Genomic DNA, 60,948 nt, shown 5'->3' with positions numbered 1-60,948 from the left:
GTTAGTGAAAGTTGGCTATGCAACATTATTTTGGTACGAAAATAGAAATATTTAAAAGGATAATTACAAACTCACACCCAGTCTTCACATAAGTTATTCAAATATTGGCGACTAAAATTATTCCAACAAAGTGGGTACATATTGAAATTAACAGCTCTCATGCATTTTATCTAACAAAGTAGTAAAATTTATCAGTTTTTTGATTAATTTTATTTTGTATTTACAGTTATAGTTTGGTTCAAAGAAGCTATACCATTTTCAACAATATCCTTTTTCTCATGAAATTTTTCATCTCCCTGAAATTAGAAAAAAAACATGTCAAATTTTAGGACTGTTTTAAAATTAAAGTAAATAAAAGTGGAAATAAAGTAATTATAAGTTTTCCAAAAAAACATACATAGTAGACTTAGTCCATTTTCAGCCATTTTTAATGGCGATTCTAGGACTATTCATTTAACTTTATTTAAGAGTCAAAATATGGTCAAAGGTTAAAAATCAAATTATTCCAGATTTCCCTCAAGTTCATTAAATTTTCATCAATTTTAGCATGACTCTCTGAAAGGATTAGACCTGTTCTCCAGAGAAAAAAAAATCGTTCAAAAATCACTAGGATTGGGAAAGAAACTGTTAAAATCTATCACAATCCTACTTCCTTTGTAAGTTGTAAAATTTAGTGCTGATTTTGAAAAATATGTCAAAAGGGGATTTTAACTAGCTATCAAAATAAATTTTATCATTAAAGAAGGGCCTAAACTTGACCATAATCGTAACCTGTCCTTTATTTGTGATACCAAGAGTAGCGGTAAAATGTACGCCGTACATGTACTTAAAAGTACAATGAAAAACAACAACAAATTAATGTAAATAAGCTGTGAATTAAAGTTTAGTTTTGAAAAGTTTGTCATAAGAGGATTTTAACTAGCTATTAGAATAATGAATTATGTCATTAAAGTAGGGCCTACCCTTGGCCATAATCGTAACCGTTAAATACAAAGAGCAGTGGTAAAATGTAAGATATACATATGTATTTAAAATTTCATTGAAAAATAAAATACTATACAAAAATAGGTATAAACTCCTTATATACTAGTACTTATTACAAGAATATGATGATAATAAAACCTTTTGAACTTCCTTAAGAACTGCAAATGAAGATAAATAGAGATAAAGCGGCGACAGCAGTCTTCTGTCCACAGGTTTTTGTCTTGTACCACCTGAAAATGTTTCTTGATTAATCAAATGAATCTTTTTTTTCAGGAAAAACAAAAATATCAATAGCTTTAAAGGAGGGCCTTAACTTAATATAGAAAATATAGCATGACTACAGACACCAATTATGAACAGAAATGTAATATTTAATGTTCATTTTTATGATTAAGGATTTTGTTCATTAATTGTTAAATATACAGTATTCTCAAAGAAAAAATGTAAAATAAAAATAAAAATCTATACTTACCTGTAATCAAGCTGACGATGATTGCAATGGAGACGCCGATAATGACAGCCATGGAACTGTACCACAAGTACGAAATGTTGTATATTTCATTGTGGGTTTCCCTATAATTCAAATTATATCATAATGAAAAGTTATATATAAAAATAATAAACGTATTCTTTTTTAACAATAGGGGGTAAACAAGCACAAATAAGAACGTGAATGCAGTCAAAATTAATATTGAAGATTTATGCGAAGACAATTTTACCCTGTGGCATCGGACTGTGATTCTGTTGAAGAACTTGTTTGGAAAAATGAGGTGGTTGTGCTTAAAACGGAAGCAGTTGTTGAATTTAAAAAGGAAGTGGCATTTTTAATTGGACAAGTTACAGGTGGAGGAGAAGGTCGGTGAATAATTGCGCTGATGGAAAGCCAGAAAGTGAACGTCAGACTGCAAAGCGTACCTATACCGGCGCCCTAGAAAAGAAACAATCGAGGTGGGATATCTTTAACGTTACAAAGCTAGCACGTAAATACATTCAACATTGTAGATTATATTCTGTAAAAACTTTCAATACGCATTCATTGATGTCTTTTTAAAAGCAAAAATACTAGTACCCAATTGAATGGCATTCATGAATGAAACTGAAAAAAAAATGATTTAATATTTTATCAAAACTACCCAAGAATTAATGCAAGGAAAGAACATTGCCATCACAAAAAGTCCTAGTAAGGGACCTCCAACCATTCCAAATATACTGAGAGCGATCTGCAGAATCAGAGAACCCATTTGTTCCGCCAGAAAGGCCAATCCAATTGTTAGAAACCCATATATCAGAGCGATTAGCTTTGAGAGGAGGGTTGCTCTTTTTTCGTTGATGGGGGTCTTGGTAAAGTAATGGTGAAGAGGCCGGTAAACGTCAGTCATGAAAGTTAAGGCAAGGGCATTAACTCCTGATGATACAGTACTGATAAAATTAAAAAAAAAAAAAGGTGTTACATGAAATATCTAGTATCTAAGTAAGGAAATTCTATCAACAAATACGTGAAAATGTTTGATGAAAAATACAGTAATTTCAGTCTCTTAGCTGCGAGAACTTCCTAACTTTAGCTCTGTACAGTTAGCTCACCAACAATGCTTCATTTGTAATTTTATTAAATAATACTCAAGTGGTAGAGCATTAGAAACTAGCATATTGATACATTGTTACATTTTTGAATTGACGTTTAATTAATTAAAATATTCTTACCTTAAAGATGCACTGAAGATACATGCTACCATAAGTCCCGGAAAACCAACATAATCCCCTAAAACATCCATAACAAGCCACGGCACCAACTGAAGTTTAAAGTTACAGAATTTCATAAACAGGAATTTAGGAATGGTTTATAAAGTGACGTTGCGTTTGTAGGGGGTAACTTTGTCATCATCAACCGACAAGTTAAGGAATTTTCAAAAAGCCGAATTAAGTGAATATGAATTTATAATCATTTTCTCCATCATTTCCATTTGTCACCGCTGAACAAAAATCAAATCAGGTACTAGTATTCTCCTAGCACAAGAAAGTCCCAAACCTGATCTCTTCTTTGAATGACGCATCCTACCGGGTCATTGTCCCCGTACTTGGCAAACAAGAGAAGACCGAGGTACACCAACAGAGTGGTAAAGACGATACTGCCGAATATTTTTTGTTGGTACATGTAATTCCATAAAATATTTAGTGGAAACTCACACTGCATGATATGTATTGCATTGAAAATATAAAAGGTGTACTTAATTTATTAACTTACCTCTGTGCACGTTTGCAACTTCCCATGCTGAGGTATCTTTGAATCATTGCTTGATTGCTGCCATAGATTGTCATTGAAGTCACAAACCCGCCAATTACTAAGGTCCAGAATGAGTGCCGAACAAAAGGACTGGTGTCGAAACTAAAGGACAAATATAGACAATAAAGGAATCAAAACAGACTGATGTCAAAACTAAAGGTCAAACATAGAGAATAAAGGAATCAAAACAGACTGATGTCAAAACTAGACGACAAACATAGACAATAAAGGAATCAAAACAGACTGATGTCTAAACTAGAGGACACACATAGACAATAAAGGAATCAAAACAGACTGATGTCTAAACTAGACGACAAACAATACAATGTAGGAATCAAGTGAATCTGTTGTTAAAGCTAGTGGACAAACATAGACAATATAGGAATCAAAACTGGTGTCAAAACTAGAAGAAAAACATAGACAATATGGGAATCAAACGTACTCGTGTCAAAACTAGACGAAAAAGAGACAATATAGGAATCAAGGGAACCTGTTGTTAAAGCTAGTGGACAAACATAGACAATGTAGGGATCAAACGGACTGGTGTAGAGACTAGATGACAAACAAAACAATACAGAAATGAAACGACAGGTGTCAAAACTAGAGTACATTCATAGACAATATAGGAATCAAACGGACTCTTGTGAAAGGTAGAAGTCAAAGAGAGACAATAAAGGAATCAAACGGACTCGTGTCAAAACCAGAGAACAAACAATCAAACAGACTGGTGTTAAGGCTAGATGGTAAACAAAGACAATATAGAAATCAAACGGGCTGATGTCAAAACCAGAGGACATACATAGTCAATACAGGAATCAAACCGACTGGTGTCAAAACTAGAAGACATAGGATCAACGGACTGGTGTCCAAACTAGAAGACAAAGATAGACAATACAATAGGAATGAAAAGGACTGTTGTCAAAACTTGAGGACAAACATAGACAATATAGAAATCAAATAGGACTTGTGTCAAAACTACAGGATAAACATATTAGTAAACATGATAAAAATCAAACGGGCTGGTGTCAAAACTAGAGGACGAACAGAAAAGATAGGAATCAAACGGACTGACCAGTGTCAAAGCATAATGGACATAGACAATATAGGAATCAAACGGTCTGATGTCAAACCTAGAGGTCAAACAGACAATACATTGTATAGGAAACAAGGGGACCTGTTGTCAAAGCTAGATGACAAACATAGACAATATAGGAATCAAAGGGACTGGTGTCAAAACTTTTGGGCAAACCTAGATAATATAGGAATCAAACTGTCTGGTGTCAAAATTAGAGGACAAACATAGACAATAAAGGAAACAATGGCACTGGTGTCAAAACATTGTGAACAAACATAGACAATATTGGAATTAAATGTACTTTGGAGTCAAATATGCACAATAAAGAATCAACGACAGAAACCATATCTGCTGTTCAAATATCAGAAATGTTTAACTTTTCTTTGAAGATGTAAGTCATTTATCGCCGGTATGTTTTCAGAATCCTTCATTTGCACTCGAAACTTGCCAACTAAAGTATCGGTAAGTGTTTTAAGACACCGAACAAATTGTAATCTAATCATTTTACACAATTAATAAATGCAATTAATGTAATTTAGTGTATTTGTAATTCAGTTGAAATCATAAATTTTGCAAATAGAAATTCACAAGACGCTATCAGGAATTGACACTCTTAATTAATGTACACATTACACTAAATTACACAGATGCACATCTTAGCAGTGATAATAAATGATGCGTTACTTATAACTGCATATTTTAATTCCCCCTGAATTCAGCGAACGAACAGTAATTCGTACAATAAAAATTCCTTTTCATTTAAAATCAATCACTAGTATACACCGTTACTTGTTTGCCTGTATTTTTCCCGCTTGTTGGGCTGTCTCCCACACATATTCGAATCCTCCAACATCTATGGTAGCCTTGATCACTAATGCCATAAGACCGACAAACACTATTATCATCTGGAAGGCGTCTGTCCACATAACAGCCTTTAAACCTCCCTATAACAATTCAACAGTTTTGTTTTATACTCCATTTCCCTACTGCAGTTGCTATTGCTTTTATGCATATTTCAAACTCCCATCTGCAGTGTAGTTATTGTCTTTCTGAGTTTGATTAATTTCCAACACATAACCATGGTGCGTTACATTGTTTATCATGTCTACTTACGATGGCAGTGTAGAATGTGCATACTAGTCCAATGACCAGTATAGAAACCAGCATACTGAATCCCATAACTAAAACAAAAATTGGAAAATAATCAGGAAAAGTGGGTTTTTAGTTGGGATGTCAACGAAATTCAATTATTCGAGTACTACACTGTAGTAACTATCCTTTCTATCGATTATCGAGTAAGAAAAATTTAATTTTGGTGAAATATTAAATTAGTTAATAAATCCGTTTTTGTTATGTAGTCAGGCATTTCTTTGAGACTGGGAGTTTTGTTTATTTTACTTGAGGCCCCAATATGGGGTATGTAATTTAACAAATCAAGAGGTGAAAAGTTATATAATGAACAATATAAAAGTAATAACATATAATGGTGGACATAACACCATTGAAATACAGTTTGTTGAAAACATATAATGTATCAAGAAAGTTCAAGTATTTAATAACATACACATTTTCCCCTTTAGAAATCAGCAATATATCTAATAGATGTATGTTCAAATAATTGACTCGAACACAGACTTTTTGCCAGAGTTATAGTGGGGGAAAAAATTGTAAAAAAAAAAAAAAAAGATGTAATTATGTGTGCAAAAAGAATAGATTCATTCATATAGAAGATGACAAAAAGTCCCATATTTCAGCACCAAAGAAAACCTACATTTTTTTTTATTTTAGGGATTTATTATGTCATTTGTATTAAAAACCAGTCAAAAAATATATATCATCATTTTTTTTTGTTTTCATTATTGATCCTTAAGGACAGATCGCTTGGTATATATTTTGAACCTATTTTTGTTGTAAATGATGCAAACAATATATTTCTAAAATATTAAGAAATTGTAAACTTTCAATGATGTTCAAAATTCTACTTTTCTGCAACCATCCTTATTAATCTATACAATTTTTTGCCACTTTAAATCCATTACTGTGAAATTTTGAATGAAAAATTAAAAACTATGCGGTAAAACGTATTTTTTTTTTTACTTAAATAACCATAACTAAAATTGTTATTTTCAAGATTTTTTTTATAAAAGTTTGTATCATCTGTTCTTAAGAACAGCTTTTCAAAACTTTGCTAAACTTGCAAGTTTATTTGTATCAGAAGTATACGTCAGATTTTGGATTTCATATACGTATTGTAACTGTTGTTTGTAATAATTTTTTATCTTACATTTCAAAAATTAGATCACTTAAATAAATTAATGAAACATGTCACAAAGTTCATTGTTGTTACAGAAAAATCAGTGCTGCTCTTCAGATCTCTCAATACTTTAAAATCTACAAGCTTTTATTGGCACAATATTACTGACCAATGGATTTACAGGATCTAAGATAAGATTGTACTATAGTACGGATATTGCTAAAACCCAAAGGCTTATTGGCCATGATGCATTCTACAATTAAAGTATTTTGCCGAATTTATCCCACTAACATTCCTACCAATTTTTGAGAAGAGGATTTTTACAATCTTTTTAAAACCCGACACTATAACTTGATTATTTATTTCTTAATAAATTTAAATGCACAATGGAGTGATAATTTTATGGCCCTGTCATTGCTAAAAATTATTTTTAAAGATTTATCCCTACATATCCCAGTGTAAAATTTTGGTTATCTATATTGTTGCCCCACTCTATCCCTATAGACCATGATTTGAACCGCCTTGAATGGGTATTGTTGCAGATCACGGTTCTGCTGCTCTTAAAAAAGTGCATTGTTTGTTTTTTTTATAATTAGGTTTTTAGTATGTAAATTCTCACATTGATGTTGATCTACTCCTAGTTGATATTGGTCGAATGACTCTGGAAATGGAGTCAAAATGTAAAAAGATAACAGACACACGGACAGACAAATGGAAAATGGACACACTTCGATCAGAAAAAGCTTAATAGAGCCTTTGGCTCAGTTGAGCCCAAAATAGGAACAACTATGGTGTCAGAGAGTTGCAACTGCATATGACTTGTGTTAGATGTGACTTTGCATCATTAAAAGTACCATTACCAGATGCGGTTCTATTACTCTCAGTAAAATCAGAGTGACTTCTCTTTGTTCAAGCTTAGCGGTGTTCAAGTTGATTTAACGAGTAGGACATTCTTTCAAAAATTATATGCTTATGCATTTCTAAGCGATATTTGGAGGACATAAATTTAAAATTTTCATTTTATTATGCAGCATTAAATTATTATGGAAACGCATCGCAAATGTTATGCTATGCGGGATTATCCTCACAATCATTTCTTCAGAAAAGGAAAATGGTAGTAAGAGAAAACGAGCTTTGAATTATTTAAGCAAAAAACATCATTCCAACATAAATGAACTTTTGTGGTGGCCAAGAAATGAAAAAAAAAAGATCTTCTGTTGACTATCGCTTCACAATTCGTCAGATAGATCGCCGCCTATATTGCAACTTTATGCACGGAGAAAAAAAATATCCTCCACAGGAATCTTTCATTAAAGAAGAAATAGACTGTCTAGTGAGATAGTGGATCAGTTAACCCTTAAGAAGAGCTGAAGAAGGAACATGGATTCTTTATTGTCATGAGATTAGATTTCACAATAAGCTCAAATCAGCACCTTTTCAAGGTTTATCCGACACCTTCCAAGGTCCTTGTTATATGGATTAGACTTTGCTCAAAAATGTCAATTTGTACTGCGATACTGAGAAAGATACAAAGTATATATTAAAAGTCGGATTTCTGTTCATTCAGATGAAATATGGAGATAACGAAGAGTATTCAGGTTCAAAGTACATTTAGACAATACAAATCGGGAGCAGAGCAAACACGGACCTCCCAAAACATCAGAGGTGGGATCAGGGAGTGAGCATTCCCTGCCGACCAGTCATGATCGGGAAAACGGAAAAATCCGAAGACAATTAATTGTGTAAATAATGGGCTAACAATAACTATGAAAAACTCAGTCAGCATTTAACTTAATGATAGGTCGTATTTGCTGACAAGGTCATTGTATCGACCATAAAACTTGCAAAATGATGAGAAATTCAAACGAGACTGTTGATATCCTTCGCAGTACAGTTAAGGTGCCAAATGGAAATTTTTTAGACAGAAAATACGTTCTTTACTAGGATGGCGATTCTTTTTACGCCTTTACTAATTATCGGACAAATGTAATGTGGCTGAAAACGGATTTTGGAACGCAGTTCGCAATTCGCAATTCAAAAGTGAACTGCATTCCAGAACGCAGTTCGCAATTCAAAATTTAAACATAAGTCATGGGGTCTGAAATTTTGAGGGTAGGCTACTAGTGGTCAGTTACCACTTCTGTGAAAAAATGGTGATGGTACCATCTCTAGTTTCCGAGATATAGCTCTCCAGTTTTAAGGCCTACTATATAATACTATATGAATAAACATCGGGCTCGGGGACATCGAAGTCCCCTGTCCAGAGGTCTGAGACTTTACGGGGAGGCTACTAGTGGTCAGTTACCACTTCTATGAAAAAATGGTGATGGTACCATCTCTAGTTTCCGAGATATAGAACTCCAGTTTTTAGGCCTACTATATAATACTATATGAATAAACATCGGGTTCGGGGACATCGAAGTCCCCTGTCCAGGGGTCTGAGACTTTACGGGGAGGCTACTAGTGGTCAGTTACCACTTCTATGAAAAAATGGTGATGGTACCATCTCTAGTTTCCGAGATATAGAACTCCAGTTTTTAGGCCTACTATATAATACTATATGAATAAACATCGGGCTCGGGGACATCGAAGTCCCCTGTCCAGGGGTCTGAGACTTTACGGGGAGGCTACTAGTGGTCAGTTACCACTTCTATGAAAAAATGGTGATGTACCATCTCTAGTTTCCGAGATATAGAACTCCAGTTTTTAGGCCTACTATATAATACTATATGAATAAACATCGGGTTCGGGGACATCGAAGTCCCCTGTCCAGGGGTCTGAGACTTTACGGGGAGGCTACTAGTGGTCAGTTACCACTCCTGTGAAAAAATGGTGATGGTACCATCTCTAGTTTCCGAGATATAGAACTCCAGTTTTAAGGCCTACTATATAATACTATATGAATAAACATCGGGCTCGGGGACATCGAAGTCCCCTGTCCAGGGGTCTGAGACTTTACGGGGAGGCTACTAGTGGTCAGTTACCACTTCTGTGAAAAAATGGTGATGGTACCATCTCTAGTTTTCGAGATATAGAACTCCAGTTTTAAGGCCTACTATATAATACTATATGAATAAACATCGGGCTCGGGGACATCGAAGTCCCCTGTCCAGGGGTCTGAGACTTTACGGGGAGGCTACTAGTGGTCAGTTACCACTTCTATGAAAAAATGGTGATGGTACCATCTCTAGTTTCCGAGATATAGAACTCCAGTTTTAAGGCCTACTATATAATACTATATGAATAAACATCGGGTTCGGGGACATCGAAGTCCCCTGTCCAGGGGTCTGAGACTTTACGGGGAGGCTACTAGTGGTCAGTTACCACTTCTGTGAAAAAATGGTGATGGTACCATCTCTAGTTTCCGAGATATAGAACTCCAGTTTTTAGGCCTACTATATAATACTATATGAATAAACATCGGGCTCGGGGACATCGAAGTCCCCTGTCCAGGGGTCTGAGACTTTACGGGGAGGCTACTAGTGGTCAGTTACCACTTCTATGAAAAAATGGTGATGGTACCATCTCTAGTTTCCGAGATATAGAACTCCAGTTTTTAGGCCTCTATATAATACTATATGAATAAACATCGGGCTTGGGGACATCGAAGTCCCCTGTCCAGGGGTCTGAGACTTTACGGGGAGGCTACTAGTGGTCAGTTACCACTTCTATGAAAAAATGGTGATGGTACCATCTCTAGTTTTCGAGATATAGAACTCCAGTTTTTAGGCCTACTATATAATACTATATGAATAAACATCGGGCTCGGGGACATCGAAGTCCCCTGTCCAGGGGTCTGAGACTTTACGGGGAGGCTACTAGTGGTCAGTTACCACTTCTGTGAAAAAATGGTGATGGTACCATCTCTAGTTTCCGAGATATAGAACTCCAGTTTTTAGGCCTCTATATAATACTATATGAATAAACATCGGGCTCGGGGACATCGAAGTCCCCTGTCCAGGGGTTTGAGACTTTACGGGGAGGCTACTAGTGGTCAGTTACCACTTCTATGAAAAAATGGTGATGGTACCATCTCTAGTTTCCGAGATATAGAACTCCAGTTTTAAGGCCTACTATATAATACTATATGAATAAACATCGGGCTCGGGGACATCGAAGTCCCCTGTCCAGGGGTCTGAGACTTTACGGGGAGGCTACTAGTGGTCAGTTACCACTTCTATGAAAAAATGGTGATGTACCATCTCTAGTTTCCGAGATATAGAACTCCAGTTTTTAGGCCTACTATATAATACTATATGAATAAACATCGGGTTCGGGGACATCGAAGTCCCCTGTCCAGGGGTCTGAGACTTTACGGGGAGGCTACTAGTGGTCAGTTACCACTCCTGTGAAAAAATGGTGATGGTACCATCTCTAGTTTCCGAGATATAGCTCTCCAGTTTTAAGGCCTACTATATAATACTATATGAATAAACATCGGGCTCGGGGACATCGAAGTCCCCTGTCCAGGGATCTGAGACTTTACGGGGAGGCTACTAGTGGTCAGTTACCACTTCTGTGAAAAAATGGTGATGGTACCATCTCTAGTTTTCGAGATATAGAACTCCAGTTTTAAGGCCTACTATATAATACTATATGAATAAACATCGGGCTCGGGGACATCGAAGTCCCCTGTCCAGGGGTCTGAGACTTTACGGGGAGGCTACTAGTGGTCAGTTACCACTTCTATGAAAAAATGGTGATGGTACCATCTCTAGTTTCCGAGATATAGAACTCCAGTTTTTAGGCCTACTATATAATACTATATGAATAAACATCGGGTTCTGGGACATCGAAGTCCCCTGTCCAGGGGTCTGAGACTTTACGGGGAGGCTACTAGTGGTCAGTTACCACTTCTGTGAATAAATGGTGATGGTACCATCTCTAGTTTCCGAGATATAGAACTCCAGTTTTTAGGCCTACTATATAATACTATATGAATAAACATCGGGTTCGGGGACATCGAAGTCCCCTGTCCAGGGGTCTGAGACTTTACGGGGAGGCTACTAGTGGTCAGTTACCACTTCTATGAAAAAATGGTGATGGTACCATCTCTAGTTTCCGAGATATAGAACTCCAGTTTTTAGGCCTCTATATAATACTATATGAATAAACATCGGGCTCGGGGACATCGAAGTCCCCTGTCCAGGGGTCTGAGACTTTACGGGGAGGCTACTAGTGGTCAGTTACCACTTCTATGAAAAAATGGTGATGGTACCATCTCTAGTTTTTGAGATATAGAACTCCAGTTTTTAGGCCTACTATATAATACTATATGAATAAACATCGGGCTCGGGGACATCGAAGTCCCCTGTCCAGGGGTCTGAGACTTTACGGGGAGGCTACTAGTGGTCAGTTACCACTTCTGTGAAAAAATGGTGATGGTACCATCTCTAGTTTCCGAGATATAGAACTCCAGTTTTTAGGCCTCTATATAATACTATATGAATAAACATCGGGCTCGGGGACATCGAAGTCCCCTGTCCAGGGGTCTGAGACTTTACGGGGAGGCTACTAGTGGTCAGTTACCACTTCTATGAAAAAATGGTGATGGTACCATCTCTAGTTTCCGAGATATAGAACTCCAGTTTTAAGGCCTACTATATAATACTATATGAATAAACATCGGGCTCGGGGACATCGAAGTCCCCTGTCCAGGGGTCTGAGACTTTACGGGGAGGCTACTAGTGGTCAGTTACCACTTCTATGAAAAAATGGTGATGTACCATCTCTAGTTTCCGAGATATAGAACTCCAGTTTTTAGGCCTACTATATAATACTATATGAATAAACATCGGGTTCGGGGACATCGAAGTCCCCTGTCCAGGGGTCTGAGACTTTACGGGGAGGCTACTAGTGGTCAGTTACCACTCCTGTGAAAAAATGGTGATGGTACCATCTCTAGTTTCCGAGATATAGCTCTCCAGTTTTAAGGCCTACTATATAATACTATATGAATAAACATCGGGCTCCGGGACATCGAAGTCCCCTGTCCAGGGATCTGAGACTTTACGGGGAGGCTACTAGTGGTCAGTTACCACTTCTGTGAAAAAATGGTGATGGTACCATCTCTAGTTTTCGAGATATAGAACTCCAGTTTTAAGGCCTACTATATAATACTATATGAATAAACATCGGGCTCGGGGACATCGAAGTCCCCTGTCCAGGGGTCTGAGACTTTACGGGGAGGCTACTAGTGGTCAGTTACCACTTCTATGAAAAAATGGTGATGGTACCATCTCTAGTTTCCGAGATATAGAACTCCAGTTTTTAGGCCTACTATATAATACTATATGAATAAACATCGGGTTCTGGGACATCGAAGTCCCCTGTCCAGGGGTCTGAGACTTTACGGGGAGGCTACTAGTGGTCAGTTACCACTTCTGTGAAAAAATGGTGATGGTACCATCTCTAGTTTCCGAGATATAGAACTCCAGTTTTTAGGCCTACTATATAATACTATATGAATAAACATCGGGTTCGGGGACATCGAAGTCCCCTGTCCAGGGGTCTGAGACTTTACGGGGAGGCTACTAGTGGTCAGTTACCACTTCTATGAAAAAATGGTGATGGTACCATCTCTAGTTTCCGAGATATAGAACTCCAGTTTTTAGGCCTCTATATAATACTATATGAATAAACATCGGGCTCGGGGACATCGAAGTCCCCTGTCCAGGGGTCTGAGACTTTACGGGGAGGCTACTAGTGGTCAGTTACCACTTCTATGAAAAAATGGTGATGGTACCATCTCTAGTTTTTGAGATATAGAACTCCAGTTTTTAGGCCTACTATATAATACTATATGAATAAACATCGGGCTCGGGGACATCGAAGTCCCCTGTCCAGGGGTCTGAGACTTTACGGGGAGGCTACTAGTGGTCAGTTACCACTTCTGTGTAAAAATGGTGATGGTACCATCTCTAGTTTCCGAGATATAGAACTCCAGTTTTTAGGCCTCTATATAATACTATATGAATAAACATCGGGCTCGGGGACATCGAAGTCCCCTGTCCAGGGGTTTGAGACTTTACGGGGAGGCTACTAGTGGTCAGTTACCACTTCTATGAAAAAATGGTGATGGTACCATCTCTAGTTTTCGAGATATAGAACTCCAGTTTTTAGGCCTACTATATAATACTATATGAATAAACATCGGGCTCGGGGACATCGAAGTCCCCTGTCCAGGGGTCTGAGACTTTACGGGGAGGCTACTAGTGGTCAGTTACCACTTCTGTGAAAAAATGGTGATGGTACCATCTCTAGTTTCCGAGATATAGAACTCCAGTTTTTAGGCCTCTATATAATACTATATGAATAAACATCGGGCTCGGGGACATCGAAGTCCCCTGTCCAGGGGTCTGAGACTTTACGGGGAGGCTACTAGTGGTCAGTTACCACTTCTGTGAAAAAATGGTGATGGTACCATCTCTAGTTTCCGAGATATAGAACTCCAGTTTTTAGGCCTCTATATAATACTATATGAATAAACATCGGGCTCGGGGACATCGAAGTCCCCTGTCCAGGGGTCTGAGACTTTACGGGGAGGCTACTAGTGGTCAGTTACCACTTCTATGAAAAAATGGTGATGGTACCATCTCTAGTTTCCGAGATATAGAACTCCAGTTTTAAGGCCTACTATATAATACTATATGAATAAACATCGGGCTCGGGGACATCGAAGTCCCCTGTCCAGGGGTCTGAGACTTTACGGGGAGGCTACTAGTGGTCAGTTACCACTTCTATGAAAAAATGGTGATGTACCATCTCTAGTTTCCGAGATATAGAACTCCAGTTTTTAGGCCTACTATATAATACTATATGAATAAACATCGGGTTCGGGGACATCGAAGTCCCCTGTCCAGGGGTCTGAGACTTTACGGGGAGGCTACTAGTGGTCAGTTACCACTCCTGTGAAAAAATGGTGATGGTACCATCTCTAGTTTCCGAGATATAGCTCTCCAGTTTTAAGGCCTACTATATAATACTATATGAATAAACATCGGGCTCCGGGACATCGAAGTCCCCTGTCCAGGGATCTGAGACTTTACGGGGAGGCTACTAGTGGTCAGTTACCACTTCTGTGAAAAAATGGTGATGGTACCATCTCTAGTTTTCGAGATATAGAACTCCAGTTTTAAGGCCTACTATATAATACTATATGAATAAACATCGGGCTCGGGGACATCGAAGTCCCCTGTCCAGGGGTCTGAGACTTTACGGGGAGGCTACTAGTGGTCAGTTACCACTTCTATGAAAAAATGGTGATGGTACCATCTCTAGTTTCCGAGATATAGAACTCCAGTTTTTAGGCCTACTATATAATACTATATGAATAAACATCGGGTTCTGGGACATCGAAGTCCCCTGTCCAGGGGTCTGAGACTTTACGGGGAGGCTACTAGTGGTCAGTTACCACTTCTGTGAAAAAATGGTGATGGTACCATCTCTAGTTTCCGAGATATAGAACTCCAGTTTTTAGGCCTACTATATAATACTATATGAATAAACATCGGGTTCGGGGACATCGAAGTCCCCTGTCCAGGGGTCTGAGACTTTACGGGGAGGCTACTAGTGGTCAGTTACCACTTCTATGAAAAAATGGTGATGGTACCATCTCTAGTTTCCGAGATATAGAACTCCAGTTTTTAGGCCTCTATATAATACTATATGAATAAACATCGGGCTCGGGGACATCGAAGTCCCCTGTCCAGGGGTCTGAGACTTTACGGGGAGGCTACTAGTGGTCAGTTACCACTTCTATGAAAAAATGGTGATGGTACCATCTCTAGTTTTTGAGATATAGAACTCCAGTTTTTAGGCCTACTATATAATACTATATGAATAAACATCGGGCTCGGGGACATCGAAGTCCCCTGTCCAGGGGTCTGAGACTTTACGGGGAGGCTACTAGTGGTCAGTTACCACTTCTGTGTAAAAATGGTGATGGTACCATCTCTAGTTTCCGAGATATAGAACTCCAGTTTTTAGGCCTCTATATAATACTATATGAATAAACATCGGGCTCGGGGACATCGAAGTCCCCTGTCCAGGGGTTTGAGACTTTACGGGGAGGCTACTAGTGGTCAGTTACCACTTCTATGAAAAAATGGTGATGGTACCATCTCTAGTTTTCGAGATATAGAACTCCAGTTTTTAGGCCTACTATATAATACTATATGAATAAACATCGGGCTCGGGGACATCGAAGTCCCCTGTCCAGGGGTCTGAGACTTTACGGGGAGGCTACTAGTGGTCAGTTACCACTTCTGTGAAAAAATGGTGATGGTACCATCTCTAGTTTCCGAGATATAGAACTCCAGTTTTTAGGCCTCTATATAATACTATATGAATAAACATCGGGCTCGGGGACATCGAAGTCCCCTGTCCAGGGGTCTGAGACTTTACGGGGAGGCTACTAGTGGTCAGTTACCACTTCTGTGAAAAAATGGTGATGGTACCATCTCTAGTTTCCGAGATATAGAACTCCAGTTTTTAGGCCTCTATATAATACTATATGAATAAACATCGGGCTCGGGGACATCGAAGTCCCCTGTCCAGGGGTCTGAGACTTTACGGGGAGGCTACTAGTGGTCAGTTACCACTTCTATGAAAAAATGGTGATGGTACCATCTCTAGTTTCCGAGATATAGAACTCCAGTTTTAAGGCCTACTATATAATACTATATGAATAAACATCGGGCTCGGGGACATCGAAGTCCCCTGTCCAGGGGTCTGAGACTTTACGGGGAGGCTACTAGTGGTCAGTTACCACTTCTATGAAAAAATGGTGATGTACCATCTCTAGTTTCCGAGATATAGAACTCCAGTTTTTAGGCCTACTATATAATACTATATGAATAAACATCGGGTTCGGGGACATCGAAGTCCCCTGTCCAGGGGTCTGAGACTTTACGGGGAGGCTACTAGTGGTCAGTTACCACTCCTGTGAAAAAATGGTGATGGTACCATCTCTAGTTTCCGAGATATAGCTCTCCAGTTTTAAGGCCTACTATATAATACTATATGAATAAACATCGGGCTCCGGGACATCGAAGTCCCCTGTCCAGGGATCTGAGACTTTACGGGGAGGCTACTAGTGGTCAGTTACCACTTCTGTGAAAAAATGGTGATGGTACCATCTCTAGTTTTCGAGATATAGAACTCCAGTTTTAAGGCCTACTATATAATACTATATGAATAAACATCGGGCTCGGGGACATCGAAGTCCCCTGTCCAGGGGTCTGAGACTTTACGGGGAGGCTACTAGTGGTCAGTTACCACTTCTATGAAAAAATGGTGATGGTACCATCTCTAGTTTCCGAGATATAGAACTCCAGTTTTTAGGCCTACTATATAATACTATATGAATAAACATCGGGTTCTGGGACATCGAAGTCCCCTGTCCAGGGGTCTGAGACTTTACGGGGAGGCTACTAGTGGTCAGTTACCACTTCTGTGAAAAAATGGTGATGGTACCATCTCTAGTTTCCGAGATATAGAACTCCAGTTTTTAGGCCTACTATATAATACTATATGAATAAACATCGGGTTCGGGGACATCGAAGTCCCCTGTCCAGGGGTCTGAGACTTTACGGGGAGGCTACTAGTGGTCAGTTACCACTTCTATGAAAAAATGGTGATGGTACCATCTCTAGTTTCCGAGATATAGAACTCCAGTTTTTAGGCCTCTATATAATACTATATGAATAAACATCGGGCTCGGGGACATCGAAGTCCCCTGTCCAGGGGTCTGAGACTTTACGGGGAGGCTACTAGTGGTCAGTTACCACTTCTATGAAAAAATGGTGATGGTACCATCTCTAGTTTTTGAGATATAGAACTCCAGTTTTTAGGCCTACTATATAATACTATATGAATAAACATCGGGCTCGGGGACATCGAAGTCCCCTGTCCAGGGGTCTGAGACTTTACGGGGAGGCTACTAGTGGTCAGTTACCACTTCTGTGTAAAAATGGTGATGGTACCATCTCTAGTTTCCGAGATATAGAACTCCAGTTTTTAGGCCTCTATATAATACTATATGAATAAACATCGGGCTCGGGGACATCGAAGTCCCCTGTCCAGGGGTTTGAGACTTTACGGGGAGGCTACTAGTGGTCAGTTACCACTTCTATGAAAAAATGGTGATGGTACCATCTCTAGTTTTCGAGATATAGAACTCCAGTTTTTAGGCCTACTATATAATACTATATGAATAAACATCGGGCTCGGGGACATCGAAGTCCCCTGTCCAGGGGTCTGAGACTTTACGGGGAGGCTACTAGTGGTCAGTTACCACTTCTGTGAAAAAATGGTGATGGTACCATCTCTAGTTTCCGAGATATAGAACTCCAGTTTTTAGGCCTCTATATAATACTATATGAATAAACATCGGGCTCGGGGACATCGAAGTCCCCTGTCCAGGGGTCTGAGACTTTACGGGGAGGCTACTAGTGGTCAGTTACCACTTCTGTGAAAAAATGGTGATGGTACCATCTCTAGTTTCCGAGATATAGCTCTCCAGTTTTTAGGGCTACTATATATAGACCTCCTATAAATAGCAGGCAAATCCCTTCCCATTATTCTTCTCTCTGGGAAAACCCCTGGATTTTATACGAAACTGTGTTTAGCTACCACATGTAATACTAAGTGAATAAACATCGGGCTTGGAGACATTTTATTTAATATACACAAGAACATTTTAAAACACTAGTCTCTTGATATTACAACTTTTAATATTTTTATTGCGGTGGATATGTCACATAATATATTTTTTCAGTTCTGTAAACCTTTTTCTTTAACTGTAAAGGCATCACTAAACACCTTAAGGGAATACTAGACAATGAATCAATGAATGAACTCCTATGATTCCATCAATGAATGAACTACTATGAACCAATCTCTATTGAAATTAAAATTCCTCACAGCATTGCAATATGACGTACATGTTTTAGTTATCATTGAGAAAAGTGATTGTCACTTTGTTTAATATTTTGATACATATTTCAATAATTGTAATTTTATCCATTTTTGAAATTTCATGTTCATTTATGGTCATTTTAGAAAAGTATTATTTCATAAAAATTAAATAATCTGTCAACTAGAAATAAACTGAATACATGTACATGTGCGTGGTAAGTAATTCGGGTTGATAGGTTGTTCACCATTTTTTAGACGAATCCGGCAATTTCAAAAAAGGGGAAGGGGGCAGGGGATTTTAAAAAAAGTGGAAGATGATATCCAAAATATAGAAGATATCAATATATATAATTTAAAACGAAATGTTCTTCTAATTTTAGAATTCATCCTCCATAAATATGTAGAGATAATATCTATATTTAATAAAGGAAAATCCAAAACCTTTTTTCAAAGTAGAAATATTTTTTAAAAACTTTTGTTTGATATTATAAAATACATAGGCAACATTTTTTTTAAAGATGTCAGACATAAATTAAAATATAAGCATATATATATAAATGTAAATATGGAACATTTCGGTAAACAACCTTAATAAAGATGCTTAAAAACGGCTTGAATTTACGAAATAATCATTATATTAAATTTTAACTATTATTTTATAAATATATTTAAATTCTTAATACTAGTATCAGGGAAATTTTCAATTAGAAGTATAACTATGGACATGTATGAAAAAAAAACATAAGTAGAAGTAATTGCCCTTGCCAAACTTTTTTCTTTACTATTGACAAACTATAAAAGAAATATACTATTGAAAGATATTTTTACAATATTTCTATTACACCAAATGAAAGCAATTTTTTTTAATGAGAATCATTCTTATTATCCACGAAGCTCAAAACCTATGATGTCACATGGGGTTGAAGATACCTTAAATATAAATAATAACTATAGATTCATGAAAGAAGTGTATATCCTTTCTAATCGTGCTTTGAGTTTGTAATACAGAGAGAGAGAGAGAGAGAGAGAGAGGGAGAGAGAGAGAGAGAGAGATTCCGAGATTCCAAAATCTAAAAAAAAAAAAAAAAAATCCGATAAAGTTAGTGTTCCTATGTGGATGCTTGTTCGGTTGGGGGGGGGGGGGTCATTTATAACGAATTTACTTAATGTGTTTGTTTGTTTGTTCTTTGATTAACGTCCCTTTCCAGAATTTTTCACTCATATGGAGACGCCACCAATTGGCGGTGAGAGCTGCAAATTTTGACGTATACTCGGCACTCAGGGCCATTGAACAGTGAGGGATCTTTTTCGTGCCAGCATCTTCTACGACACGGGACCTCGGTTTTTAAATACGGTCTCAGCCAAAGGACCGGTCTCGAAGTACTCAATGTTGTATTAAGTTCATTTAATTTATTGCTATTTGTTTCGTCCGTCGCAAACATTCCAATATTTTCAGTTTCCTCTCTGAGGCGCCGTTTCGGTATTTACTGCCATAAAGTGATATCACCTATTCAAATAGGTGATATCACCTAATCGAATAAGTGATATCACCTATTCAATTGGTGATACCAGTATCACCTATTCGAATAAGTGATATCACCTACTCAGCTTCTGAATTGGTGATATCACCTATTCGAATAGGTCATATCACCTTATCATATTGAAATGGTGATATCACTTAATCGAAAAGGTGATATCATCTATTCAAATTATTTATGAAATAAAACTCCTCTCAAGGCTAGAGACTCTGAAAGCCTCGTTTACTTTCACTTTAGTTTATAATTTGTTAATGTTATCGAAAAATCTCGTGAGTCAGGTGACAAGATTTATACAATTCATTCTTTTTGAACACGAATAATCATAACTGAGAGAACTCAGAAACTATCAATAAATTTTGCAAAACTAATCTGCGAGTGCAATTTATATATCTTTACAGGGATCGATAACATAAAGTCTTTAAAATGTTTTGGATTAAATGGGCAGCCCAAATTTTCTTGGGGCCAATGGAAAACTAGATAGTCTTGAGGAAGGGAGCATTCATTATTTTATAATGTAAGAATTGCAATTAGGTGAGATCACCTATTCCAGTTTGTGATATCACTCATTCCAATTGAATAGGTGATATCACCTATTCGAATAGGTTATATCAATTATTCGAATAGGTGATATCACCTATTCATCTCGAAAAGGTGATATCACCTATTCGAATGAGTGATATCACTTCAATTCAAGGGTGCCTCTTTCAAAATTGTGAAGTTTGAGACCCCCCTCCCCCCCCGGGCGAGGGGTACTGCGGGAGGGGGTTCTATTGATTTAATAGTGATTTTATAGTGAAAATGCATTATTTCTGTGAAAATCTTCTTTGCTCCAGTGTATTAAGCAAACAAACCAAGCATATAGTTATGATGAGCATGGGCGCCTTTTCCAAAATTGTGAATGTCATGGTCCCTTGTTCAGGGGTTCTGGGGCCCGTTTTACAAAAGACCAAAATTTAACTATGCTTATCACTCTCTTTATTACAAATGTTAAAAAATGGTTTTAATCGTTTTAAAACGAATTTAACAAGATAATTTTAAGCTAGGAATTTCAAACAGAATTATCAATTCTGTAAAATTTTACAATCAACTTAAACCTTTGATCTTAGGCGTATTTTTTTTGTTTTGTTTTTTTTTTAGGTCACCTGAGTCACTCAGGTGACCTATTGCTATCTCTTTTCATCCGTTGTCGTGCGTCGTCCGTCGTCCTTCGGTCGTAAACTTTTGAACATTTTCAGCTTCTTCTCTGGAACCAGCAAACCAATTTCAACCAATTTTGGCATATAGCATCTATGGGTGAAGGGGAACAAAAATTTTGAAATTCGTGGACCCTGCCCCCCTGGGGCCTGAGGGGTGGGGCCAAAACCATCAAAATTAATGCAATCTTTAAAAATCTTCTTCTTTACTCCTGGACATCAAGCAGTCAAACTGTTGGCATGATTATAATAAGCACTGAGCCCTCCACCAAAATTGTGAAATTCATGGCCCCAGGGTTAGGGGTTCTGATGCTATGGCGGGGCTATATAGATCATATAGTAAAAGTGCATTATTTCTTTGAAAATCTTCTTCTCTACTCATGGGTATTATTGAAACAAATTGAATACATAGTTATGATAAGCAAGGATGACTCCACCAAAATTGTGAAATTCATGGCCCCAGGGTTAGGGGTTCTGGTGCTAGGGCGGGGCTATATAGATCATATAGTGAAAGTGCATTATTTCATTGAAAATCTTCTTCTCTACTCCTGGGTATTATTGAAACAAATTGAATACATAGTTATGATAAGCAAGAGTGACTCTACAAAAATTGTGAAATTCATAGTCCCAGGGTCAGGGGTTCTGGTGCTAGGGCGGGGCTATATAGATCATACAGTGAAAGTGCATTATTTCTTTGAAAATTTTCTTCTCTGCTCCTAGGTATTATTTAAACAAATGCATAGTTATGATAAGCAAGGATGCCTCTTCCAAAATTGTGAATTTCATGACCCCTGGGTCAGAGATTCTGATGTTAGGGCGGGGCTCTATTAATTATAGAGTGAAAATGCATTAATGCTTTAAAAATCTTCTCTGCACCTGGGCATATCAGAGGCAAAAAGAGTAAAAGTTTTAATAAGGAAGGGTATTTTTACCAGATTTTTGAACATCAGGACCATTTGGTCAAGTGTTCTGGTCCAGGCCAGGGCTCTATTAATTTGTATTCTACTGAGAGGAGTTATTCCCCTTTGCCATTTATTTGTGATAATTAATCACTGTAAATAATGTACTTGAAAGGTTAATAGAATAGGAGAATTATGTAAGAATTCTTATTGTATAATACAAAAAGTACTTTCATAGTTTTAATGATCAGGTAGACTTGTAAATTATAGATAAATAAAAATGAGACAAAAATAACTTGTCTTATTAAATGTTCATCAAAAACCAAGGGAGGCCAATGTAAGAGATTTCAACAAGGAATTAAAAGAGTACAGAAGCACTGATAGTTTGTTTACATACTGTCTGGTGAGAGTGATAAACGGGGAACAGATTAGAACCTAATTTATGAACTGTTAATGAATACTAGACTAATAATATTGTTGATCCTGATCACCCTATTTTTCTTGCTTTTGGGAAACAAAGCTTCACCTTTCAGTTCATTTTATACTCTATGGATCCTCTAAATTGTTGTCAGTATTATACTCAGGTGACCGTTAAGGCCCTTGGGCCTCTTTTTTTTCTTTTTTTTTTGTAAAACGTGCCCAAGGTCTACGAGAGGGGCTCTATTTTTTATATTGTTTAAATGCATCAATTCTTTGAAAATCTTCTCTTATCCCTTGGAATTTAGCAGACAAACTAACTACATGGTTATGATAAGTAATTTGCCTTTTCCAAAATTGTGGAATATATAGCCCCACTAAGGGGTTCTGTGGAAAGGGGGGACTGTTGATAATAGAGTGAAAGTGCATGAATTCTTTGAAAATCTTCTCTGCTACTGAGTACTTAGCAGATGAACTAAATACATGGTTATGATGAGCAAGGATGCTACTTTCAAAATTGTGAAAATTGTCACCCAGGATTAGAGTGTTAATGTCGGGGCATGTCTGTGGAATACATGTATACAATGAAAATGAAATATAGTGATAATGCAATATTTCTTTGAAAATCTTCTTCCCTGTCCCTGGAAAGTTAGCAGACAAACGAACTGCAGGATAAGGATTCTCAAGGATGCCTCTTCAAAAAATTGAAATTAATAACCCCTGGGTCAGGGGTGTGTTTGTTTGTTTATTGTTTAACGTCCATCTCGAGAATTTTTCATTCATATGGAGACGCCACCACTTGACGGTGGAGAGCTGCAAATTTTGACCTATACTCGGCACTCAGGGCCATTGAGCAGTGAGGGATCTTTAATCGGCCAGCACCTATTATTACCTAACCTACTATATAAATTGTAATTGGGCATTTTGAACTGTTTCCTGATTCATTTTAACTTTTTTGCACATCATGAAACAGTCAGAACTGTTTACCTGGTCACAGAATGAACTGTTGCATGGCTGAACTAATCCATTATGACGTCATAAGTACTTTACAGCTATAATATTGAATTATGTATAAATTGAAGCATTTTCATGGCAATAGATTTGAAATTATCATTTGAAGAGTAATCCTAATACCCATATAAATATATATTCAATTTAATATCATTTGAAAGAAGAGGCCAAAAATACCTTTTCTGAGGAAAATTTTGGAAAAATGTAGGCTCCTTTCACTCACTATAGATCTTTGCCTTTTAAAACGTCCGACTCATCGTGTTATATTCAAACCTTCAAGTCATCTTATGTCTTTTACTAAACAATACATGTATACATCAATATTATTTAGGAAATGATAACACTAAGAAATAATGCAAACTTTTGTCGATGTGTCTATATCATTACTTTAAGATATTATATAGTAGGTTAGGTAATAAAACACTTATTTCATGACAACTCGGGAAACAGTCAAACTGTTGTCCCTCGATAATGGGGAAGACCTGGGAAACTGTTGCCCTCGGCCTGCGGCCTCGGGCAACAGTTTCCCAGGTCTTCCCCATTACCTCGGGACAACAGTTTGACTGTTCCCCTCGTAGTCATGAAATAAGTGTATACTGCGACACGGGACCTCGGTTTATACGGTCTCATCCGAAGGACCGGTCTCCACGTCTCACAGTGGGATTCGAACCCGCGACGTAAGGATCAACTCCTTACTCTGCAACTTTATAGCGAACGCTCTAACCACTTCGCCACGTGGGTCAGGGGTTTGGCTCTGTTGACTGTATACTAAAAATGCAGTATTTCTTTGAAAATCTTCCCCTCTGCCCATGGGTATTTAGTTAACAAACTAAATGCATGGCTATGATAAGCAAGGGCGTCTCTTCCAAAATTGTATCATAAAATAAATTTTATGGCCTCTGGGTTAAAGGCTCTGGTGTTAGGATGGAGCTATGTTGAATCTGTGGTGAAAATGCATTATTTCTTTGAAACCATTCATCTCTGCGCCTGGACATTTAGGAGGGAAAAAGAATACATATAAAACTGAAATAAATAAGATTATTTTTACAAGGTTTTTGAAATTCTGCACTATTTGGTCAATTTATCATTTTGTATTCTACTGACAGAAGTTATTCCATTTTGTTATTCACATATGATAGTTAAACACTGTAAATGTAATTGAAGGGTCAACAGAATATTACAATTTTGACAAGTATTTTCTTAAATAATGTCAGGTAGACATTCAAATAATAGCTGAATAAAACAGAGGCCAATGTGAGAGAGAATGAGATAAGTTTACTAACAGTGCTCAAGAACTATTGTGTTGTTTAGTCTGCATGAGAATAGTGACAAACTGGGCAAGTACAGGCAAGTAAATAAATCAATTTTTATATTTCCTCTTGAACAATAAATTAATTTTGTTGCTGATCCCTGTTCACTATGTTCATATTTCTCTTGTTTTGGGGCAACATAGCTTTATTTATCGGCGTCTTTGTTTTACTTCATGTTCAATCTCCTGATCCTTTATATTGTGACATTATACTCAGGTGACCTAGTACCCTTGAGCCTCTGTTCCAGAAATATTTCGGGAAGTGGTTAGTTTAATTTGACGACTAGATCCCCACTAAAAATTTCAATCCTCTATGCTACGGGTTTTTCAAAATTTCTGAGCATGATGTTTAAAAAATGTGGGACCTATCGAAAGGATCAAGATTCGAAGTCGGATCTTAAATCGTTAAACACGACGGCATCACCATGTTTTTCATAAAGGTTTTTTGACAATAATACCCAATGCGTCTCGAATATGTTTCATAGTATCCAACACTTAAATTTATCCCTATTGTACAAGTTCTAAGTCGGAAGTCAATTGGCTTCATAAAATTCCTAATGAATAACACAGGTGGACCTGGGCCAAAATGCAAACTTGAGAAACTTTAGCCCCGCTTTTATTTAAAAGAAATTTCTCTTTTTTTTTTTTTTTTTTTTTTTTAAGAAAAACTGTGATTCAGTAATTATTATAGACCTTACTCGAAGTGGTATCTGAATCAACACAGCATACGCGCGCATGCTTTGATATCAACGTGACTATATTAGAACTGAAGTTCTGGAAAAGATTAAAAAAGGGAATCAACACAACTTGGATATGTCTCAAGATTAAGGGTTAAATATTGTGCTCAACCTGCAATGGACCAACAATTCTTGAAAAGATTTGATAAATCCAATATATCTTTCAGTTTAAAACGAGTACTTAAAATTTCAGACCCCAGGACAGGGGACTTCGATTTCCCCGAGCCTGATGTTTATTCACTTAGTATTATATAGTAGCCATAAAAAGTGGAGGGGTGAATCTCGAAAACTAGAGATGGTACCATCACCATATTTTCACAGAAGTGGTAACTGACCACTAGTACCCCACCCAAGATTTCAGACCCCGGGACAGGGGACTTCGATGTCCCCGAGCCCGATGTTAATTCACTTAGTATTATATAGTAGCCATAAAGAGTGGAGGGGTGGATCTCGGAAACAAGAGATCGTACCATCACCATATTTTAACAGAAGTGGTAACTGATCGCTAGTACCTTACCCTCAAAATTTCAGACCTCGGGACAGGGGACTTCGATGTCCCCGAGCCCGATGTTTATTCATATAGTATTATATAGTAGGCCTAAAAACTGGAGTTCTATATCTCGGAAACTAGAGATGGTACCATCACCATTTTTTCATAGAAGTGGCAACTGACCACAAGTACCCTACCCTCAAAATTTCAGACCTCGGGACAGGGGACTTCGATGTCCCCGAGCCCGATGTTTATTCATATAGTATTATATAGTAGGCCTAAAAACTGGAGGGCTATATCTCGGAAACTAGAGATGGTACCATCACCATTTTTTCAAAGAAGTGGTAACTGACCACTAGTAGCCTACCCTCAAAATTTCAGACCTCTGGACAGGGGACTTCGATGTCCACGAGCCCGATGTTTATTCATATAGTATTATATAGTAGGCCTAAAAACTGGAGAGCTATATCTCGGAAACTAGAGATGGTACCATCACCATCTTTTCGTTGAAGTGGCAACTGACCACAAGTACCCTACCCTCAAAATCTCAGTCCTCGGGACAGGGGACTTCGATGTCCCCGAGCCCGATGTTTATTCATATAGTATTATATCGTAGGCCTAAAAACTGGAGGGCTATATCTCGGAAACTAGAGATGGTACCATCACCATTTTTTCATAGAAGTGGTAACTGACCACTAGTAGCCTATCCTCAAAATTTCAGACCTCTGGACAGGGGACTTCGATGTCCCCGAGCCCGATGTTTATTCATATAGTATTATATAGTAGGCCTAAAAACTGGAGGGCTATATCTCGGAAACTAGAGATGGTACCATACCATTTTTTCATAGAAGTGGTAACTGACCACTAGTACCCTACCCTCAAAATTTCAGACCCCGGGACAGGGGACTTCGATGTCCCCGAGCCCGATGTTTATTCATATAGTATTATATAGTAGGCCTAAAAACTGGAGAGCTATATCTCGGAAACTAGAGATGGTACCATCACCATCTTTTCATAGAAGTGGCAACTGACCACTAGTACCCTATCCTCAAAATTTCAGACCTCGGGACAGGGGACTTCGATGTCCCCGAGCCCGATGTTTCTTCATATAATATTATATAGTAGGCCTAAAAACTGGAGAGCTATATCTCGAAAACTAGAGATGATACCATCACCATTTTTTCATAGAAGTGGTAAATGACCACTAGTAGCCTGCCCTCAAAACTTCAGACCTCGGGACAGGGGACTTCGATGTCCCCGAGCCCGATGTTTATTCATATAGTATTATATAGTAGGCCTAAAAACTGGAGAGCTATATCTCGGAAACTAGAGATGGTACCATCATTATCTTTTCATATAAGTGGCAACTTACCACTAGTACCCTATCCTCAAAATTTCAGACATCGGGACAGGGGACTTCGATGTCCCCGAGCCCGATGTTTATTCATATAGTATTATATAGTAGGCCTAAAAACTGGAGGGCTATATCTCGGAAACTAGAGATGGTACCATACCATTTTTTCATAGAAGTGGTAACTGACCACTAGTACCCTACCCTCAAAATTTCAGACCCCGGGACAGGGGACTTCGATGTCCCCGAGCCCGATGTTTATTCATATAGTATTATATAGTAGGCCTAAAAACTGGAGAGCTATATCTCGGAAACTAGAGATGGTACCATCACCATTTTTTCATAGAAGTGGCAACTGACCACAAGTACCCTACCCTCAAAGTTTCAGACCCCGGGACAGGGGACTTCGATGTCCCCGAGCCCGATGTTTATTCATATAGTATTATATAGTAGGCCTAAAAACTGGAGGGCTATATCTCGGAAACTAGAGAAGGTACCATCACCATTTTTTCATAGAAGTGGTAACTGACCACTAGTAGCCTACCCTCAAAATTTCAGACCTCTGGACAGGGGACTTCGATGTCCCCGAGCCCGATGTTTATTCATATAGTATTATATAGTAGGCCTTAAAACTGGAGAGCTATATCTCGGAAACTAGAGATGGTACCATCACCATTTTTTCACAGAAGTGGTAACTGACCACTAGTAGCCTACCCTCAAAATTTCAGACCCCATGACTTATGTTTAAATTTTGAATTGCGAACTGCGTTCTGGAATGCAGTTCACTTTTGAATTGCGAATTGCGAACTGAGAAATGCGTTCCAAAATCTGATTGCCGCTGAAAACTACATGTAGAGGACGTTTATATTTCTTATTTAGATTTGTCACGTAATGTGGCAGTCACGTGATTTTAGCAAATATACCTGCAGTATTGAGGTCATCTATAAATTCCAATATTGCAAGGGCATAACCAAGTTAAAAATCTAAGTTTAATTTATAATTATTTTCAACACTCTTTGTAGTTTGTGAAAAGTGCTGCGAACCTATATAGATTCTACTATATAATTGCTAAAATTACATTTGTTAGACCGTATGTTGAATATTTTGCTGGGCAAACTTATACATTAAGTGTAGATATAATTAATTCATTTGCAAGATTTCTTCAGGTTCGCAGCACTTTTCAAATATCTTCATATCTCTTGAGTTTATGTGTAAAAGCTTGTCGTAATTCATTGAGGGTATGCCCTTGCAATATATCGATTTATTACGACCCTTCTATTACCCTTCAATGAATCTGCATACAAATGTACGGTAGTTTGACCTGTCTAGGGAAAGCACGGGAAGTATATGAATAAAAGCATAAAATAGACATCGCATCCAAGTTAATGGCCTCTTATATATCTGCAAATAATATTTTATTTAATTACAAAACACATTTTTCATTGTATAAAATATAACTTGATCCGTCACTGCATACAAACTGCGTCAAATTTTACGATATGACGTCACATTGACAAGTGCATTGCGATCAGTGAATTGTTTATATATTGCTGTGTGGGATTTAACCAACGACAAAAGTACATGCAATAGTAAAATTGATGTAGTTTAAAGCTATCCAACAGTTTAAAATAGCGTATCATTTCATTTTGTGGTAATTTGAAGAACATGTATTTTTGTGTGATGTCATAGTAAGCATTTCCCGTAAAAAATAAGCCCCGCCTCCTTATTGCAGCCTTAACTGTGCTGCGTTGTTTCATCAACTTGTTTGTCAATATTTTGCCTTGTTTTAGAAATTGTTCATACGTAGAGCATGCTCTTACGTATGGAATCAACTGGGAGACAAAACAAAAACCCCATATGCAGACTGCATATTAAATATACCAGTATAAGTTAGACTAGGAAGTGTATTGGAGCTGAATAGCAGCAACTGTTTTTTCGCTTTTTCAATCCTATGTAATATCGACTACTTAAAATATTGGTGTTATCATATTATGGATTAATCTTGGATTAAAGCATTTAAATAATTGCTTGATGAGTTATCATCAGTTTGGCATTCCAAGTACTTTGTATTTTACAATTGATAACCAACCTAAGGGATGTGAAAATTTTCTATATACATGTATTCTAGTATGCAATTTCAGATTGGTCATCATTCTCATAAATGCCAAAAATAACTTTCTCCCCATATATAAATTTTGAAATATCCTCGTTTTGTTCCCATCCCTTCTGGCTTCCCTTTACTGCTCGAGATTACTAGGTTAAACATTCGCCCCTATGCGATATCTTTATGGAGGTATAATTTCTGATTTTATTGCCATAATAATTATTATAGAGATGTTGGCAAATGTAAATATTTGGATTAAATTTACCCAAGCTACAAGGTACTTATTAGTCTTGACCATACTCGTATCTGTCTATGCCTGTTTCTCATGATATAAATATATTGTTGCCTTTGCTATATTGTGTTTTTTTTTTAAGCACGAAAACTAGGATTTGTGATTTATTTCGTTTTACCTTGGTTGATAGCTAGAGCTGGAGCATACAATACTACATTCATGTATAACACCTGAAAAAGAATTAACAGATGAAAATGATGTTTTTTATAGAAAGTATATTGAAAAATATCTAAATTTAATTTTAATTCTTTTAACTAGGCACATTAGTTCTTGTTTCTGAACCAAGAAAAAAAAGTTAATTAGATACTTTTAATGGTGTTTTTGTTGTAAATAATGTTTCTAAAGGGAGGGATTAGTATAAATATTAAACATGGTATTTTTTAATCCATCACAATATTTTACAAGACAGATGGCCCCTTCCCCTATTTTATCCATAAGACTTATACATCAAAAATAGAATAAGAAAGTAAAAAAAGTACAATCATTCAAATGACCCTCAACTCCATCCCCCGTAAAAGGAAAGTTCGAGCGTATTAAATGTAATGATACTAATTTAAATTACGTCAAACATCTCTTGAAAAATATTGATATGCATCTTATTTTTTTCTTTTTGAAAAATCTGCAAATATTGTTGCGACTTTGAAACAAGTTCAGGATATTTATTTCGAAGGAGATTTCAAATACAACGGAGTAATGTGTGCTTAACAACTTAAATACGTTCTGGCTTTCTATAACAGACAACCCCGGTATGAAATTTTACTCAAGCATAATCCGCGTGACCTTTGACAACTCTTAAAGTGAAAACAAAAACATCAATATGTTAGTAACATAGATAGTTCCTATTTCCTCGTCTCATTTTATTTATGAAGAACTGTAATTAATGTACTCAATAATAAAAAAAATGCAATATTTTTTGTATTTGGGTTAAAATCAAGACAGTTGTTTCTTATACATTTTATACTTATCCGTATCAACAAGTTCAAAAACAACTATTCACTTTAAAGACAACTTACAACTAGATGCTTATTTCTAAAATAGAAATATTGAATAGATTAAAACCATATTCATCCTTCATGGAATAACGACGAATCTAGATTATGATTCATTTAATTCTTTGACAACTTATCTAAGTCTAAATTCATATCAATTTAATTTATCATGGCTTTGATAGTAGAATATGTGTATATTTTAAATGTTAAAGAAAAATGATGCAGAGATCTCAGATCTTAATTTGACCCAAAGATAAACTTATAGTTGTAATTTTACACTGAAACGGCATTTACTTCATTACATAAACCAAACAAATACACAAACTTACCAGTCAATTTTTAAGTCAATAGATGTTTAGAATTTATGACTGGATACAAAATTGCTCTCTTCTTCTCTGAAATATTCATTTTTATTATGTTTTTTGAAATTAATTATCTTATTTTCCCTACCTTAAGGATAGATTTGTTACGTACCATCTGTAGTTGAAATACGACACATCCCATAGTCCTTATTGGCTTGCTAAATCTTAGTTCCAAATACTGCAATTCAAAAGTTTTAAATATACAGAAAATATCTTGTAAACAAAATACATGTAATAATTGACAAAAACAATATTTATCTGATGATTTTTGGCAACTAGATACCAGGTACAGATTTTACAAGAAACTTCCTAAGGTAGCTCACCAGAAATTGCCATGTAGATTTTTTTTCAGAAGGGTATTTCAAATTATGCATATTTCCCGAAAGAGCATTGTTTTAATGTCTCGATGATTATGTTTTTTTTTAAACAGATTACGTAGTTTGAAAAGATAGAGAATTTCCAAAATACAGTTCTGATTAAGCACGCAAGGTACTTTACGAGACATCTTAATAAATTTTCTAGAAATTTGATAACTTATGTTCCAAATACTATGATCTTTGAAAGTATATTTATCCATTGTTTTTCTTACCTCGTATGCACTTGAAATTTCCAATTTATGAAAAACAGGCAAAAACGCATGGACAGCAACCGGAAACGTTATAATGTTTGAGAACGATATTAGCCAGTACATGGTTCCATTATAATAAATTTCTGTTGGCACTCCAAGAACTAACACTGCGGACAGAAAACTAGCCATTAAAGACAAAGCCACCGGGAGGGTGGACATTTGTCTTCCTCCCAGTAAAAAATTGTCTGTACTTTGTTTCCTTTTGTCTTTCCATGCATAAAATATCCCAATAGCAGCAGACAACACAAGAGTCAGAATGAATATTACATAGTCCACCATCCCAAATGTTTTTGTTCCAGCCATCTTGAAATTTGTGCTTCTTGGAAGGAATTTTTACTGAAAGGTTGATGCAGTCTCACTGTTAGCTTTTTGTCCGAGGCCTTTGAGATCCCTGTGAGATTAAGTCCACCACATTATCTCTTTGCTACACGGTAAGTTAATGTTTGACCATTCTAAATATCTTTCTATCGCTGGAAGTTATCTCTTTTAAGGTGCGTGATCTGTCCTTGCATATCTATTCAGTACGATAATGTTAACAATCCGTCAAACATAAACTGTCCCTTTTTTCTCTGGAAGTTACATTATACACAGACTAATGAATTAAATAATGATATATACAACTATACATACGTACTAGCTGCTTAATAGAATATAATGCAAAAGCACAAACCTACGTGCTAATGCTCCTAAACAAAGTCACAAGTTCATACTAGCCCGTCTTGACGTAGTATTAAGATAATGAGTCAAAATTTCTCACGTTGAACATATACAGAGGTACAACATGCAAACAAATGTTCGATGAAACATATAGTGGGAAAAATCATTGCATTGTTTTTTTTTATATCCCCCCAAATTTATAGGCAAATCATTTTGTAACATTTTACTTGCTGTTGTATGGGCCTTTGTGAGTTATTTGTAGGAATAATAATTGTAGAAATAAATATTCTGAAATCTCCCAAAAGCTTCAAAGCTACAAACTGTCAAATAAATATGTATAAGTATTCTTCCGAGGTGCTATTCAAGTCACTTCTCTCAGGCAAGAACGATTTTCAGTTTAAAATATACGCACAAAGAAAGCTGCAAATTTCTTTCAAAGATCGAACAATAGTTTGAAGTACTTATTGCAAGGATCCTCATGTATTGTAGAATCAAGTGCGTTCATATCATGGCTCCACAATAGAAGCGATGAGCAAATTAAGATTATGCAATTAAAAAATATGACTCTTAGGGGATAAGTTTAATAAAAAATCAATATTTGGGAGCCAGACGGCATACATGAAATTTGTCAAAGAAACTGGGGGGATAAGCCGAGCCATATGCCTACATAACGATCGATAAAAAATCAATAAATTCAATTTACAAAAATTTCACTTTTTGTTGAATTAATGTAATGCTTATTACCATTTGCATACAATTTTGACAAAACCTGAATACTGTAACAGCGAAAATGATTCTGATTAACACAACAAAATGGCATCACGCTCAATTTTCACAGAAACTGACATAAATTGGATGATATAACTACATTTTTTAAATAGAGTGGGTCATCGTACCATTTTTTTGAGACCGATTAATGAACGGCAATGGAAAGATGTTGCTTTTTACACTTGCAAAAATTTGGTATGAAGACCCACTCTACATAAAAAAAATTTAGTTAACCTACTTAAATTTTCACCGTGGTCTTAAAAAATTCTAAGTCCAAAAACGCTTGCTAAATATAGAGAACTGTATGCTATTTAAATACACATGTAAGTGTGACTCCGTGGTCTAGTGTTTAGCGAGGAGCTCTTTAAAGGGACGTTTATTGAGGAAAGTGTTCGAGTCATGCTCTGATTTTTTGATTTTTTTTTTTTTTAATTTTGTTATACTTTATAAAAAATGTCTATAGGAATAACATATTTTTCACTGGAAATAAAATATATACATGTAGTAATGAACTTATTTACAGTAAATTATTTAAAATGCCGGATAAAAATTATAATAGATATTTGAATACTTTTATTCACGTTTTTATTTATTTTAAATAAAAGCGCTTCTAGATCACCATTATCATTATATACGATGTTAACATTTTTATAATATCTCCACAATAAGTGTAAACACTCAATATGCAGATTAATTAATAGAATTAATAGAAGTCCTTACCCATGTTAGACATTTGTGACAGTAAATGAAAGTCAACTGTTTAGCTTGTTTAGAATATAAATATCATTTTGAAAACTACGGTAAACATTAAAAGGCTTAAGTAAATTCGAACAATTGAGAGATTTTTTCCAATAAATGTTCTTGCATAGCCGAAAAATGGGCATGGGCACATGGCTCGTCTTATCCCCCCATATTCTTTATATTACATTATCCGTAGGTAGTGAAGATTAAAATTTGGACATATCGCGGTAATCAGGTGAGGCGGTAAAACCAATTTCACCAAACAGAAAGACATATATCATTGACCCGAGTTGGGATAAGTCTAGACCCCAAAATTCTACAAATAAATAAATAAATAAATAAATAAAATGCAAAAGCTGATGGCATCTATCAGGATAACCAAGAGTGCTCCAAGGAACGCTTGTGTCGCCTGCTTTATAGCATCATTAAAGAGGGAAATAAGTCTAAGAGTGCTCTTCTAATGAGTAGTTCATGGATTCGCCTTCAAAGAAAAAAAAACATCCACGGATAGAGAGACTGCGATATATAGAATCTGAGAAACTCAGATTCTTCAACCCTCAAAGCTTAAATGAATAATGAAATCGAAAGTATTAAAAGTTATTATTTATTGTTTTATTAATATGTGTTTCCAACAATCTTCCAAAAATATATTTCTGCCCCCTACATGCAAGGTAAATTATGCTTTCATGCGAGAAAAGTATGTCAACAAGCAAGATAGTTTTCTACATGCATAATAATTACAATGTATGTTGACGTATGCAAGTTACCAATCTTTCTAGAGAACTTAAGTTTAATGTTGGTAAATTTACTTATTAACGCCAATATACGACATCATACAAATACGATGCAACAGAATTATGTTGACATGCGACTTATTTACGTTAACATGCAAGATAATTATGTTAACCTGCAAGATATTTATGTCAACATACGACTTATTTATGTTAACACGCAACATAATTACGTAAACATGCAACTTGTTTATGTCAACCTGCAAGATAATTATGTTCACATGCAACTCATTTATGTCAACATGTGAGTTATATTTCAATATGCAAAATATTTATGTCAACATACAAGATAATAAGTTGCATGTCAACATACATATATCGCATGTTGTCATAATTAACTCGCATGTTAACATAATTATCTTGCATGTTGACATAAATAAGTCGCATCTCTACATAATTATCTTGCATGTTGACATAAATAAGTCGCATGTCAACATAATCCTATTGCATTTTGCTTGTATACGATGTCAAATAATGGCGTTCAGTGAGTAACTTTACCAACATTGAAATTAGATTTATTTATCTAAAGAGATTGGTAATTTGCATGTCAATATAATTATTTTGCATTTTGACATAAATAAGTCGCATGTCTACATAATTATGTTGCATGTTAACATAATTTATCTTGTATGTAAGGGGCAGAAATATACCACCATACTATAAGAGACTTCAGTCTGTCTTTACTGCGATTGTCAGTCGATTTACAACAATCCTTTTGGAAGACCGACGCCAATGTATTTTCGAAGTACGTATTTAAATTTTTGCTTGAGTGGAAATTGTATATCATGCAGTTTCATAGTAGTGTCACCAGCCCATAAACATGTGATATAAAAACTAATAATAAAGTCTCTGCCTCTTAAAATTCAAAAGACACAATTTAAATTAAACCGTCTAAAGTATTTTTGGCACAGTAGGTCAAGGGTCAATGTCAGTTGGACTTAACAAGCAAGTCCCAATGTTTATATAATCCATAAGAAAAAAAAAGCAGCGTCGTCGAACTGGCACAAACAAGTGAATATGATTCTTTTCTTGGTGTAAAAAAAAGATGGAATGTGATAAAAAGAATTTATATGTAGGAGGATTAATCATTTTTACCCTACTTTTATTAGTATGCAACCCAAGGCGGTATTAGAAAAGACGGCTTATAATTTATTTCCGTGAACGTGCACATAGTGTGCATAATTTTCGGCAGAGACATATTCTATTATATGTCTCTGTTTTCGGTGACAAGATGTCCAAAACATTACGCAGGTTAAGGACATGTGATACATAAAGCTTGGATTAGTATATATTTTTGACCAATTTTGGCTGTAAATGATGTGAATATCAAATTTATAAAATATTAAGAAATAGCAAATTTTCTATGTAGTTTAGCGTTCTCCTTTCTGCAATCAAACTTAATCTCTACAAATTTTTGTCACTTTAATTCACATTACTGAAAAACTTCGAATGAAAAATCGAAATCTATGCGGTTTTCATTTTTCATTTTACTTATATAAATATGACTTTAGTTATTTTAATGATTTTTGATAAAAGTTTTTTTTTCTATCATCTGTTCTTAAAAAAAAGTACAAACGATAAATCGATAATTCAGAATAAAAAAGAAATATCAGACAAAGCACAAAAGATATATTGTATTGAAATATCTATGTTTGCTTAAAATTTGTTAAGTGGTATTATGAACAAATAAACAATCAAAAATGAAAAAGAAAAGAATCAATTAAAAGTACAGATTTCGTTGAATATTAAAAAAAATTAAGTCGAAAAAGGATAACACAAATTTCAGTATTTCAATTGCAAAATGAGTTTAGAATAAATTGATGAGCTTACATCATTTTAGGACATTCAAGTTGAAATACACAAACACACACCTCACACACACCGAGCAGTTTTTACTGCACTAATGACCATGTCTTTAAGTGTTTAATATAATTTACATTGGCATTGTAAGCTGTGCCATGGCTTAATATTTCCCCTAGTTGAAGAGGTTAACTTAATTGTTTGATCCCCGGAGCAATTTTCGTTGGCCAGTGTCCCTTGTCCTTCTTCATCAAGTACCAGATGGATTTTCACAAAACCACCTTATACAATAGAATAACTGATATAAGTAAGTGCTCCTACAGTTATGACAACCTACTCAAGTCTAAAAAAAAAAAAGGAAACGTTTTATAGCACCTCTTCAATGGATCGTGGTCAGTGAAATATATATTTCTTTTGGAGCCATGGTTTTCTTCAACATATCTGGATCACTAGCAGAAAATCAAAAGACCTTAGACGCTACATTGATTGTCTTCAATATGTGTATTTTTCTTTTATTGTTGTTTTCTAATTCATTGGTAATAACCGCCTTCTGTAAATTTCCTTGTCTGAATACTATCCACGACAAACTGATCTTGAATCTCTGTATATTAAACACAGTGATTATAACGGGAGTTCTGATATTTGTTATCAAATTGAGGTATTACGACTGCTTGGAAGCAACAAAATACATGTGTTTTTTCCACGTCATAACAATATCAGGTGGGTTAATGACGTCACTGCTCATTCAGTTTGGACTTGTGTTAGAGCGATTTGTGTGCATTAAATCTCCATGGAAGAATTTCCCACGAGGAAAACACTTCTGGATTTATATTGTATTTTCTTACACGTTTGCATTTGGACTAACGTCAGTACCGGCGTTTGGATGGAATAACTGGGGAAAAGAAGAATATTGCACTTATTCGACATTTCCTATTGTTTTTCGAAAACTGCTTTATCTCGCACAAGGTATTATTTTAGTCATAAATTTAATGACACACTTATGGTATACCGTATAAGTCTTATACAAATACGGAAAATATATTTAGAAAGAGGAGGGTCCAGTCGGAAAATGTCCGTACGGACAAGGAAAGCGTATTTCAATGCTGTGACAACCATTCTACTGTTAGCTTGTGTCTCGGCTGTGCTGTGGACGCCATATTGTGTGGTAGTTCCAATGGCGAAGCATTTTGGTATATGTGTAATAGAATTCTCATTTCTCTATCGTTTTGCCTTTTCCCTAGTTGCGTTTAGCTCACTTAGCAGTTCATTAATATACTGTATGAGAAATCGACATTTCAAGAACACTATTTTGTACATGTTTTCTATAAAAAAGAACAGATGAGAGAGTCAATAAGTATATGAATGATGGTTTCTGAGTGGTTACCAATGCAATACTCACAATTTAAAGTAAGAATGACCTGAAAATTGTATTTTTATGATTCAGTGAATACTAGTAGATTAATTCTGTAAATAAATAAAAAAAAATGTTTTCGTGTACTAATTTTTTATGAATGGACCTTCTCATCAAAGATAGATGATTGATGTGGATTTTCAAGAGAATAGGTGCTCATGCAATGTGATTGCAAAATGGGGAGGTTAAAAACGATTTAGTCGTTTAATAAACAAGTTCACTGCTAGTGTTATGCAAGTTTGTATTTCTTTGGGACTTTGGGTGACATGTATGATCATGCAATGGATTTATCAATTGAACATGTGAGCACTGTAACATAACGAACAGCATAAAACATCTAAAATATAATGTATCATAACAGTATTGAAATACAGTTGTTTGAAAACTTACTTGTGCAATGTATTTCGGAAGTTTAAACATTAAATATTTGAAGAGCAGTTTTCCAATGCTTTTCTTAACTTACAAGATTTTATATATCGTAAGAAAAAAATCGAATCACATAAAGATATTATGTTTGGATTCATATAGATTTAAACTTTATTCATAAAATGGCCCTGCCCAAATACGAATTAACTGACAAAAACCCATTGTTGCATTTCAAACATCAATATAAAGTAGAGACTTGGTGCTTTCATTTTATACAAAAATTCCTCAGAAAGTCCAGGAATTAAAAAAAAAACAGGCTTTGTGAAATTGCAATGTTCTTGAATCTGCAGAGAACGGGTGTATTTGAGTACCTTCAGCAAAGCCCCCCCCCCCCCCCCCCCCAGTGTTAAAATTTTCAGAAACGGTTATTTCAATATATAATTGCACATTCTGGATCAGAGGTTGGGCTCTATGCAAACTAATGAAAAACAGCTTAAAATTTGGCCATTTTTGAAGAATTTTTCAGGATTTGAGGATAATCATGCAATTCTTGACGTTATAATACACGGACTAACGAGAAAAATACTTCAAAGAAAATATGGTTCCATAACCCTCAAATGAATAAATAAATCGAAATTATTAGAAATAACTATTTGTCAATCCACCATAAGATGCCTCTCAAATCTATCAATACAAAAAGATTTAATATCTACCAGCACAAACTGGCAATTTATTATTGACACATCGATATTTACAAAGTCATATTCTAATATCAGATGGTATCGTTTTGATAAAGTTAAATAATTCCCCAGTTCACACTTATACGTTCGATAACAGACATTTAGGAGAAATTGCTACCCTGGCTAAAATTATCTCTTAAAGCACACTTCATAAAATATATTATTTTTGTTGATTAATCAGTAGTTGAGCATTTCACATTACATCTAAATTACATTCAAGTAAATATTCTTGATTCTTAAATAAAATGGTAGTAAGATCTTGATCGAATTCGATAGAAAAATAGAGTATAATATGAACGATATTTTTATCATACATTATTCTTTGTTAGAAACCAAACCAATTTCGACTTTAATAGTAAAGGAAGTGGTATGTAACCCAGTTCTTCATGAGAAGTAGTTTTCTTACATTTTCACAATTGTGTTAAAAATTTCATATGAAATGAATTAAAATGAAAAGAATATTACAGTTTTCATGAGCATACACTTCCAGGCGCGTAGCCAGAATAGAAATGATGTGTACGCAGAGAACGGCAGGGGGTTGGGTGGGGGCGGTCTTGAGCCCACCCTCCCCCAAGTGTTTAAGGGTTCTGGTCAGGCACGTAATATAGCTTTTGCCAGCCAGGAAAAAATTACAACTTTAAAAATTTTGTCAAACAAGGACGAAAAAGGAAGATTGTCAAAATTCGAAGTCCTATTTCTTGTGTATGTGTGTTTGTTGAAGGGGGGAGGGGGTGTCCATCTTTCAAAAACCAAATTTTTATTAATACATTACCAAATTACCATGATTTAACAATGGTGCAACAAGCAGTGGGGGTCTTCCCTTTCAATGTACATTTTCAATAGTAAAAGGTTAGGTTTTGGAATAAGTAGCTCCCCTGATACTACGTGCCTGCTGGTGAGGACCCCGAAGCTCCGGAGTTTTAACAAATATTTCATTCATTTTCTTGAAATATAAAAATTATGCCATTTAGTTTTTGTTTAGGAAATAAAAGACAGAGTAATATTTATTGCTTTACCGAAAATTAATATTCCATGGAAACTTATTGTACATATAATTGAGGCTAAAAATTTAACCGATATATTAATTGGTATCATATAATCATTCTTAACGCTTAAAAACACGTATACGAAATTTTAATTGTGAACAAAAAAATATCGTATTGTAAATCATACTAGTAGATAACAGCATTCAACGATGTGGCTGAAATTTAATTTTTCAAAGATCTTTAAAAAAAATATCAATGTATGATAGAACAATGACAAAATAATGAATGATTTATTTGGATTTGTCAGTTATTAAATAAAAGATTTCAAATTTTATCATACAGCCAAAATAATTTAAAATTTAAATCGACACTGTATGACACAGAATAATTTGAAACACGAATATTTGTTGGATGGTACTGAGATTTTTTTCTCCGAATAATTCTCTTTAGATCTGTATTAACAAAATTAAGGATCAGTGCCCATCCATTGTATATTGAAACGGGCAGATACTGTAAACCCCCTATTCCTAGAGAAAAACGTTTATGCTATTCATGTAAATTATTTATTGAAGATGAAAAACATTTTGTTCTATACTGTTCAAAGTATGACCAATTTAGATGCAATTATACTGATATATTTAATGTAAACACATATACTAGTGATAATCCCATTAGAAAAATTGTCAATCCTACAAATATTACAACTGCTAGAAGGATATGTTGTTTTTTGAAAAAGTGCTTTGACACCAGAAAAGAAAGTCAGCAATGAATACTTAGAAATATGTGAATATACTCTACATTATTTTGTTCAACTCACATTTGTCACTTTGTATATGTATGTATTATTCTTGTTAATTCGTTTTATGTCATGACTGTATGCCGACATGGTAATTGTCAATAAAGTGAATTGAATTTTTCTTTTTTTTTTTCCTGAAAATGATGTGTACGCACTTGCGTATTTGCGTATAGGCAGCTACGCGCCTGACTTCTACTCCATACAACAAAACAGGAACAAAAATGGTGTCAAAAAGGTGGAGATGGATGTCAATAGGAAATTAAAAATCAGTATACAATATACAGAATTATTTTGAATTGCACCAAATGGGACGTTACATCTACTAGATTCCGTTCTATCACTCTCAGAGTTACCTCTCTTTGTTCAAGCCTTAGCAGTGTTCAAAATAAGAATTGATCTATATAATTTCCAGTGGGCAAACAAGGAGACATGCCTCCAAAATGAAAATGTCTCGGCCAATTTTAAGCTAGATCTGAATGGGACAAATTTAAAATGTTAGGTATATGATGCAGTATTGAAATTATTATGGATACACAAATGCATATGGTGAGCGGGATTGACTAGTTATTATAAGAGAAAACCGAACTGGAATGTTATTCAATCGAGAAGTCTTGTCCCGGCATAGACCCTATTTTGTGGTGGTCCCCACAAATGAAACACGAATTCGTGTCGCTTTGCAACTTGCCAAAAAGTTCCTGGCCGTTCCAACGAAACAGGTTTTCTATTACTGTAATTCTTATTTTATTGTTCATGAGATTGTAATTTTTAACAATAATGTCAAATTAGCACTTGTAAATGTCTATTTGACGGTTACCAAAAGTAAACTATGTTGTACAACAATGACAATCTGTACACAGAGATTTAAGATGTCTTCCTTAAGGACAGTTGATACAAACAAAAAATGGATGCCTTGATTGGTATATCTTTTTGGACCTATTTCAGTTGTAAATGATACGATTAATAAATTTCTGAAATACAAAGAAATGTGTAAACTTTCTATGATGTATAAAATTCTACCTTTCTGCAACCATCCTCATTAATCTATACAACTTTTTGTCACTTTAAATTACATTATCGTGAAACTTTGAGTGAAAAATCAAAACCTATGCGGTTAAAGTTATTCATTTTAATTATATAAACATGACATAAGTTGTTAATTTCAAGATTGTTGATGAAGGTTTGTTTGTATCATATATCCTAAACTATTATTATTTTATAAAATTAATATATATTAGTACGGCAAGTATATTGCAGGTTTTTAATAGGGAATATCAACGCTTATTATCAATCATAATAAATGTAGACATGGAAAAACAATAAAATAAATGTGTAATTTATCAGATAATTGATTAACCTTCCATTACATAACCTACAATTTGATGTCCCTAAGAAAAGTAGAGTGTTCCAAGGAACGCATGTGTCGCCTGAATTGTAGCTTCATTAAAGGTGTAAATAAATCTAAGAGTGGTCAGCTTTTTATTTACTATAAGCATGATAGACTGATAGTTCATGCATTTGCCTGCAAAGATAAAAATAGCAACCATGGATGGTATAACTGTGATAGAATCTGACAATCAATGAAAATATGGTTCCACAACCCTCAAATGAATAAATAAATCGAAATTATGAGAAATAACTATTTGTCAATTCTCCATAAGAGATTTCTGTCTGTCTTTACTACAAATGTCAGTCTACACGATCCATTGTTGAATACCGATCCCGATGTATTTTTATGGTATTTAAATATAAGTTTGTGTGGTAACTGAATATCATACAGTTTCAAAGTACTTTTTTCATGAGCAAAACGTGTTTCCAATAATCATTCAAATGAGGTATCAGTCTGTCTTTACTGAAATTCCCAGTCTTCATGATCCATTCTGGAATACCGATCCCGATGTATTTTCATGGTATTTAAGGTAACTGAATATCATACCGTTTCAAAGTAGCTATCATGAGCTCATAAACATGTATAAATGCTAATTATCTAAACCCTGCTTCTCAAAATTCAAAAGTCATAAGTTTAATTAAACTGCCTGAGATATTTTTTGCAAAGTTGGTCAAAGGTCAAGGTCAAGTGGATTGTTATGCTGGTATTTTTCATATTGTCTTATGACAAACAGTGCACATGCTAAATAGCATAGACTTACCTCTTAAATGTCAAAAATATGCTGTATATCGGCACTATGATCTATTTTGAAAAGTAGGTCAAAGGTCACGAGGTCGGTAACCATGGAAATTTACAAAAGCCATAATGCCAAGCAATATATGTGCAAAATATCAAATCCATACCTCTTACAGTTCTTGAAATATAGGGTATGACAGACGGACAGACAGACAGACAGCTGGACAGCTAGAAAGACGCCGAGTAAAGTGATCCCTTAGTGCCGCTCTGCTCTGCAGGCGATACAAAAACTGAGTAAATTATCTAACAAAGTGCATTTCACAAATAATATCTTTGCAAATGTGTCATAATTCTGTCAAAATATTGCAATTAACTGATCGCTATCCAATGACTATTGCTCAGTAAAGTACAGATAACTCAAATGTCTTAGGAAAGAGTGTTTTATTAGAAATGGAGGATTATAATGCTATAAATGCCAAAAGAACTGGATATATTGTCAACAGTGAGAAATTCATTTAATAAAGATGCAAAAATCTGCAATTTGCATTGGACAACATTAGATCAAAATATTCTTCAATGTTTTCTTTGTTGAATGAAAATATTTATGAATATCTTTGCTCTTGTTTTCTAAAGGAGGAAATACTTTCATATATATCTCGTACTACGATGGCAAAGTGGGGGAAAGCCCTCAAAGTGATTTTGACTTTGGTCTCGTGATCAGCAGTAATTTTTTCAAAGAGGAATATAAAATTAAAGTTGGTCCTTGATATGTCCCTTATTTTTCACTTCATGGTCTATTCTCTTGTACCGAAAAATGATTTGTAGCAGTTTAAATGGGACAATGCACTCTTTCGTATTTATGTAAGGGTTTTTTTTTTATGAAAGAAGCATATTAACGAGCATTGATCGATACAAGAGTTTTTCCCAGTTCTTTCTTTTTAATGATACGTGCTATGAGATAAATTAGACATCTGATTAAATAAATAAATATGATTTAAAAGTATTTTTGTTTTTACTTATTAATTTAACATTTTAAAATCTTGTTCCAGAGGAACAGAGGAATTCACTTGATCTGATACATGTACAAATAGTAGAAATAAAGAAACGACATGCTTTTAATTAAATATTTCTTTATTTACTTTACAAATAATACTGTCTATCAACACAAAAATGCATTCTGGCAGGAAGCTTATGTAAGGTATGATTATGAGAAGTTTCTTTTTGAAATTATTTGTTAAGTATTTGTTAAGTATTTGCTCCGTATGTTGTCAAAATATTGTGGACTGAATGCTTCACCAAAAACAAGTTTTCAAGTTTGTTCTCAATTTTCAGTTGCATTTCTGGCCAGGAAGAAATAATCTTTGTAAACATATACATAGCGTCTTGCAAGGAGCGGTTTGTGAAAAAATATAATGTAATGGCTATGATAAGACTCAAACAGTTACTGGTGTACCCTAAATGTACTAGTTGAACTTTGACATTCGAAGACAACACCCAGGCCTTCTTCCCTATATGCGCTTAGTTTCTTTGGACTGCTGTCAGCAGTAATGCATATACAAGGGGTGTTGTAAGATGGCTGCACTCAGTCATTTTGGAAAATTGCACCCACAGAGAGCATTTACGATTGTCTTATTTCATCTCCTTAATCTCATTATCGGATTATGCTAAGGCTGGAGCTTCAAAATCATAACTTTGATAGTTTCCAAACAACATCTTTTCATTAGCCAAGTTTCATCTGAAGGGTGACTATGTTGCAGTGAATTTGCCTATTCATAACATCGGATACTGTAGATTTCAAAATATACGCGAGGAATTAATCATCGCGGAATTCCGCGAGAAGCACCACTGGCATTTAGTCGATCTAGGAAGAATTTTTTTTTCCAAAAACAGAACTAGCCCTTAAAAGTTGTTAAAGTCCTAATTTTTCAAAGAGTTCGTATATTAAAGTCCACTCACGTATTTATTTTTAATTATTACACACTTAGGCATGCCACTCATCAGCTTTGAAGAAAAGTTCGGTCAGAACCTCTTACTTCAAAACTATTCATTAAAAGTCATTTTTATAACATATTTGAATAATACAATGCAAATCATACAATAGTCATTTTAAAAACAGCTCAAAAAGTCACAAAGAAACAAAATTTATTGGGAACTATTTCTTGTGGTGGAAGATATTTAGAAGAAAATTCTTCAAATCTACACATTTGTTACATTTGATATCTTGGAACTTTAGACCCACCTATTTTTACCAAGAAAATATTTTCCGTCATTATATGCTAGGAATATTAAATATAGGTTTTAATGTACATTTTTAGAACAAATTTTACACATTCACTGAACAGATTTTGCAAAGAAATGAAAATATATTAAAGAAGTCTAGATAAAATTTACACAGTTTTCTTTCCAGAAAATCGCATATTTTGACCAATAACTCAAAATTTACATTACTGACCCCAACTTTTTCTCATTATTTAAAACTACACGGTACTTCCAACCGATTAGCACTAAAGGCATTAAAAGTTTGCCAGAAGAAATATTTTATTGCCTATTTAGATTTTTAATACGCCAAATACGTTACTTTTTTAGTGCAAAAAGGTTATACAATTTTTTTGCGCATTTTAAAATTTGTATGATTTGTTCAATGATACATATCATTTAGACTATTCTACATAAACTAAGATTATATTTATTGATTACATCTGATAAAATATGATAAAGATTAAAGTGATTAAACTATAAGACTTACAATTTAAAAAGCAAAGAGGTCAAATTAATTGTACCGTTGCTCAGTAAGATGTACACTGACCCCAATTTTTTTTTTTTTTTTGGCAAATTTGAATCATGCAACAATAGAAGTACTTATCTAAATTATACTTCTCAAAAAATCCTTGATATTACTAATTTCACGAGTGACATACCTTAAGAGGGTGTTTTCAACTTGGTTTATGACTCTATCGCCAAGAATGGTACTGAACCATTTTATCGACGTTGTATGAGAATAACTGTAAAGCATTTAGTTAACAGAGTCTTCTGGTATCAGGAAAAGACGCCAAAATGAAAAGGTTTTGAGGAAGGTAGGCTCAAAGATATATTCAGCATTCATTCAGGAAAAAGAACCTGTGCAACGCCTTTTGAAGCTTAGAAATTATAGGAAACACAGGGGATCGTTAGTGAAAATGTTAACAGAAATTTTAATTTTCAGCCTCTTGTAAAAAGTTAGATACATGTAGCTGAGGTAGACGTATCCGAGGCGACTGAGTGAAAGCAATTTTCAAATCTGCCAGCAGTGGTGTCATTGTCTATTACAATTATGCTTTTAAGGTTTAATTTGAGAGTACGATGTAACAATCCTTGGAGTGAATTGTTAAGTATTTTGTACTTATGTAATGAAATATGAAGATAATTTACAGTATTCAATCTCGAAAGTCCAATGAAACAATACAAATTAGGAGCAGAGCAAACACGGACCTCAAAATTTAGAGGTGGGATCAGGTGTTATGGAGGAGTGAGCATCACCTGTCGACTGGTCACACCCGTCGTGTGCTCCTTGTCATGATCGGGACCCCCCCCCCCCCCCCCGGAAAAATCCGTAGATAGTTCAGTGTATAAATAATGACCTAACAATTAGTGTGAAAAACGTCAGTAAAGCACACAATAATATTTGAAAATTATTAAGAAAATTCACAATAAAAGATAAATAAATAAATAAATAATAAAATAAAATCTTAATAAATTGATACTGTTTTTTTTTCAAATTGTTTAAAGAATAAATTATCACAATTTATTTTGAATTCTTTCAGTGAAATTTCGTTGAAGATTTTTAAACAGAGTAGTTCTTTAAGGAAAAGAAATTGAACATTCTTGTCAAAATTTGGCTTGATGCCAAAAAGTGGGCGTGACTTAAATCTGGTAATTACACCGCAGTACATCAAATTGATATAAGAACTTACTGTTAGTCTTATGATATAAGAGACAGATCTTTAACATTCCGTTTCTTGAATACGATTAGTGTATCACATTAATTTTATTCACGAATTAAAAAAAAAATGTGGCAAACTTGATTCGAAAAATTTTATATAACAGTGATTTAAATGAATCTAATAAACTTTTTTTTTGTCGATGCTGAAAATATTAAATATTTTCTTACACTTGCCATCGGATATTTGAAAAAAAAATCAAGCTGAATTATATATGTACAGAATATGAAATTATAAGATACTGATTTGCTGCATAATTACTACAGTATTTATATTCTTCAACTTAATATTTTTCTTTATGAAATATTTGATATGGAAAGAAGTGTTTAAACGCCAAAATATATTCTAATTAGCAGACAATTCTTGAACACTAGTAAAATAATGTACTAAATGGTTATCAAGTCTAGACTTTTGTCGAATTGACAGGTTATGATATATTCGAATGTTTCAAGAAGTAACCTCCTACAAAACGAACAAATAGTAAAAGTTACATTTAATCTCCCCACTGACAATTAATGATCATATGCTTTAACTCATAATAAATGTTGGCATTATACGAATGAAAAATATTTTTTTTTTATCGAGAAACGAATCGAACCTTCACTTATGGAAACTAAAAGCCACATGTGCTATAAACATGCTTCGTAAAGACGAATAATGACCCTCGTAGAAAATGACCGGATGAAAAGTAGCATATATGTCACTTACAATGAATTATAAGCATTGATTATAATAATTTATTTTGTTCATATACAATAGATACGTACAAAATTTTGCTTTTCATATTACCCCCTCCCCCTTCACATGAAAATTCCATTTAAAGTGGTGCCTTGCACGTGTTTCTTGTTTGCATCCCAAATATGGTCCTTATGAAGATGATTGGATCCTATATTTTAGTGTACATATGTCGATAGCAGATCAAATCTTTTTCCAATAATTAGTTGATAGATTTTTTTTAAAAGCCTGTGTTCATTAGATTAAGTCAAAGAAATTAAAAAATTTCTGTGATGAAAGGAATATTCAATTGTTTACGTTTAAAGGCAGAGATTTTTTACCGGGTGGTAAATTCCAGGTGAGGGAGGGGCTAATTTTGTACTTATTTTGTATTTTGTGAATGCCTTGAGGGCTAGCAGTCTACCTGTGGTCGTTTGTCTCCTAATCCCTATACACAGGAAGTGATTTAATACACAATAGAGTACCCAAAAAGTCAAACTTTACCTGTGGTGGGATTCTGAGATGATTTTAAATTAGAAATAGAAAGTTGTAAATAAATTTAATCTAAATAATTTTTATTAATTTATAATTGAATGTGTCTCAAAGCACACCCATTAAAAAAATTATTATTTAAAGTATTTCTTGAGCTTTGACAAAAAATTATACCAAATTTTGATATATATTATCATAAAGAATATCATAATTATTTCACATACTAAAGGTGTGTGTGTGTGTATATATATCATCAAGCTAAAAATTCCAAAGCAATCATGGTAATACAGCTTCTCTATTGTATATACCATGTGTGGTAAATATCAAAGGATCAAAAGTTAATTTGAAGGTCACCATGAGTGCCAAACAAGTGTAAGGGTATACACAGGGGCTAGCAAGTAAATGTCAATCAGGTTCTAGCATCTAGTGATGTACCTTAATGCACTTGATTGACAGGGGTACAAAGACCATGTATTTTTGAAGGCGGTGCTTAAATTCTCTGCCTTTAAGTATTTAAATGCTATCTTCTTAAAATTCGGGTAGCTGCCTGTGTTTAATATTAAATATAAGCATTATACCAATGGATTATTTGATTGTTCTTTTAATTTTTCAAAAAGAGTACTTTGTTTCTCTTTGAGTCAGAATGTCATTTTTCATCAGTTTTTAAAGCCCGTGGAGGATAAATAATTTTGTGGTTAATGTTTGCTCTATAGTAATAATTTGCTGTTGTAAACCTGCTATGATATGAACTTTTAGAACAAGTTTTTTCTTGATATTGAAGTTTTTAAAGCTTTTTGATAGGAATATTTCCATTGTCAAAGAGTTTTGAAAATTATTTCAACACCCGCATTATTTGCATTATCGTAATTAGTGTAAATGTAATTAAACCTAGTTGCAGCTAACTAGTATACAAGAATTCGTACTTACAAAGCCAAAAACGGCTGCTGAAATGAAAAAAAAAATCACTTAAAGTGACACCGTGACGGAAAAACGCGAAAATCGACAAAAGTAGAATTTATGCATGACACATGCAAATTTTGTTCAGTTCTTGAAAGTATTAGGTTTCAGAAAATACAGGTTTCAGATTCTAAAAAATCTACTTTAATGGAGAAAAATTGAAGTAAAAAAATCTTTGTATAAACCAACACAAAAATATTGCTTCACTTCTTCCTCTTTATTGTACGCATGCGCTGAAAAGTTGAAGAATTTACCATGGTTTCAATTCCATAGATATAAATGTCGGATGACCGAGAATTTTTATGCAATCTTCCAAAAAAGAAACTTATTTCTCACTTCTGCTTGCTCCAATTTAATGTTATAAAGTTTCAGGCTAAAAATAAAGGACGCTTGACCTTGACATTGTGGACATTGACGATAAAAACAAAGCGATAGATACAACATTTGTTTTTCCGGCACTTACATTTTGCAGCTTTTTTCTTGCTTTACAGTGCAGTTGAGTTGCCAAAACTTCATATTCATATTTCACATAAATCGTTTGCTTTGTGATACAACTTTCTTAAAAGAAACACATAATTTTGACTCATTATGTAACTTTAAATTCGACTTATTTAATAATTTCTTACCAAAAAAAGTAAAGGGCAGATGATACAATTTTCTCCCTCCCAAAAACCAAGAAAATAACAAAGAAATTATACAATAATGAATTTAATTTCCATTTCAGCAAACAAACGTTTAAAATCTATATTTTAATGGACATAAAGTATTTGTTAAAATATTCAGGAAATAAATAGGAATAAAAAAAAAACATTTTTTTTTTACAAGGAATAATTTTTCTTAGCCACATTTCGTGGCTTTTTTTTTTTTTTACCAAAAGTCGTTCATCCTTCATCTGAGCTCCATTATTTCATCAAATAAGCATTTAAGACCGTCTCTCTCAACATTTCAAAGGATATAATCGAAAGTAATTTCCAAATGGTTGAAATGCCAGTGAATAGTTCCAAAAAATACCTTATGAATAAGATAGAAATTTACATAGTCTTCAAGAAGTGTAAAGAAGGTAAAAAAAAAGAAGAAAAACATATGTTTTCTTACTTCAGAATGTATTTTGAATAATATTTTAGAGAGAAATTAATTTTTTTTCCCTAATAAAAATATTTCATACCCATATCTGCTCGATTTGTTGGTATTTTTGGGGACCAGTTACATGTATGAGTATAACCCGACTAATAATTTTAACTCCTTCATGTTGAAGTCAAAAGCAGCGGTATTTCCAGAGAGACGTCTGTTTCAGTTTACCTACAATTGTATTCTGGGAAATTTTTGCCTCCGTTTCATTTTTGGCCCCTTTCGTCCTAGTCGCCAGTAGGCGAGTGTAAAACGGGGCGAATTCAAAGAAAACAGCATTGTCTTTTAATTACAACAGTGCTGGGGCGAACTAAAAATGAAGGAAATTGTTTTCAAGTGTGAAAAGGCGAAAATGACCCTGTATGCAGTACACTAGTATTCATAGGGATTCTGATGAAAATGAATAAGAGCAATTATAATCTGCGATTTTAAATGAATTAATGAATTAAAATCATTCTCCATGCCAAAGGAATGTTTCATGGACATCTGTTGAATTATGAGAAAAATCTACTGGAATTTGTTTCAGTTAAATTTTGATCAAAACTTTTGACAATTACATTTTCCTTGATAATATGAGTTGTCATGTCTCGGTCAGCTGAGACCTTCACTCTGTTAAGCTTGAAGGACGTTTATATAACCATTCATTTACATTAATATTTCGTAAAATGTCTTTCGTTGTCAGCTTAAATGTGAGAAAAATATTTATCTGATTGTATGTAATTTAGAAACTTGTACCAATTAACATTTTGCCCTATTTAATTCACCTTTATTGCGAGAATATAACGTTAATTGAATATGGTTTTTTTCTGGCCACAAAAGAAATTATTGTAGATATGAACACAGTACACATCAAATGATATGCAATTTCTATTTACTTTCAAAAATTATCATCATTAATGCGATTTTAACGACTCGTCACGTTTTGCTTGTAAAAAAGGTTATACAACTGTTAAAATTTAAATTGCAAAAAAAAAAAAAAAAAAAAAAAAAAAAAATCAAACTTCATCAGTAACATCATACATGTTCAACATCAGAATGAAAAACGGATAATCTTTAATAATATGGTTAGAGAGAACATCTACATTCTTAAAAAATTATAGTAAAAACACACACCCTACACCTGTTTTTTTTAATTCCATCAGAATTACGGAATGATATGGTTACATAATGAAGTGTACTAGAAGAAAAATATATCGGATTGATGAAGTAAACTTTTACAAATAAAATGCACCTTTGGAAATTAAATGCGGAAACGGCTCTGATACTACTATTTACATGATAATTAGAGTTTCAGTCAATTTAAAACTATAAATGTAGATAATGCAAGTAAAGGAAAACAGATAACGCGGTTCTAAAACATTTATGGTAAAAAGATTTAAAACGATACAAGTTTGGAGCAGAGCAAGCACGGACCTCAAAATTTAAAGGTGGGATCAGGTGCCATGGAGGAGTGAGCATCCTCTGCCGATAGGTTACACCAGTCGTGAGCTCCTTGTCATGATCGAAAAAAAACCCGGAAAAATCCGTAGACAATTCAGTGTATAAATAATGGCCTAACAATTAGTATGGAAAACGTAAGTCAGCATTTGACTCAATTATAGGTTTTATGTGCTGACAAGTAAAATATCTTAATATGAAACAGATGTGTCAGACTCTGTGATATCTTTTATTTCAAGCTCACTGGGATATATCGAGTCGTCGATATCTCGAAATGTCGAGTTGAAGGCCACAGCAAGTGTTTTTTTTTTTCTTCTCATGTAGAAGTTTTTGAATAAGATATAAAAAAAGATATGTATTTCTTTTTTAAAACATGAGATGAATGTTTGCATCATTGCAGAGAAAAGTAAAACCCTGCTTCTGCAATGTCGCAATCATTCATCCTCGTAGAACCCCCCCCCCCCCCCAAGTTGATGTTTGAATATTGTCATATAATTTGCAATTAAAAATATATTTTCCTTTCCATGAAAAAAGGCACACTTTATAAAATCAAAGCGTCTAGAGACTTTCCCTTGTTGTACTTAATTTATATTTTAGCCAACAAAAATAACCAAATCTTAACAATCTTTTCGATTATATCTTATAATTTATGTTAAGGCATGGAAGTCAATACTATCATTTTATTCTGTGCAGTAAAATAACATTGTTTAAGAATTGCACATAATGGCTTTTCAGTATTGTACAATTGATAACAAATTAACCCTTCCTCCAGCTAAAAAAATCCAGTTATACTTCAATTAAAAACGATTTAGAAAGAGAACACATATTGCAAAGCAGACGATAAAAAAAAAAAATCAAATAATGAAAACTGAAATTAATTTGTCTCCCCAGTGGACATTTCTATCGAATTTGCCACAGAGGGAGTTTTTTCAGACTTCTTAAGTAATGTTTCTAGCATGCTGGTAGAACCTTTGATTGGAGATGTGCATGTAGCTTTTCCATTGCGACTCAAATGATGTCTAGAAGTGGAGAATCGGGAAGGCTCGTGTTGAACAATTCCGATTTTCTGGCGTCCGAGCAGATCCAGCAAAATATTGGACTGTTTAATGCTTAACTCATAGCTAGAAGGAATCAGGGGTAAAGAACCCGCTTCCATCATTGATGTAGCTGAAACGTTACCTGCATTTTGTGGTAAGACAAGGTCATTGGTATTATCAGCATTCCCCTGCTCTGAGGACAGTATGTGTCGATTCTGATTCGATTTATCCTTTATGAAATTCGACTGGTAATCAGAGAGAGTTTCCTTATATAATTTCTTTGTGATAAACTTTTCTAAGTCTGCTTTTGGATTCTTTGTATTTCTGTTGTTGCAATATAGTTTTGGTTTTGCTTGTCTTTTAAAAGGAGAGTTGGTTGCACACCAAATTGTCTTTGATTTAAGACGTAGACTTTGCTTTATCAAACTTTCTACTATTTCGTCGACTTCCTCGAATCTCTTTCTTGGTTTCTTATTTTTCGTTCCGTGTATACAATCTAATTCCTCCGTAAATCCGTGCAATTTCATTTTCAACTCGACTTGCTAAGATGAAAAGTTAATATTTTTTAATAACTTTAATAACTCAATTGATTTTGATTAAGAAATACGTGAATGCATGTTAAATATGTATGTCTGTAAGAATTCACTTTTTTGCCTAAGCAATCAATGTTTTTGTGCTTATAAAATTATAATCTTGCATTTTTTTTTAATATTATCTACATGAAATCACTGATATTTGATTAGTCCTTTATTTATTATATTTTTGATTTGTCTGTAGTAAAGAAAATCTTACAAACTTTCTAATCAGCAATTTCTGATATTTTGTTTCCATTACTTTCTGTTTAGCTTCACATCTTGTCAACTTTTCCTTGTCTTTCTTAAGCTCCTTCACGTATTCCACTGATGCTCTCAATATGGAACCTTTGTTGAGTTTCATTGATCTGAATAAAAATTAAAGGTACATGTAGTAGTACAGTAAAACTCGCTTTTTAGGAAATATCGGTAATTAGGAATATTTTACAAATTCCCTAGGGGACTTTTCACTATAAAAATCTCAGTTAAAAAAGAGGTAAAATTTGAAGTTCCAGTAATTAACTTCCTTATAATCAAGTCTTGCTGTACTTTTGTAAAGATATTCGTATCTGAGTTAACTTTTCTTTGATAATTTAATTTTTAAGAAAGAAAAAATACCCCCTCCCCTTAAACAAAAATGACACCCCCTCTCCCCCCCCCCCAAAAGATAGAATAAAAACTGCATTAAAGAATGACATGCAGACTTGAGAGCGAATTGTTCATTTAAAAGATTTCACTAACCGTTTTTGTAGGGTTTTTTTCCCTTTCTACAATATGCAAATTGAAATACTTTCTTCCTCTAAAAGATATTAAAATAATTACTGTGGTATTGATGTTGGTAATAAAGAACCCAATTCTTTTATCCTGTCGTTGATATTGTATCGCCGTCTTCGCTCAACTTAAAATAAAAGTGTATCAAAATCTTTTTATTTATTCTTTTAATTCTCTACATTGTATATTATACATTTATTGACTGGGGATCGAGGGCAAAATGCGTTTTGTTGGACCCAAGAACCAAACTGTTTGTCTGAGGCCGTTAGGCCGAAAGCTAACAGTTTGGTTCGAGGGTTCTAACAAAAGGTATTTTGTCCAAGAACTTGTCAATAGATGTTTTGTTATACCTTTTTGACATACATGTATCTTGTGCTGACTTCCATGATGTAAATTTCCTTTACCCGCACTGCAGATAAACTCTGTAAATTCCGTCAGTGTCGAACACCAACAGATGCAAATAAGATTTATCTGATCACGCCCACAATGTCACGTAAGCGGTCCAATATCTCATCATATCTTACATGTCAAATATCTCACTCTGCGGTCAAACATCGATTTTTATATGACCATTCAGTAAAACATTCGAAATGTTAAACTTTCTTTAAGTTAAGATTTATAGGAAACAATTTTTAAAGGTATAACAAAAATATTAATCTCCAGAATTTTTCAAAAATTATTTTCTTTTTCCCTTTTTCTTATTAAATGGTGTAAAAAAAAATCTTACCGATATTATGATTGTCTTTTTTTAACCTGTCCTTCTCCTGTAAGTCAGAAACTATATTTGTCTCACTACACAGCGGATTAACACATTTCGCACCGTCTCCATCATTCTGAAATACAGCATATCTATCTATCTATCTATCTATCTATCTATCTATCTATCTATCTATCTATCTATCTATCTATCTATCTGTCTGTCTGTCTGTCTGTCTGTCTACATCCATCCATCATATTTGCCATTATTCAGACATAATTAGCAGTTGATCTAAAAATGAAAAAGATGGAGAAAATGAACAGAAATCAATCAAATGAATCTTTTAAACAATACAAATTGTGAATAGGGCATAAAACACAGGCGGCTTGAAACCTAGGAGGAGTCAGCATCCCTCGTTGACAGAAAGTCCTCTATATTGATCATGTAAGCGGATTATTCGTAGTCTTATCCAGTGTTAAAACAATTGCCTAACAATTGATTTAAAAAGTCAGTCAAAATATGATCCAAAGATATATGTATTTGTACACAAGATAATTATAACGACCATAACATTTTCGAAATGATGAAGTCACTGCATCATCAACTTATTTGTCAGTAGCTTGCCTTGGATGAAAAAAAAGAATTGATTTTACTCACAGCATGCTGTTGTGTGCCTTTAATTTCGGGTTCACTGTGATATATCGAATCGATATGTAAATGAAAGTTATTCTTATCTGACAAAACATTGATACATCTCAGTGTCGAATTAAAAGCAACAGTAAGATTTTTCTTTTGATGTAGAAGTTTTGAATAAATTCTGCATTATAAATATATAAAACAGGTCGGATAATAAAGGAGCATAATAAGTGCCCACAGGATTTCCAATAGACTGTTGAAGGACCTTGTCTCCAATGACTACAAAGATATTGTCAATGAGGAACTCAAACATCTTTTTTGAAATTGAGATTTAGAAAATAGTTTTACCACTGAACTGGACATAAACTGCTCATTCATTTCCTGATTGGTGTCGCAAGTTGAATCTGCATAGAGGACATCACCGACCAAAGCATCTACCTGAATTAAGATGAAGAACCTTTGTGATTTGGATGTTTTATCTTTATTTCTGAGATGTCATGCAGAGGGGGGGGGGAGGGGGGCATGATAATTAAGTGGGATCCAAATAGCGCATACTCTAAAAGTCTTGCTTTTTCCTAATTTTGAAATGACTATATTTCCCTCAGGAAATCTTTTTATATATACTTGAGTTGTCTTTCTTTCGTTAATGTTGAAGTGTGGTTTTGAAAAATCCAGTGTTTAAAGAATATTTTTTTCAGACTAAATATATATAACAGATGGGTAATAAAGTAGCACAATAAACACCTATTTGAATAACAACAGATTGTTGGAATACCTTGTCTCTAAAGACTACAAAGATATTGTCAATAAGGATCTCAAGCATTTTTTTAGATTTAGAAAGTAGACTTACAGTTGAGTTGGGTACAAACTCCTGATTGGTATTGCAAGTTGAATTTGAATGGAGGACATCTCCTACCAAAACATCTACCTGAATTAAGATAAAAAATCCTTGTGATTTGATATGAAACATGGACTCAAAAAGTATATCTAAAGAGTAATATGTTTTATTTACATTTCAATGAGTCATCTAAAATGCACCTGATTAGAGGGGGAACACATTATACGTAGATAGGACCTCAAGAGCGCATACTCTGAAAATCTTGCATTTTTCTAATTTTGAAATGACTTGAGTTATCTTTTTTGGTAAATGTTGTAGTGTGGTCGTGTACAATGCAGTATTAAACGAATGAAGCTAAACTTTCAACTTTAACAGGATTTTTTGGCAAGGTAAAAAATTTTTTTTAAAAACTAACATTTGCATTCTCACTAGATTCAATCAATATGAAAGTAAATTTTTCTAAAAGATGTACCATTTCCTTTATGTAACGTTCTCAACTATTTTAAATATTCTTGCAGACAAACAACCATAAATAGTACACAGGTTAATCTATTTTGGCATTTTCTCTCATATAAGCGAAGATTCCTTTAAACAAGTTGCATCTAATAGATCTTAAAGAAATTGTGAAATTCTAAGCAGATGTCCTAAGTTAATTTGGATGATTTGACTGGGAAATTAGGGAACTGTCCCTCCTCTTTTGGCTCTAATAATCATCGATATTTATTTTTTTTTTTTTAAAAAGGCATTTGTTTTTCTGATAACCATTTTGTATTCTTACGGCATCAATGCCCTCCATGTTCGTCATAGCAAGACGTAATTCTTCAGATAGGGGGAAGTCATGAAGATCCTGGAAATCTATCGGCGAATCCTCAATCAACGCTGAAAATGTTGATTCTACATCAGCTGAATCTTTTTTCAGTTGCTGGAAATGGCTGGTATTAGTCTCGTTATAACTTATGGCTAACATTTCAGCTGTTTCTCCCTGTATCTTTGTCTTAGAATACAAGTATATTCATCAAAAGTCTTACTAAGATAGCAGAGAAGTTTATTGTGTAGTATGAATGTTGAATATATCATAAATTCAATTAGCAAGTAAAGTTATTTGATTTTCATTGTTTCAATTACATTGAATGATTTTTTTAAAATCAATAAAATTGTTTGGCACCCGCAGGAAAAATGTGAATGATATTTTCTGTACGGTGCACATCATCTGTACTAACTAGTGACAAATCAACCCAAAGATAGATTTTAGACTTCTCAAATATCAGATTCGGAAAAGAAGCATAGATATCAGGTTCTAACTGATCTTCTTAAAGTAAATACATTGGATCTGTTCTCTGTCTACTCTTATGTAACAAATGTAAATTGGGTACTCAGTCGAATTCCCTTTGGATCCTAAAATCTTTTGCATCCTGGTATTTATAATTGAGCCATTTGCAGTTTGAAAAGTGTGAAGTACCAACGTAATTTTTCTTAATTAATGTGATAAGACATAAGAAATATTTTTTTTAAAAAAAGTTTCAAGTGAAAACGCAAATAATCAAACAATAGTAATACTTCCATCATTAATTTTTTTTTCCGCAGAAAAATCGCAATTATAACAAAAATCTGAAAAAAGTGAAAACTGCTATTGAAGACCGTTTATCATGATTTTTTTTAAAATGCTTTTTTTATGGACACTTTTAATAGAACTTCGCCGAACAGTTTGTAAGTAAAAGTTTTCATTTTTAGATATTTTAATTGTTACCTGTCACTAAAATACGTAAGTAATGTCTTTAATTAATTTTCAATCTGAAGTTTAAAATGATTAATATGTCATGTCATGTAATAATTTTCAACTTTGGATTGAAAATTAATAAATTAAAAAAATAATAAAAGGCAGTAATCAAATTTAGATCAATGAATAGAATTAAATTATATTTGATATTTATACATAGATTTTAAAAACCCACCAAGAAAACCTTCATGTTTTTATTACACTTTACAGGGCAAGTCACATTTGTAAAGAAACTGAAATTATTTAATTTTTCTTTTCCTTCATATTTTCTTGTGGAAGTTTAAAGGCACGGTAAATATATATCAAACAGGCTGTTTGACTTTGATGTTTCGTTGTACAATTATACAATAATTATGCGTATTCTTCTTGGGGGGGGGGGGGGGGGCGAGGGGTATATTTTGTATTTTATTTTGTAAAGGTTTTTGAACTTACTAATGATACAAAGAAGACCACAATGTCAACGATAGGAATCTATTTATCAGCACATTGTCTGGATCCCCCCTATATCTGATTTTAATTGCCATATAACAAATGACAATGAAAACATAATAAATGACAATATTCACACAATAAATTTATCTTTTGTTCTGATTCGTATTTATATAATCTTAGTCACTTTTGTTTTGATTCGTATTAATATTATCTTATATATATATATATATATATATATATATATATATATATATATATATATATATATATATATATATATATATATATATATATATAGATATATAGATATAGATATATATATATATATATATATATATATATATATATATCTTAATATTATCTTAAGCACATGACCAATGGTACATAAAACACATTTGTTAATTAGTTTTCTGACCTTGAGCAAGCCAAATTTTAAGGAAATAAGAAGATATCGTTTATCTTCTTTCTGTTTCTTCACTTATCCTTAGTTTTACGGAAAGACTAATTTTAATCAATCGTTGAGGTATGTAAATAGAGCTAGCCTAAAAATACACTTACCTTATTATTATTTAACTTAAAGCAATATGAGCTGAAACTTTGATGTCGGAAATTTTTGTGGCAAAATTGTAATTAACAATTTCAATGACAGAAAAAAAAGGATATTTATAAACTTCTGTTGTTCATATTTTGCGATGGAAGAACTATCAATAAGCTTTTATTGAGGCAAAATTACATTATTGTCGTCCTGTACAATATTGATTTCTTATATAATACCTTTCCATTGTACAGAAATCTTTCTTTTGAAAAAAAAATTTAATACTTTATTTTAGTCTAATTGATCAAAAAAGTTTAAATTACATACAGATTTATCATAACAGCACATTTTAACAGCAAAATAAAATTCTCAAAAATGCAGCTCATATTGCTTTAATGAGAAGAGAGAGAGAGAGAGAGAGCGAGAGAGAGAGAGAAGCAATCTTGAAATTTGAAGTTTAATCTCGTATTTTTTTTTTTATTTTTGCAATTTTAATCAATAATAATGATGATAATAATAATACTTACATTACTTCTCTCTTCCATTTCATTGTATGTTGTAGATACAATTGGTTTATATTTAGTATTCTTTGTGTTTTCTTCTATAATTCCTTCTTTATAGTGCTGCTCCATCTGTTTCAATGCTTGCATTTATTTGCTTACTGTCTCGATCTTGAACACTTTAAACTGTATGTATTGATTATGTTATGTTAAAACTTAAAGAAAGATTTCATTGGTTTTATTCATTTATAATTAAGTATAAATGGTATGCATATTACATTATGCAATATGTTAATATAAATTCTCCCAGCAATTTTTCCATTGGTGAAAAACAAATCACATTTAGTTCTAGAAATATGACGAACTTTGAGTTATTGGAGCATAAAACCTGCTTTCAAAAGAACCGCCCATTTATCTTTCACCTAATTTAGAGCAATTTTAAGCGTTTGTATTATTACTTAGCCGATTCTCTCCTGACGGTTTATAATCCCACAAACCCCACAAGCACATTTCTTCGGTAAAGAACAAACATGTATCATAAACACTATACTCTGATTCTTCATTTGGAAAAAAATTGCAAGTGTATCTAGTTAATTTGCGTTAGAAAACTAAAACAATCCGATGAATGCTAGAGGTACTGTGAGACCCAAGCTCACAAAATGACATCCCTCACCTCCCTTATTATTATAATGGCAAATTCTTTTCTTTTGCTTTCTTTTTTTTTATTTTGCTAAGGGAAAGCCCAAATATCTGTACGGTTGTCCGCTACACTTTGGGTTACCCATCGCTTATCTGCAACTCCTCTTATACCACTGAAAAAAAATTAATGAGGCTTTCACAGAATCTTTGTTACATAGTGTAATTGTACACCTCCTATTTTACTTTTTGATCAGACACTTAATTATTTGGGGTCTCACAAAGCAAAACATGGACACTGTCATTCTTATAAAATTAGCTTCTTAACTGCAACTCCTCCTATACCACTGAATAAAATCTAATGATACTTTCACAGAATCTTTATCACACAGTGCCATTGTTCACCTCAGGTGTCCTATAGTAGAACATAGACACTGCCATTTTTTCTATGATATAGAGGGTACCCGTTTCTTATCCATAACTCCTCCTATACCACTGAATAAAATTTAATGATACTTTCATAAAATCTTTATTACATAGTGCCATTGTGACCTCCTACTCTATGTTTTGATTGGACAGCTAAACGGACAGACGGATGGACAGCCCATCACTTTACACTCTCCGCATTTCAAACGGGGAATATAAATATGAAAATTTCAAAAAAGATAAGAAAATTGCAATCGATTCCGTTTTTTAGTTTGCAAACTAGATTTCCTGCACACGAAAATAAAATACTCAGATTTTGTCTTAAATTTCAGATTTAAACTTAAAGTGCATAAATCATGCATATATTACCAAGAT

General features: G+C 34.2%; 1 protein-coding gene and 1 pseudogene across 1 annotated transcript; both read right to left on the bottom strand.

Moving 5' to 3' along the window:
• Positions 1 to 209: 209 nt before the first annotated feature.
• Positions 210 to 32,204, bottom strand: LOC133204704 (sodium-dependent multivitamin transporter-like; annotated as a pseudogene).
• A 20,195-nt stretch (positions 32,205 to 52,399) lies between these two features.
• Positions 52,400 to 59,647, bottom strand: LOC133171592 (uncharacterized). Its single transcript, XM_061306374.1, has 8 exons — positions 59,539 to 59,647; positions 57,046 to 57,261; positions 56,280 to 56,357; positions 55,778 to 55,867; positions 54,824 to 54,929; positions 54,148 to 54,223; positions 53,546 to 53,693; positions 52,400 to 53,295 (listed from the first exon to the last, which is right to left on the bottom strand). Exons 1-8 carry the CDS (start codon positions 59,641 to 59,643, stop codon positions 52,591 to 52,593), a joined length of 1,524 nt encoding a protein of 507 aa, XP_061162358.1. The 5' UTR covers positions 59,644 to 59,647; the 3' UTR covers positions 52,400 to 52,590.
• Between the last annotated feature and the right edge of the window lie 1,301 nt (positions 59,648 to 60,948).

Source organism: Saccostrea echinata, unplaced genomic scaffold, assembly GCF_033153115.1.
Source record: "Saccostrea echinata isolate AGI-Se365-2 ecotype Australia unplaced genomic scaffold, CSIRO_AGI_Sech_v1 ptg000054l, whole genome shotgun sequence".
Classification (NCBI taxonomy): domain Eukaryota; kingdom Metazoa; phylum Mollusca; class Bivalvia; order Ostreida; family Ostreidae; genus Saccostrea; species Saccostrea echinata.
The sequence above is the reverse complement of the archived record's forward strand: the minus strand, read 5'-3'. Positions and strand labels throughout refer to the sequence as shown.

Bases quoted from the DNA above. Each gene is read 5' to 3' on its own strand.
- LOC133171592 (XM_061306374.1), bottom strand. From the start codon at position 59,643: ATGGAGCAGCACTATAAAGAAGGAATTATAGAAGAAAACACAAAGAAT. The intron at 56,358-57,045 runs GTAAGAATACAA...ATCTTAATTCAG, and splicing joins ACATGGAGGGCATTGATGCC to GTAGATGTTTTGGTAGGAGA. The intron at 55,868-56,279 runs GTAAGTCTACTT...ATCTTAATTCAG, and splicing joins AGTTTGTACCCAACTCAACT to GTAGATGCTTTGGTCGGTGA.